We start from the raw sequence: 72089 nt of genomic DNA on the forward strand, positions 1-72089 counted from the left end.
TTCGTAAAGTTACGGAAACTTACGAATTTCGTAACGATACTTGTTTTCTTTCCGTAATGTTACGGAACCTTGCGGATTACATAATCATCCCCTTTTTGACTTATGGAATGTTACGGAACCTCACTTAATTATGCAACGATGCTTCCATTTGATTTCCAGTGTGTCACAGAAACTTACGGATTGTGCATCAATATTTTTTTGGTTTTTCGGCATGTCCTGGAATTTCACAAATTGCCTAATGATGGGTGCCAAGCACCTCACGAGGACCAAAGAATGGTCGCACGTTATCGAGCAAAGGTCCCCGGACGAAATTAGGGTATGACAACAGCAATATGATTATATCCCGAATAGCCATCCAGAAAACAATAGAATGATTGACCAGCTAGTCGTTCAAGCATCTGATCCATGAAAAGAAGAGGAAAATGATCTTTCCTTGTTGCATCATTCAGCTTCCTAGAGTCGATACACATGCGCCACCATGTGACTATTCTTGTGGGAATCAAATCATTCTTTTCTTCTTATCACTGTCATGTCACCCTTCTTAGGGACTACTTGTACAGGGCTCACCCAACCACTATAAAAAATGGGATAGATGAGTCCTGCTTCAAGCAACTTGAGCACTTCTTTGTGCACTTCTTCCTTCATAGAAGGATTAAGTCTCCGCTATGGTTGTCTCACAGGTTTGTACTCAGCTTCCATATTGATTTTTTGCATATAGTAGGAAGGGCTAATTCCCTTAAGGTCTGATTTGTGCCATTTGATCGTTGCCCTATGCTTTTTCAAGACTTTCACTAGCCGAGATTCCTCCTCATGAGTTAGAGAGTTGCTAATCACTACTGGTCTTGCCTCATTATTTTCTAAGAATACATACTTCAAATGCTCCGGCAAGATCTTCTGGTCCACCTTAGCTTTCTCTGTAGGAGGGTCTTTCTTCAATTCTTCAAACAAAACTTTTTCTCAAGGGCTTCCTTTCAACCCATCCAACACTTCTAGACACTTCTTCAACTCTTTTTCTTCTTCCTTTGTAAGGCACTCCACAGCATTATTCAGAGCTTTCTCTAATAGGGATTGAGATGCCATACCTTGAACTACCATGGCCACCTCATGCTCAACTGGCTCCATCTTAAAACATGCCTTGTGGTCATTTGGATGCTTAATTGTGTCGAATAGATTAAAGGTAACCTTTTGATCATTGGCACTCATTTCTAGGTTACCATTTCCCATATCCACCACACACTTAGTCATCAACATGAAAGGACGGCCTAAGATCAACGAAATTTCAGCATCTTCCTCTATACCCATGATCACAAAATCCACAGGGAATGTGAATTAACGAACCTTGACCAACACATCCTTCACCACACCGTAGGGTCTTGTAATTAAACGATCAGAAAGCTGCAATGTCATTCTGGTTGGTGAAATCTCTAAGTTCCCAATGCTTCTGCACATAGACAGGGGCATCAGATTGATGCTAGCCCCCAAAATTGATTAGTGCTTTTCCTACTGATACAACACCTATTGAGCACGAGATAGTCACGCTCCCTGGATCTTTGTACTTTGGTGGAAGGATTCTCTGAATAACTACGCTACAATTACCTTCTACCATGATGGGCTTCCCCGAAGGGAATAGTAATTTCCAACTTCTTGAAAGTATCAAGGAAGCGAGAAAAGTATCACTCCTTGTATTTTTTAGACAGCACCAAAGGGTATGGTGCTTCCTTTCCCGAGTTGGGGATAACCTCTTTCTTTCTTTCTCTCACCAACTCACTTTTAGTCTTTCTATCTCCACTCTTTTTTCTCTCTGTTCCCTCACTTTCTCTCTTTTTATTCTTTTTCTCATTTTATGCTTCCTCGTTCTCACTTATTTCTTTTTCTCTCGTTTGTTCTTCCTCTTTCTATTTCTCTTCCTCTGCTCCTAACTCTCCTTCATTGCTTTGACTCTCATCACCCACTATCACTCTCCTTTGGCTTCTAGTGACTACAACTTTGCATTCCTCATTGGGATTTTTTCAGTATTTGCTCCAAAACTTCCTAAAGAATTTTTTGCTATTTGCTTGGCCAGCTGCCCCACTTAGATTTCCAGGTTCTTAATTGTTGACTCAGTACTCTTATGATTGGACATTGAGACCTGCATAAACTAAGTCAAGGTGTCCTCCAACTTGGTGGTTTGATCATATAGGTTTGGCCCTTGGTTAGGAGGTCGATTAGAAAACCCTCCTTGTTCCTTGTTAAATTGATTTCCTGAATGTGACCTCCAGCCTTGTCCTTGATTATTATTAAAGTTTCCTCCCTGCTGGTATCCTGAAAAACCACCTGTGTGAAATCCTTGTCTGTTATGGTTGGCCATATAATTAAATTCTTTAGCCGCATCATTGTTCGCTTCCCCACACATTTCCTTTTTCTTAAATTTACAAACACTTATATCAAAGGGGAAGTGATATACTGGCAAGTGCACCGGGTCGCCAAGTATTTAAAATTAAAACGGAATGAGCCAAGTATCGAACTCAGGGAACGTGCTTATTAGACAGAGTTTTATTCAAAAATAGGGCATTGTGTGAACAACATTGATAATTGAGAATATAAACAAAAGTAAACTAGATTTTATGTTAAGAAGCAGTAAATGCAAGTAATTAAAAGTTTACAGCAATAGGTAAAAAGTGTTGGGTCTTTCTAACAAACGAGTTGATGCATATGAAGATATTTCTCTAATTAATTATGTTCTTATGTTCTATGCTGAAGCCTAAAGTACTAAACCTCGATCCCTCGTAAGTTTAGACTAATTTAACCCAAGCTTCATCCTCAGATCCCTCTTGTTGGACTAGGCTTAACTTAAACAGCATTATAATCACAGCATAATAAGAAAACTAAAACCCCGTAATCCATCCCTAGTAATGCAGTTATTTAGCCCTGCTTCTATCAAGTTCTAAGGCAACAGTACATTTCCCAATGCTAAAGTCACCTAACAGTACACACAAGTGGGTGATTAGACCAAGAGCATGAAGTAATTAAGCATTGAAAGAAGCATTGAACACACAAAACACAATTAATTAGATATGAAAAGTAATTACATCAACTGTTCATTAGAAATCCCCAACTAGGGCTTTTAGCCAGCCATACAAGGAACCCTAATACAAGTGATGCAAAAAGTACAAAGCAATTGTTGCTTACACAAGAAGGGGGATCCCTCTTCCTTTTCTTGGCACCTCACAATCACTCAAACACTCTCCAATCTCTCAAAGTAATGAACCCTAGCTTCCTTGCTTAGTTGTTGCCTCCAAAGCATTGTTCTCGAATTTTGTGCAAAAGTATGCAGCTCTGGTAAAAAATAATGTGTCCCCTAATTCTAACAAATCAGGCTTTAAATAAGCTCTAAAATCGCAATGTCATGCTTAGCGCCACCATTGTGCTTAGCGCGAGTAAGTGGATTTGGGCTTGGTGCCAGTCGTGCACTGAGCCTGGCAAGAGAAGAACATCTCGCTTAGCGAGCTAATCTCGCGCTTAGCACGTTGCTTCGATTCAGGTGCTCTTCCAGATTCCTTCTTCATGCTAAGCACGCTGAAGCCGCCCTTAGCGATGGATACGCGCTAAGCCCACTAAGTTTGCTTAGCGCGATAGTCATTTGGTACTTCAAGAAATTAGCTCCTTTTTACCTGAAATTGTATAGATTTTAACATTAATTCCAATAAAAAAGACCCTAATGACAAAGATCAAAATACAGCAAAGTTTATTTACAATTCCTACAAAAGAACTATAAATTGGGGAAAACTATATGTATTTTGCAAAAGTTTTCTATACAAAAGTTAGTCGTATAAGACGACTAACAATCATCTTGGGCTATACAGCAACCAGATTTGTGAGCCCCTCCACAGAAATTACAACCCCCAACTTGCATAACTGCTGAGTGAGTCGGTTAAGCTGCTTACAACTGTGTTGGCAATTTGCTTAAGGTTTTTGTGAGTGACTCAAGCTGTTTAGCTAACAGCTTATTCTGAGCCAATAGTGCATCTTGTGATGAAAGCTCCAACAGACTTTCTTTTGTGGGGATGTGTGTTTTGTCACACAATATAGCATGGTCACTGGCTGTCATGTTCTCAATCAGCTCCATTGCTTCTTCTAGAGTCTTCAACTTTATCTTCCCTCCGATTGAAGCATCCAATAATTGTTTAGACTGTTGCCAATGAATATATTCAGTTGAATTGGCTTAGTGAATCCATGAGTTGGAGTCTTCTGGAGCAAACCACAGAAATGCTCCAAAGCTTCACTCAAAGACTCGTTGGGGAATTGATGGAATGAAGAAATTACTGCTTTTCCTTCGACTGTCTTGGATTTAGGGAAATATTTCTTTAGAAATTTCTCCACCACTTCTTCCCATGTCTTCAAACTATTTCCTTTGAAAGATTGCAGCCATCTCTTAGCTTCACACGCTAAAGAGAATGAGAATAAATTTAGTCTGATAGCATCTTCAGGAACTCCTGCTATCTTCACAGTGTTACAAATCTCAATATATGTTGCTAGGTGAGCATAAGGATCTTCATTTGGCAAGCCATGGAAAAGATTCATTGAATTAGCTGAATCAAGGAATGTGGATATGAGATATTTGTAGCTTGGACTTTTGACCGCGCTATACTGGTGAAAAACTGCAGCACGGTGGAGCTGGAATAATCTTCAAGAGTTACCCTCTGCGGTTGATCGTCTGCCATGGTGCTACCTTCGGATGCACCAACTTCGGTTCCTCTCAAATCAGCTGGAAATGAAGAAGATTCAGACGACAAAATTCTCTCGCCATTGGGGTTAGCTGTCCTCTCTTGTAGCTCTCTTCTCTTCTTTTTTGTGTTGTTCCTCTTGCAAGTAGCTTTGATCTCCAAATCCAGTGAAGCTAAGTCCCCTGCTAGAGTTTTACCTTGCATACAAGAAGCAAGCTACTACGGAGCAGTTAACCAAGACAAGAGATTAAATTGAATTGAAAATATTTACAATGAATAAAGGATAAATGTTTCCAAACTGTATTACACAATCTAAGTAGAAAGAAATTCCCCGGCAACGGTGCCAAAAACTTGTTAAATTATTGCAAGTGTACCAATTTGCACAAGTAGTATTTAAAATGGTAAGTCCGAGTATCGTATCCACCATAAATTTGTTTTACTTAGATGTTGTATATTCAGTGTGTAAACATTTTTTGCTTTGGTAATGAAAATAAAGGTTCATCAATGGTTTGATTTTCTGTAATTAATTATGCTACTTAAACAAATTACGAAATGAGCACAAAGCTGTAAAATGGAATAAATATCAAAATAAAAGCGTTAGGGAGTTTTCTACTAAACTTTCTCTTGCCGTACTAAAAGGTTTTTCTCTATTTAACATTACTCTAGCTTTCTTGCACCATCGATTTACTTAGACCATGATTCCTTACATGAACGAGCCTAACTCTCTTAGTTTTTGTTCTTGATTCCTTAACAAACTCGTTCTAAGGGAGTTGCAATACGCACAAGGTAAAAAATATACTAGATTACTACATTCTATTCTGATGGAAGCTTGCTTGTGGGGCTTCTATGGAGGCTGGATCTTTGAGCTTCAATGGGGTCCTTTAATGGTGATTTTCCACCATGGAGATGCAGCGGAAGACAAAGGAAAAGAGGTGAGAGGAGGCGCCATCCATTAAGGAATAAGCCATCGAAGAAGGAGCTTCACCACCAAGATGAGCCTTGGATAAGAAGCTTGGAAGGATGCTTCAATGGAGGAAAAGAAAGAGGGAGAGAAAGAGAGAGGGGGGAGCACGAAATTGAAGGAATAAAAGAGGGAGAGAAGTGGAACTTTGAAGTATGTCTCACAAGACTCTCATTCATCAAAGTTACAACTAGTGTTACACATGCTTCTATTTATAGACTAGGTAGCTTCCTTGAGAAGCTTTCTTGAGAAAACTTCCTTGAGAAGCTTCTTTGAGAAAACTTCCTTGAGAAGCTAGAGCTTAGCTACACACACCCCTCTCATAACTAAGCTCACCTCCTTGAGAAGCTTCCTTAAGAAGATTCCAAAAGAAGCTACAGATTAGCTACACATACCTCTCTAATAGCTAAGCTCACCTCCTTGAGATGAAAAGCTAGAGCTTAGCTACACATCCCCTATAATAGCTAAGCTCACCCCCATGACAAAAAAACATGAAAATACAAAAAAAAGTCCTTACTACAAAGACTACTCAAAATGCCCCGAAATACAAGGCTAAAACCCTATACTACTAGAATGGCCAAAATACAAGGCCCAAACGAAGAAAAAACCTATTCTAATATTTACAAAGATAAGCGGGCTCATACTTAGCCCATGGGATCAAAATATACCCTAAGGCTCATGAGAACCCTAGGGCCTTCCCTTGGATCTCTAGCCCAATCTACTTGGAGTCTTCTACCCAATGCCCTTGCGGGATAGGATTGCATCATTTTCCTAGATAAACAGACCTCTAACTGCTCTACCAAGTTCTAAGGATTCTAAGAATTTTCCAACACTCAAAACCTAACTAAACATACAAATGGATGATCAAGCCATAAGTATATAAAATAAACACAGATAGAAGTATAGAACACTAGAAATAACATTAAATAGATAGTTAGAAGTTTACATTAAGAGTGCTCAGTAGAATAACTCCCCAACAATGAAGTTTCTAGCCCTCCATTAACAAGGAGGATTTAATACAAAGAGGAAATGGTATTTAAATGAAAGAAAATAGTAAAGGGATAAAGAAAATGTCTTCTTTCCAGCCTAGGTGCCTTCTTCCTTCTGTTTCAGGTAGTGTCTTTTCATTTCCTTCTAACTCAATGTTTTAAAGGCTCTTGGGCTTCTCAGCATACGAAGGCGCGCTCAGCGAGCATGTCTCGCTAAGCGAGAGTAAGTGGATATGTGCTAAGCGAGCCTGAACACACTAAGTGTTGGATCAAGTGGCCTCAGAATAATTAAGAAGGGGGGTTGAATTAATTATTCCTAAACCTTTACTAATTAAAAATTAACTCTTCTAAGGCTTTTACTATGTTGTTAAGAGAATAAGGAGTAGAAGTGAAACTTAACCAAAAGTAAAAGCGGAAATTTAAATGCACAGCGGAAAGTAAAAGAGTAGGGAATAAGGAGACAAACACACAAGAGTTTTTATACTGGTTCGACAACAACCCGTGCCTACATCTAGTCCCCAAGCGACCTGCGGTCCTTGAGATTTCTTTCAACATTGTAAAAATTCTTTTACAAGCAAAGATCCACAAGGGATGTACCCTCCCTTGTTCTCTTTGAACCTAGTGGATGTACCCTCCACTAGAACTGATCCACAAGAGATGTACCCTCTCTTGTTCTCAGTCAACAACCCAAGTAGATGTACCCTCTACTTGTACCACAAAGGATGTATCCTCCAATGTGTTAAGACAAAGATCTCAAGCAGTTAAACCTTTGATACTTTGTGAATGGGGATACAAAAGAATTCTCAGGCGGTTAGTCCTTTGAAAACTTTTGTATAAGGGAAAGGGAAGAATCAAAAGAATTCTCGGACTGTGTCATTTTGAATTCTTTGACAAGGGAGAAGGGAGACACAAAAGAATTCAGGTGGTTAGTCCTTTGTTCTTTTGGAAAAGGGAGAAGAGAGACACAAAAGGAATTCAGGCGGTTAGTCCTTGGCAAATTCTTTTTGGCAAAGGGAGAAGAGATGAAAAAGAATGAATAGCACAAGTTTTCAAGGTTTAGAAAACCAGAAAACTTTGGAAAGCTTTTGGCACAAAGAAGAAGAAGAAGTTCAAAGAGATTCAAGGCTTGTAAAGGATTGTATAAGATTGATTGGATTGATATAAAGATTGATTGAAAATGCAAAACAAAGCCTTGCTTTTATAGACTCTTCATGTCTGGTCAAGAGAACCATTTAGAAGAGTTATGACTTTTAGAAAAACTTAAAACCAATTTGAAAAAGTCAAAAACCATTTGAAGAGTTACATCTTTTGATTTATTCAGAAACAATCACTGGTAATCGATTACCAAATCAGTGTAATCGATTACACAAAGCTTTTATGTGAAAGGATGTGACTCTTCACATTTGAATTTGAATTTTAACGTTCAAAGGCACTGGTAATCGATTACCAAAACATTGTAATCGATTATAGCTTTTTGAAATCAATTGGAACGTTGTAAATTCATTTGAAAACTTTTTCAAATCCATTTTGCTACTGGTAATCAATTACATCAATCTGGTAATCGATTACCAAAGAGTAAAAACTCGTTGGTAAACATGTTTTGAGAAAAATCCATGTGCTACTCAGTTTTTGAAAAAACCTTTTCATACTTATCTTGATTAAGTCTTCTCTTGATTCTTGAATCTTGAGTCTTGAATTTTGATCTTGATTCTTGGAAGCTTGATCCTTGAATCTTGATTCTTGAAATCAACTTTCCTCTTGAATCTTGAAGTGTTCTTCAACTTTCCTCTTGAATCTTGAAGTGTCCTTGATTCTATCTTGAACATCTTGAACTCATTCTTTGATTGACCTTTGAGCTTTTTGTCATCAACTTTGTCACCATCTTTGTTATCATCAAAACATCTTTGAATCAATCTTGATTCATCATGAAGCTTTGCTTCTACACTAAGCGCGAGAAAAGACAACGTCCTCGCTGGGCAGGCTAGTTGCGTGCTAAGCACGCTGGTCTCTAGCTCAACATTCTCCAGGGTTTTGTATTTGCTCAACGAGCTAGCTACCTCGCTAAGCGAATGAGCCACGCTTAGCCAATCTGGTTCACTGAGTGAGTCCTTCAACAACATTTCAACACCTTCTCTTCTTTAGCCTAAAAAACCAAGTTAAATTCAACATTAGTCAACAAAAATGGAGTTTCTACTTTATAAATTCATACAAGAACAAAATATTAACAATTCTCACAAAAGAATCCATAAATTAGAGGCACATTTCTACTTTTTCACTTATTTTTAATGTAGTTAAAACTCATGGATAGCAATTAACACTAACATAACAAAATACTCAATTAACTTTTACATTCTCTAATATTATGCACAAGAATGATCATTTGTTCCCCCAGAAAGATTCCACGTCCACCCTCCATTGCTACGAGTTGGAATTAACAACAACATTTTGATGCATTGAGTTAGAGGCATTCCAAGTCATCTCCATATTCTAAAGATGACATCTTTCTTTTGCTATTAGCGTTAATGTAATTATGTAATCAAATTTCTTGAACAAAAAATTACAATGGTTATGATTCAAACTTCACCAATAAATGAAAATCAAACTTTATGATATTAAGTTATTTGGAAACATCTAATTGTTTTGCTAATGTATTGTTCATGCATGCACAACTTATAAAATAATATTTACTATTGTTTCTACTATTACATACACTAAAAAAAATTAGTTTATCAAAATTTGAAAATATTAAAATCCTATTTGAAACTATAACACAAAGTATATTAATTAAACTTGTTTTAATTTGTATTAAATGATTATTTTATTGGAATTGAATATCACAATGATTATAACTTGTATTAATTAAATACAATGTTAATGCTTTATATATATAAACAATGTTAATCCAAACACATAAATTATTTTTTCAGGATTGTAAGAAATTTATGGCCTATTTGGGGTAGTTTTTATTTTTGAGTTTCAAAATTTTTAAAAATAACAAATAGTTTTAGTTTTAGTTTAAAAAATAAACAAATCAATTTTTAAAATATGATTAGTTTCAAATAAATTTATTTTGAAAGTTTCATATCATATTAAAACTAGTTTCAAAATGTTTGTGGTGGTGATGACAATGATAATAATGATGATATTAGCAGCAACAACAATGATAGAAATATTAGTGGTGGTCACGATGACAGTGACAGTGGTGATGATGTAGATGGTGGTGGCCATGATAATGTGGTTGTGATAGCGATGTTGGTGGTGACAACCAAAGGTGATGACGATGTTGGTGGTGGCGGCGATGATAAAGGTGGTATTAATGTCAATAATGTTGGTGGCGATGATAATGTGGTGGTGATAGCGGTGTTGGTGGTGACAACCAAAGGTGATGATAATGTTGGTGGTGGTGGCGATGACAGAGGTGATATTAATGTCAATGATGTTGGTGGCGGTAGTGGTAGTAAGAGGTGGCAGTGTGGTGGTGGTAGTAGTTACGACATTGGTGGTGGTTGTTGTGATGCTAGTAGTGATTGTGGTGGTGGTGGTGGTAGTTACGACATTGGTGGTGGTTGTTGTTGTGATGCTAGTGGTGATTGTGGTGGTGGTGACAAAGGTGATATTGTTGGTAGTGGTGCTAACAATGATGATGATCATGAGATTGATGGTAGTGGTGGTGGTAGCAATGTCGATGGTGATGGTGATGTTGATGGCGACGATGGTAATAGTGATGGTGGTGGCACCAAGTGGTGGCAATGGTGATGGTTGCGAGGATATTGGTGGTGGTTGTGGTGGCGGTGACACTAATGGTGGTGGCGGTAGCAATGTTAGTGGTGATGGTGATGTCAGTGACGATAACAGTGGTGGTAGCAATGCTGATGGTTGTGGTGGTGGCAATCGGCTATGGCAATGACAACAATGGTGATGGTGTGGTGGTTGCAATGACTAGGGTGGTATTGGTGGTAGTGGTTGTAACATCCCAATTTTCCATGTTGTGTGGTAGACAATGTTTTTGCTTTGTTATGCGATTGAGTAGTGTTTTTTAGACTATTGAAATTGTGAAAGAATGAGATGTTACCATAGGATACCTAGGCATAGTTAAACTCTTAAGTTTTTAAGCTAAAGTCTAGAAAGAATAAGCATAATTCAGAGAAAATTTTCTTGTCAAATAATGGTCAACTCACTAATGACCTAGATGTTAATAATTGGATTTTGGTCTAGAAATAGAAATTAGAAGCTTGAAAGAAAATTAGTAATTAATGTAAGTAAAGTTAGAAATTAGATGGAGATAATTAAGGTTGATTAATGGTGATTTAGATTTCATAGAATTAGAAAATGGGTAATTGAGTCATAAGAATTTAAAGTTGAGGGCATTTTCATAAATGACTATATCACTAGTTTAAAAATAGAATTTTAGTTTAATCAGTTGGTAACTAATTAAAGTGTCTAATTATATTATGTAAAATAATTAAAATAAGTTAGAGTTGTAACACCTTGAAAAATTACAACTTTGACTAACAAAGGAAATCCAAGTTTTCTTGAGCCCTTCTTCCGTCGTGCTTAGGTAAGTGACCTCCATTTTCAACTTTAAGCTTGATTTTCACTTCATTTTCCTGCTTTATTCTCACTTGTAGTTTCAAAACCTGATTTTGCACTCTTGAAGGTTGGAAACTTGAATCTAAACTCCTTCATTCTTCCTTCTAAATTTCATGGAGACTATAAGAGGTAAGCGGGGTGTCTCCAACTCTTGAACCATATGCTTGTTGTTGAACTTCCTTGAACATGTTATTGCTTTGAAATTTTTGAGCTTATTGCCATGTCCTGAATCTGTGTGCTGAGTTTTTTTCCTTGAGTTTTTTATGCCAAAAATGAGTTTTTTGCATGTTAAAACATAGAGCTAGCCTAAAATTTCACCCAAATCGGAGTTTCCTAGCAAAAGTTACAAATAAAACAAGTTTAAGAACCTTTAGTAAAATGAAAAATTTGTCAAAAATTTGGACCGAGAGTTACAGAAGTATGAATTTTTTTTATTAAAGTTTTGACCTCAAAAATGAGTTTGTTAGGTTTTAAAATATAGGATAACATAGAAGATTTGCAAAAATCTGACTCCTAGAGCACCAAGAGCACTAAAAATAAGTTAGGAGCAAAATTGTGAAAAACTAAGCAACAGAGTGATTTTAGACAGTAAATAGCTTAACTTTGGAATCCATGCCTCCGTATAAATTATCTTAGAATTGTTTATTTTTTAGAGTTATTGGTTTATTCACTAGTATATTGCTAAGATAAATGCAAGATCTAATAACTGATGTATGTTCTAAAATTGTGATAATTCTTTGCTGATAAAATTATTGAAATGCATGCATGTATTCTATTATGATTATTGAATGATAAGATCGGTAGAGTGTGAACTTTGATAATTATATATGTGGCATATGAATATATATATATATATATATATATATATATATATATATATATATATATATATATTGTCATTTTTATCCGTATGTGTTGTGGTTTGGTCCGAGGGTGTTCGACCCACGACAAATTGTTTGTTATGATTGGTTGGATAGTTATAATTACAATTCTTATGCTTTCAGTTTGTTAGTGTGACAAGTGGTTTCTACCACTTAAGGGATCACAATTGGTTCCCTGAGAGTAGTATGTAGGTTTGAGCCTCACCTCTCTTTCTTGTTTGTTTGTTTGTACGTGTTTGTTGATGTACATGGTATGAGGACTGCGCACGCGATATGGTAGCAAGATTCAAGAGAACTGGATAGAGAGTAAAAGAACTAGTGGTTCTATTTCCTTTTGTGAGAAAGTGAGGTTGCATTGAGGAAGTGGATGATGGACAAAGAGATACACGGGGTATAGTGGGTAGAGAGATTTGAAAAACCTAGGGGAATTAGCGAGCGATGACTACCCAATATTTGGTGCACTCATTTAGTGCATGTAACCCACAGGTCTCACTTTGTTACTCTTGATGGGCTCTGAGACTATGTTTTTTGAGTTAAGAGATGAGGGGTCGATGTACGATATATCCATATGTAGCAATCACTCCCTACTGTCATCCACATGATTTTGTAATATCATCAAGACCTGGAAGGATTGGTGGCAGTGATTGGGCAATATAGTGAAAGAAGTGTGATAGTTACATGCTTGGGATATGAGAGTATTGTTTGTTTAGATAACCACACGCAGTTATTACATATATTGTATATTTTAATTTTGTTTTACTATTGCCTATTGTTTGTGGTGTTCGAGGAGCGTAGGACTCACCCTTGCAACCTCCAATTTCAGGGGGAGGTCACGGAGCATTCACGAAGGATATTCACTTGGATCAGTAGCTATCGCTATAGCTACACGGTGGAGGAAGAAGCACACTTCCACACACACTTTGGTTACATCCGGCGCCACTTTTTGTTGTTAGATGAGCCCCGGATACCATTGATCACTTTAGAGGCACATGCTACATGTCACTTGTAGGTCTTGGGTAATGACTACTGTAAGTGTAGGATTGTTTTCCCTTTTTAATGTATATTTTGGGTGAGAAGATTTCTATACTCCGTGTCATGATATTTTGTTGTATTAAATATTTTGGGGATGTTGTGTAATAGTTTTGAGGGGTGGTGGATATTTTATTTTCTTGTTAACACCTGTAATGACTTCGATACATATATGTTTATATCTTAAGGACCACACAGGGTCATTATGTATGTACGTATTTCTTTTAATTTATTAGTATTTAGTTTTGTGCAAGTTAATTCTTTATAAGTTATTTTTTTATAGCATTGTGTAAAGGTAGAAGAAAAATGACAATAATGATGATGGTGATGACAGTACTAGTGGTCGTGGAGGTGGTAACGAACTATGGCAATGATAATAATAATGATGATGATAATGATGTGATGGTGATAATGACCAAGGTGGTATTGATAATGATGACAATTGTGATAATGGTAGTAGCAGATGACAACAACAAATATTATTATCAAATATCAAATGTGAGAAATGTATGTTTTTTAAATTAAAAATTAAATTCACAAAACTTTTTTTCTTGATTTTGAAAATAAGTGTAAAAATATTTTAGAAATTATTTAAAAATTATTTTAACTCCATTTTTACTAAACACATTTTCTTTTAAAAATTACATTTAAAACCCTAAACCCAAAAACTCACGACCACCCCAAACTAATGACTCCAATAAAAGAAACTTAAAACTTGTAAGAGTTTATATATTGAATTTATTCATAAAAAGGTTAAAAAGGATCCATATACAGCAGCCTCCTTGATTTAATTACCAACCTATATTTGTACCCCAAGACCTAAGGTATCGTTAATCATTTAATAAATTATTTGTTTTACGCATTTTTTTGGATATATAATTTTTAAATAAAAAATCTACTATAATTAATTGATATTTTGAAATAAAAAATGAAAAAATAAAATAAATATACTAGTATGAAGTAACAAATTCCTTATCTATCAAGGAAGCTGCTACAATCCAAATTTATAACAAAAAAGTTTATTAATAAATATAAATATACATTCACTTTAATTAGAATGTTTTAATAAAATTACTGTATATAATAAATTACTCGAATCACAAATTACTGTATATAATAAAATTTTTAATTTTATAATAATTATTTAAAAGTTATATGTATGGTAACTGTTAATTAATTATAATAATATATATAAGAAATTTTACACTATTAAAATTAAACTCTTTAAACTCTCGTGTTCAATACGATTTTTGTAAGCTCCTCCGTCAAATATCCAGATGGAATGTACTAGAAAAATCCAGATGGAGCGAGCATTCTATAGCAATTTTTTTTTTTGTTACATAAGAAAAGAATTATAAAATAATTTAAATACTCTTACAAATTACGTAACTTTCTTTGAATGCCTTATCCAAACACACAGTAGAATTTTGCACAAATAAAAAATCTGATATGAATTTTTAATTAAATAGATCGTTATCTTTGAACTATTTGGTTTGATTTACTTGGTTGATTACATTTCGAAAATTATAAATTTCGCTTTCATTAAGAATTTGAAGCTGAGTCTGCGGTCCATATTTTTTCTATAATAAAGGTGATAGACTGATAGCCGTGTCTCACCTAAGAAAAGAACGCCCTAACTATAGGAATTTGAATCATAGAAATGTGGGCATTATTAATTACTAAATAAAGATTAGCCACGGAAGAAATTTTATTATTGTATTATTTTATTTGATGCAACTTCTACTTTTTTTATATCGATAAATTTTAATTGTTAATTTTTTATAGTTGGAGGAATCAAATTTATGATTTTTTTTCTTTCTTTAACCTATTAATCAATCTTATATTTCATTAGTTAACTCCTACTTTAATATATCCTCTATGAAAATGCGTCAGAAAATAGAGCTGGTAAATGAAAACTCCATTATTTTCGTGTAAACCCATCGCACCATTCGCTAGCGAAAATATCCCACTAGAGTAGCAAAGGATATTTACAAGCTAGGGAAATAAGACGTGGGCATTATTTTCATGTATGACTATAGTTTTTTTTTCCCCATAAGCATGTACTTGATAATTAGACCCGAGAGCAATAATTGGTATATCCATGCATGAAAATAAGATGATTAATCATATAATCATATATGAAATATTAAAATTTAATGTAAACAAATCACATGATTTTAAAAAAAATTCACATGATATTAAATTTTAATTATTTATATTTTTTTATATGATCTAAATTTAATTATTTTATTTTCATATAAGATATTTTTCTCTTATATGATATGTAATCTATATATGTTTCCATTTTATAACATTAATAAAAAGAAGCAAATTGTGCAAGGGAAAACAACAATTGGTAACTAAGCAACTTGTAATTTGGTTGACTGCTACCTTAATATACTTTATGCACTCCATTCCCCAATCCTCCTCTGAAACTATTTTTCCTCCCTAGGAATAGTCAACTGCAACACGATGCAAGATGCCAGTTATGATAAAACCAAGATTCTCGCGGTGTTTGCATTCTGGTCAAACAGGTGAAACATCTATTTCTTTTTTACTAAAGATAAATCCAAGTTCTTGCATTTCCAAAGTTAGATGTTGCTAATTGCTATTGCAACTTACAAAAGTCAAAGCTCAAAACGGATGGTTTGACTTCTTGGAATTTATAATTGCTTTTGTGATTAAGAGAGTCTTAATTGAACAGAGTATTTGAATGTTGTAAATTTTATAATATCATATTTTAATTTTTATGAATAAAAAATAATTACTTTTTATGTCTATCCTTCAATATGTCACAAAAGTATATATTTACGGTTTGTCTCAAGGAAGTCTTGAATTAATGATAGCATACATTGAATGAGCAAACGGCTGCTTTGAATGAATGCAATGTCCAGGGAGGCTTTTTAGTGTAAGAAGTAATAATTGGGTACTTGGCATGTAAAAGATTGAAAATATTGATTAAAAAATGATAAAAAATTCATTCACGAAGCAAAGTTAGTTTACTTTTATCTTCTTGAAATAATTCATGTCATATTTCTTAAGTAATAACATGCATGACTGCTGAAATTTAAAAAAAAAAATTGTGGTGATTTTAAAAACCGCTAATATTTATTTTAAAATTTAAATTATAATTTTTAATGGTTAAAAAGTACCAGAATTAATTAAAAAAAAGACAGATCTTGATGTAAAAGCACCTTAACAAAACTAAATCATTTACAAGCCTCAATAACAGCACCACAATCTAATAGCAACATCTAGCGTAAAAAATGTTTACTTGCCTACTGCATCATTCAAAGCATCTGAAATCCATTTGCCATAATTCACATAGAAATCTAACAGCATGTTTGAAAGAAGTAAGTTAACGATAAGGCCAAAATCTCTCCAATCCAAATCTTTTAACTTCGTCGTCATTCGTCACGGTCCAGAGAGACTTCATAAACAAGTGATAAGTTCGATGAGTAAGGATTACGTAATTTATATAATTAATGTGACGTATATTATATTAAAATGCATATTATCGTTGATTCATAACTACGATGAGACAAGGTGAAACAGTAAAATTATCCATTCAAGTAAATCCCCGGTTTCAGTTGAAGAGGTTAAAGCTTTTTTTTTTTTAAGATACAGTTGAAGCAGTTAAAGTTAAACGGTAACTGACAAGGTGACCCTGTGACAGCGTAAGCAAAGCATATACACATAATATACCCCACGCGCTTTATTCCCCCCCGACGAAATTTACGAATTACGAGAAGAAAAAAAGTAGTTTCTGAGTTGACATTAAAGATATCGTTGAGGTAAAGGACCAACACCAACCAAAACCAAATTATAATAGAACGCGGAAGAAGAAGAAGAAGTAACCGACGCTTGAATAAACCGAACCGTTCTTCGATTCGGGTTCAAGTTCGAAGAAGAAAAGCGATGAGTTCGGGTAGTAGCAGCAGCCACAGCAGTGAGAAGGAGAAGGAGAAGCAGAGAGTGAGTCGCACGTCGCTGATACTCTGGCACGCGCACCAAAACGACGCCGCAGCTGTGCGGAAGCTCCTCCAGGAGGATCCCTCGCTCGTCAAGGCCAGAGACTACGACAACCGCACGCCGCTCCACGTGGCGTCGCTCCACGGCTGGATCGACGTCGCCACCTGTCTCATCGAGTTCGGCGCCGACGTCAACGCGCAAGATCGCTGGAAAAACACCGTAATCATCATACATACTAATAACATTCCTAATTATTATTATTATTATTAATTTATTATAATTATTTTTGTTACTGTATGATAGTATGATTCGTTGTGAAGAAGAAATGAGTGAATGAAATTTAGGTTTTGGAAATTTTGGACAGCCTCTGGCGGATGCGGAGGGAGCTAAGAAGAGTAATGTGATCGAGCTTTTGCAATCGCATGGTGGCTTGTCTTTTGTGAGTTTCTTTTCTTTCTTTCTTTTTTTTTTTGTGTCTAACTTTTGTATTCAGTGATGATCAAGATTTTAAAAAACGGTTCACATTTATCCGCGATTTGCCTCGATATTAACACACGCGACGAAATCACAACCGATATTTAAAACCTTGGATTATGAGTGAAGTTGTTGAGATTTAAACTGTGATGATGGATGGTGGCAGGGGCAAAATGGAAGCCATTTCGAGCCGAAGCCGGTGGCGCCGCCGTTGCCAAACAAGTGTGATTGGGAAGTCGAGCCAACCGAGCTTGACTTCTCCAACTCGGTGCGAATCGGGAAGGTAGGTTTCGCCTCTGCGTTTTTTCTCTGTTTCCGTGGAGTTTATTTTGGTCAACTCTTTGTTCCACTATTACATTTCAGCAAGTGTTTCTTAAACTTAGATTAATTGTATGCTTTAGTACCTAGAGTTGCAAGTTTGATAGTGAGTTGAATTGTTGTTGTGAAATCATCATCGAAGGACAGTCATCGGTTTTCAGCTTTGTTTATGGCTGATTGTGGGAAGAAAAGAACAACTTGCGGCCTGTTTGATCCCTCTCACTTTTTTTTTATATTGAAAACAAATTTACACTAATCAGCAATCTATTAATGCTTTCACTTTTGCCAAAATCAGTTATGATTTTCTACATTGAAGGCAAAGCAACACTAAGTTGCTTCCAGCTTTTTCAAGGTGCCACCTTGATTTTGGGTCCCTCACCACCAAACCAAACACTCTAAGCTTCAATTCTTTTTCTTTTTACAAAACAAGTGTTTTAAAAACCAAAAAACAGAAACAACTGAAAGAGATGTTTTCTTTTCATCTTCTTCTGTTTTGTTCAAATGCTCTGTTTTAATTGTTCAGAGGACAAGATTTTAGAAAATAGAAATGTGGTCAAGAGACAAGCACTTTCAAATGTGCTCGATCGGTGCTCAGGGGACAAGCAAATTTTAGAAAATACAAAACTGTTTTTAAAAAAATAATAAACAAACAAGAGTACAAGACTTTAGCTTTTTTTTTTTCAATGACTTAAATTATTTTCTTGTATGTTTCGTGAAGGGGTCTTTTGGTGAGATTTTAAAAGCCCATTGGCGTGGAACACCAGTTGCTGTTAAACGTATTCTTCCATCTCTTTCCGAAGATAGATTGGTGATGTGAGATTCTTTCTTTCGTCTCTAGTATTTTGTCTTCAATTTGGTTGCTGCTAGTTAGTTGTTATCTGTGATGTGAATGTCTTTTGATTGCTTGTGATTGTGACTGGAGAAATTGTTAAAACTAAGGTCTAATGACTTTCTCTTACCTGTCATCTGTCAAGTTTTACTCGGGGCTATATGGAGAGATATTGGCTAGTAATTGAACTGTTTTTGCTAAATGCATTTTGCTCAGATTAAACCTACTACCTCTTTAGGGCCAAATGATTTATTCTAACAGATTGGATATTTGGATGGTTAGTTATGTCTGTGTATGATGAATTATCAAAACCATGGGAAGGGGAGGGGGGTTGCAGCAATATAAATCATATTTTCTCTGTCCCAGTTTTTTTTTTATGATATCTCATATTTTGTGTGTTAATTTTTATACAGTCAGGACTTCAGGCATGAGGTTAATTTGTTGGTGAAGCTTCGGCACCCCAATATTGTTCAGTTTCTTGGAGCTGTTACTGACAGGAAACCCCTTATGCTAATTACTGAGTATCTAAGAGGGGTATGCAAATAAAACATAATTCCTTCAGATGTACACCTAGTTTTTGGTTTAACAAACTTATGCTTTAAATTGAATTTCTGTTTCATTCATATATAGGGTGATCTTCATCAGTACCTCAAAGAAAAAGGCGCGCTTAGTCCTGCAACTGCTATCAGCTTTTCCATGGATATTGTCAGGTATGGTGTCTTACCATATTTATCTTTTCTTATTTTTATCTTCTAAAAGGAAATTATTAAGAATAGAAGAGAAATACATAAGAGGAGGATAGGAGAAAATTATCTTACCTATGAACAATTAAGCACATAAAAAACAAATTAGCCCAAAAGTGCTCTCCTATTATCTTTACATCTGTTATATAACACCTGGCAGTTTGTTTAAGAACTGTGACATTTGCTCCTGCCACAGAAGCTCCTTGTTTCTCTTCTACCCCTTCTAGGCTAGAAACCTTCAAATTCACTCTTATTGTTCAAAGTCCTCTCTATAATCAGGATATCAGCTAACTTGCCAACTTCCACCGTTATCCGTCCTAAATTTCATTTTAAGTTTGTAATTTGCTTACTCTTCCTATGCAGTCCTTCCTTTATTTCTTATAACACAGTATCATGTGTTCTAATTGTTGATGCATAGCTTTCAAGATAATGCAACATCTTATTCTTTCATGTATCTTGATTTAGAAGTCATGATAAAATCTCTGCATAAAATGTTAGTGAACAAAAAAGAAAGTCACACAATAATATTTTCATGTGTATGCACTCAAATAATGATCTCACACGCTCATATTTATTCACCTGATTTGGCTCTTACCCTCTAATATGTCACACTCTAGATTTGAGTTCCACCACTCAATTTCTTCAAAGGAGAGCTCAAATCTCACTAAATAAGATCAAGAAGAGTATGATCCTGGTAGCAAGTTTTCTGAGAAATCAAGAGGATCACTAAACAAAAAATTATGAGCACAAGAAAACTAGAAAGGAGTAACAATCAAACCACTCTAAGGACCACTCCAAACACTATTATGGTCTAAAAATCAAAATAGAATATTTTTTATTTATATTTTCGTTTTTTCTCATTTCCTTTTTAGAATGCTATAGTAAAAGTTAAACAATTCAGAATTATAGAAAGATAAGGGAAATTATTTGGATTATCACATGTGTGAGCAAATAATAGATAATGATGGACAAGAAAGAGATGAGCTCGAGAACTATATGGTCACAAACTAACAACTAATAGATAATGATGCATAAACAAGAAGAATTGATGAGGATATCTACGAATAGAAACAAGAAGAATTGATAAGGACCATGTCATAATAATTAATAAGGATACAGAAGAGATAGGTACAATACAATTCTATGGCAAACTGTCAACTAACAGAAAAGGATGTAGAAACAAGAAAATAATTTGATGACTCGAAGGAATAAATATCAAATGCAGAAGTGTTTTTTTCCTTTATTGTTTTTGTTATTCTTTTTAAAAATATGAAGCCACAAAACAAATAACATTTAGCTAACAATCAGGAACCTCAGATACCAAACTGATACAGAAAAGAAGATGAATAAAAGATATGTGGACACAAGAAAATCTTGAAATTTGATTCTGACTACGTATGAGTCTAATTCCTAAATCCCATAATAATATTCACTGACGAACCAAAATTGATCAACTTTGTTGACCCAGTGAGAATTTTTGCAATCACATACTCTAAGGAGAGAAACTTTCCACAAGATTCTACTCATGATTCTCAATAACATTCTAGTAGAATTTTACAACCCCTAAGAAGAGAAACTGCCACAAATGGAGAAGAGAATCCAAAATTTCTTATTCAAAGTAATGTTGAACTCCTAAAGGCGATGTTTTTCTTACTTTATATAGGCAAAACATAACCAATACAATTTTGGTCTTAATTAAAGCTCAAAACATGGAAGCTAACCTAAAATCCTTAACCAACAAATTAAAATAAGTCCTAAACTATTACAAGTCCAAAATTCATAATTAACTAACAAAAGTATTCCTAAACTACTAGCAGCCCAAATTAGGCCTTGTTGACTTTGCAAGGCTCATATTAATTTCACCGCATTATTTATGTCTTGCTTCACTTTATAACATAGCCTAAACGACTTTTAAAAAAAAAACATGGCCTAAACTACTCCGTTAGTCTTTCAAAGCTTCAATCTAGTAGACCCATGCTGTCCCATTGCTACCATGACTGTTGTACGAATTTTAGCAACTATGTTTGCCATAGTCCCTTTACTTCTCATAGCCCAAGCTCTTAGCCCAAGCTCTTGTCATTGGACTAACATGGCCTTGTTGACTTTGCAAGGCTCATATTAATTTCACCTCATTATTTATGTCTTGCTTCACTTTATAACATAGCCTAAACGACTTTTAAACAAACATGGCCTAAACTACTCCGTTTAGTCTTTCAAAGCTTCAATCTAGTAGACCCATGCTGTCCCATTGCTACCATGACTGTTGTACGAATTTTAGCAACTAGGTTTGCCATAGTCCCTTTACCTCTCATAGCCCAAGCTCTTGTCATTGGACTAACAGGGCCTTGTTGACTTTGCAAGGCTCATATTAATTTCACCTCACTATTTATGTCTTGATCACTTTATAACATAGCCTAAACGACTTTTAAAAAAAAATAGCCTAAACTACTCCGTTTAGTCTTTCAAAGCTTCAATCTAGTAGACCCATGCTGTCCCATTGCAACCATGACTGTTGTACGAATTTTAGCAACTAGGTTTGCCATAGTGCCTTTACCTCTCATAGCCCAAGCTCTTGTCATTGGACCAACATGGCCTTGTTGACTTTGCAAGGCTCATATTAATTTCACCTCATTATGTCTTGCTTCACTTTATAACATAGCCTAAACGACTTTAAAAAAAAAAAACATGGCCTAAACGACTTTAAAAAAAAAAACATGGCCTAAACGACTTTAAAAAAAAAAACATGGCCTAACCATGACTGTTGTACGAATTTTAGCAACTAGGTTTGCCATAGTGCCTTTACCTCTCATAGCCCAAGCTCTTGTCATTGGACCAACATGAATCACAAATGTATCAGTTGTATTTGGCTTTGGCTAGCCTCCTTGATCCCTATAGAATACTATGACCAGTGTATCACTAATCCAAATTCATAGCATTCTGTATTTTATCATCTGAGATAATAGAATTAGGAAATCTAGAAGAATTTGTTTAAATTCAGCTTCACTTAATCTCATCACTAATTCACGATGCTAATATACATTTTGTGAATATTGTTTTTGTAGAGGAATGGCCTATCTTCACAATGAACCAAATGTTATAATTCATCGAGACTTAAAGCCAAGGTAAGTTGGTTATTTGCAACCTATATATGAAAATATTATTATGGATAGCCTGCTAGGCTGCTACATACATTATGTTATGATGTATTGCTTATGAACAAATTGAAGAAACTAGATCGACAAAATTTTATGTCGTAAAACACATGCAGCTGGAATTAAGAAGCCTTTGTATTATATGTTGAAGTTTATTTTCTGAAATTTCAGGAATGTTCTTTTAGTCAATTCTAGTGCCGACCATTTAAAAGTTGGAGATTTTGGATTGAGTAAGCTTATCACGGTCCAGAGTTCTCATGATGTATACAAGATGACTGGTGAAACTGGGAGCTGTGAGTATTCTCAGAGTTTCTTTTTTTAAGTGTTAGTTCCCATTCTTGTGCAAAACTTAATTTAATTTCCTTCTTCTCGGGGATTAAAAAAAAAAGACCGCTACATGGCTCCTGAAGTTTTCAAACATCGGAGATATGATAAGAAGGTTGATGTGTACTCCTTTGCAATGATTTTATATGAGGTAATTCTGCTTGCTTAAATACTAAAGTTTTATGTGATACAATTTGAAGCTAATTTTAATGCATGATATCCTTATCTCGTGCAGATGCTTGAAGGTGAACCACCTTTTGCAAGTCGTGAACCTTATGAAGGAGCAAAATACGCTGCAGAGGGACACAGGCCTCATTTTCGGGCAAAGGGTTATACCCCTGAATTGCAAGAGTAAGTCTGATACATTTCTTTTATCCAATTTCACAGCACTCTATTATGAACGCTAGTTCTTGACATGGTATCATGCTCTCTTTGACCAAGTGGTCAAGAGCTTGTTATCATTCTTCTAAGTGGGTTTCTATGATTGTTCACACTTGAAGCCTAAAATGGCTTTCACATAACAAGCCATGTTTGCGACATATAAATCATTTCTAGGCTTGCACCAAATAGTTGAAGCTTTTAAGCGACTAGGTCCTTTACAACTCTAAAAAAAAGGTCTCAAATGTAGGCCACATGCGTCCTGGCTTAAAATTAGGTGGATAATGTGGTCTAATTTCACTTTGGGAGGAGCTATGAAAAGGAAAGTTGATATCTTAAAAATGGTACTATTGGAAGCACCTACTTAGATGGGTCTTATATGAGTACTTTCCAACATGCTTTCATTAGAGAAGATATCTCATGTCAGAGCAATTCATTCCTACAATTAATCATATCCTCGACATTCAAAATATGACCTCCCATTTGTTCAACATCTGACTTGGGATTACTTTCTTCTTTGCTTTGTTTCAAACTCGTTTTGGTTTGATTTGAGATTTTCAACTGCACATGCTCTAGTGTGTTTTTAAATGTTCTGTGATATCTAAGCCATGTGATACGCCATTACTAGGCTTACTGTTGTATATTGCCTTTAAAATCACGAAAGGCATCTTAGTTTGTTGTCCCATCTTTTACCTTTATTACACTTATTCGGCATCTATGATCTTACTTTGTGTGGGCAGCATGCTTTATCTCTGAAGTCTGACTAATTATTATAGACTATAAAAAAATTAAAGGGGTGGTTAATAATGGTTATGATTTTTCCCGCGTTCACCATACATGGAAGAACATTGACCAATTATATGATTATTGTTGCAGCTTAGTACTTCCTATTTCACAAACCCCAAGTGTGACTAGCATAGCCATAAATATGATTTAACTCTTTTTGTGATCATTTATTTAGAGGTTCTGAAATGCTATGTAAATTAGGCTATTAGAAGTTATAGCAAGTAAACATTTATTTCGTTTAAAGCATGCCTCGATCATATAATTAAATCTTATAGACTTTGGCCTTTCATGTTCTTATTAGGTTAACAGAGCAGTGTTGGGCTCATGACATGAGTCAGAGACCATCCTTCATAGAGATCCTTAAACGGCTTGAAAAGATCAAGGAGAATTTACCTACAGAGCATCACTGGCACTTGTTTACCTCATAAATGTCTAATAGCAATAATTTGTTCAGAAATTAAGATGATTTATTTACCATTACCATTCTCTGGTTTGGTGCCGGATATATGGATTGGTTGAGCCAACCAACCTGCAAAGTCAATACTTGTTTTCAACTGTTTGGATTAATGAGCAGAAAAGGTGATGTTGATTGCCCTGCCTTTGGTTTCTACGTTTTTTTTCTCATTAAAGCTCTTGTTTCATTCAAGCGAGCATATGCAAGTTGTTGCATAAGTGTAAAAAGGGTTTCAAGTGTACAAACTAATTGAGGAAGTAGGTCACTTCATGCTATCGGTTTTTTATGTTCCTTGTTTTTTCATTTAAAAATTAATACTAGTTATAGTTTTCACTCTTCTATTTTCTCTTACCAATTCCTCTGGTATAGATGCTAACAACTTTTTTGGGATTGCGTTTCTCATGGGAGTTTCTTTTCGCTGGTTTCACGAGAATAAATGTTAAACTTAATAAATTGTGCACTGGGGACCATAATGTGCAAGCTTCAATCCCACTTTCTGCCTAATTGCATAAGTGGAAGAAAAGAAAATGACAGATGTGGCTTACGATCTCTTTAGTTTCATGGAGCTATAAGAAGATCTCCGGTGCTCTTTGTATAAACAACTCATTTTATCTCTTTAAGGGGATTCATACATTGCTAATGCTAGATGAAAATAAAGATGATAGAAATAGAAAATAAATTTTAATTAAAATACAAAAATGTAAAAGATGTGAATCCTATATGGGACCTACCAAATTTCTGTCTATCCTCCCTAAACCAAACACGGCCTAAGTTCAGAGTCTCGCTCGCACTTGGTGTTTACAGCTCTACAGCAAAAGTATGGTCCACTTTTTGTGTTATGCGTCATACTCATTGATCCATTTACTCAGTAGATATCAGCTTTTTTCTTTATAAGTATGCTAACAAATTGATGGCGTTAAAAAAATATTTAAATTGAATTTTAATTCATTTTCACTGTATTTTTGGTTGATATTATTATATTAAGGATTAAAATAATAACATTTTATAAAACGAGAAGATTAAAGTAATAAATACTATATGAACTAAAACTAGGGACCTAGGTTTACTTCACTATATTAAATGAAGTATATAAATCTTAAAAAATATAGTAATTTAGCTCAAACTTAATTTATTTTTTTAACCCCTAAATCTTCTGGTTGCTCCTTAGCTCAAAATTTAATTTATTCTTTTAAATCACTATATTTATAAATCCCTAAATCTAACTTATTTAACTTACAATAACTAAGGCACAAATAATTGGAAAGTTAACTAAATTTACCTCCAGTCTTAATTCTCTTACAGTGAAAAATTAATCCCTCTTAAAGTACTGTATAAACTATAAAGATTACCCATTGATTGAACCTTACTTTTTCTCAATAAAGTCTAATCTATACACCGTTAAAATTATACCATAATTAATATGCTCTTTTTTTCTTACTCAGACCATAATTAATATGCTAAAAAGTATATTAAAGTAATTGCAAAAGAAGACGTCATAACCAACCTTAACTCATCTATTTAAGCAAATTAAATTCAAAATTTAACTTTAAATTATATAACTTGAGTTTAACTTATTTTATTCATTCATGGTCTTTTTTTTATTTATCAAATTTATTTTTGAAGTGCCTATCATAGGAAATGGAATGTTAATTACAAACTTTGGACAATCTATTCATTCACCCTCTGATTTGATTCGAGATGGTTATGAATATAATAAGTTTTGTTACGTAATCATCTACAAGGTAATCGTCATAAACAAGAAGACGAAGAAAGGCCCTAAATTAAAGAAAGTCAACATTTCGTCTGAAACTCGTGTTGCCATAACTCTGATTTGCGTTTAACAAAGGAAGTATTCTGAGATTATACTGACTACCGTTATGTGTATCCTCAGGATAAATTAATGCTGGTATATTTTACAAGCGCACGGATGAAGAAAAATGTAAAATCACTATCACAAAATTTCAAATGAGTTTCTTTTTCTCGAAGAAGGTCTTCAAGTGCCATATTTGCATCCCTGCTACTGATAAGCAGACAAAGAGGGAAAGCAAACTCAACCAGAACATTCTGCTGCTGGTTGTTCTGTTAAGTTCTTGCATTTCTTCTTCTCTGGAAATACAAAATTAAAACCAACGTAAGAATAGTGATTGTTACATTATATCGTGTCAATGTATTTAATTAAGTACATCAACTGTAATGCCTTATCCTACTAATTGCAGACGGCTACAAAGATTGCACAATGTCATTTTCTCCTTTTGGTAATCATGGTATTAGTATGAAGTTGTTCCGTCAAAACCACCAATGACAAATCTTCGTCAGAGACATTGAGTCCACACAAGGTGAATATTTTCCTTCTAACACAATTTATTTCATATCCAAGGGCTAACCAAGATTAGAACTCTGGATCACTTGGTTAAGAAATACAAGCCGCTACCACTAGTAACAACCGTTATTGGTGTACACAATGCCATTCAACTCAGTTACAAAATATATTTCTTAAGTATTTCAACAAAAATAAGAATAATGCTTATTATAATTTCCTATGCCAATGTATAGAATTAAAGTATTCAGAAAAAAAAATTAAAAAATTTCAGCAATTGTAACGCACTTACTTTTCACGAAGATAAAACATCTCCTCATGAATGGAAGAAACAGTATCCTGCAACTTCTTTAGCTCTAGCTCCATTACCTAGTACAGGTGAATGAAATAGATGTAAGAATTTTTTTTTTCTTTTGCCAAACATTATGTCAGCGAAGATTACAAGTTAAGCCAAGTAACTGAAAAACCAAAATGAGTCATGAGTTCGTTTATTCCTCAAATGAGAAATGGTGGGAGTCATGGGATGGTGAGGTTTTGAGTAGGTTTTTATTTTTTGGTCAAGAATATGCCAATGATTTTAGTGATATCAGCAGGATTACTGTAAAGTCCAGAAAAAATATATTGGGGAGGAATAATTTTTTTATACATAGGAATTGAACACAGTACCAGTAGGTTTACAACACTTACACACTCACTTAACCAACTAAGCTAGACCCCCTAGGTACTAGAGAGAAATAATACCAAAAAAAAAAGAATGAATTTTAGCAATTATTCAAGAAAGCCAATTTTGTCAACAGAAAAATAAGCAACCAAAAAGAGCTAACTATCGCTTATCAATTTAAGATAAGTGGAAAGCAAACAAAAAGTTACAAGTAGGGAAAATAAGTTACAAATTTGCAAGGATGATTGGTGATTATGTTGTCTCCATTCAATACAGTCAAAAGCTTGCCAAAATAAGAAACCTACAGTGCCCCTGTATGCTTACCATGATTAGAAATTCATAAGTAAGGTTACTCTCAAGTCCTAATACAAATCTCAGTACATCTAACTGGTAACTGACGCCAGACACTAGTTGATCAATCAGATTAGATTGAGCTTCAGCCAGTAAATCTCACATAGGACACATTCACCTCACATCAGTATATGCTGCATTAGATAGGGGATGGACTAAAAGAGTCAACCTTAATTTCCTCGTGAGTACATGAGTGGCACAATCAACGACAAGAACAAGAGCCTTATCCTAACAAGTGGGACCCACTACATGAATCACATGACACAACGTCATTCCTCTCAAGTTAAAGACTAAATCTTCAAAGATATTATTTACCATGAGATCTCTCTAAACAACTTCCTCCAATCACTAAATTAGAGAAGCAAAACGTGTGCTATTGTCTACTATTTTGTACTTTTCCCTAGGGCACACACACTAATACCAAGTGTGCTTATCAAGGTTTTAAATTGTGGTCCACAACTACAATTGCAGCTGCAATATCATGGGTGGAGGTGCAGCCCCATCAGTAGCAACTTTCTACAATTTCAAATTCCTAATCATCAAGAACCAGATCAAGTACCTTGCAAGATATCCTAACCTAAAATAATCTTAACATAGGAACAAATACCACATAGTAACACTGAATTTAGTCCAAATCAGCTCTCCTTAGAAAACTAACTAACACAAGTAAATCTAGCAAAACACAATACACTAATTCCCCCGCCCCCACACACACACAAAAAGACACCAAGGAAACAAACAACACTATACTTAACAAACCAAATAAACTATATGGGATATATCATACCGAGAGTTAGTTAAGTGACACATAGTAGTGAACTACTCTACTCACATCACAGCACCACAAAGTAAACACTATATTCAACAATCAAATCAACTGTAGAGTGTATGATATAGAGAGTTAGTTAAGTGACACATAGATTCAACTGATTGGGCACAAGTAGTTAATGTATTGAAATTAAGATTTAATCATTTGGATACTACCCGAGTTCGATAAATTATTCACGGGGCTTTATTTATCTCCTAACCGAACTTCGAATTAGTCGGGGAAATCCTTTCCCCCGATGAACCAGAGGTTTAAAACAAAAAAAAAAGTTAAGTGACACGTAGTAGCGACTAGTAACTACTCTACACAGTACTCACATCAACTTGGCCTTTTTTAGCAACATTTGACCAATCCTTGGCCGCAACACCCGTTTTCCAATCAAAATCCACAGTCAACGTTTCCACAGGGTTGTGATCCACAGCCCAGAAGCAAGTCATGTAATCTCCAGCCTCCACTGCAGCAAACGCAAACTGCCCCGTCTGAACGCGATCACCGTAGTGATAGTTGTTCCCATAAGACGAAGTCACCTAACCCAAAAAAAAAGAAGAAAAAATCAGAAACAAAATTACCCATTAACCGAAAAATACCGAACACGATCTCATTCGATACTGGGTATGAGCAAGTTTCGATTTTTATTGTTGCAGTACCCTGACGGTGAATCTGTGGGCATCTGGCAGAGGTTGACCCTCGTTGGGGCTAACGATTTGGTACTTGCCAACGGTCATGGAATTGCTCTTGATATCCTCGGAGATGCATTTGGTGTGCCCGGATTGGATTTCAAATCTCAGGGATTCGGTTGAGGAAGAAAAGAGGACCAGGAGAAGAAGAGAAAGGTGCACAAGGGGTTTTGGGTTTGAACCCATCATTATCATAATCATAGAGAAATTGAAGTTTTGTTTTTGTTGATGAGAAGAAGAGAGTTATCAGACAGAGGTGAAGAGAATTTAATAATGGTAAGTAATTGAAGTGTGGAACCAAACAAGGTGGCAATGCCAACCACTCTGGTGCAGAGAAACAGCGAGGAGGTCAAAGTTTTGATCTTACGTGGTGGTGTTTCATTGGATGATACACGTATTATTATTATTATTATTCATACTCGAATACTCTCGATTCGGGTGCACGAGGAGTGAGTGACCTGGAAAAGAAAGAAAGAAACTAGATGAAAATAAATAAAAAGTTAAATAAGATTTTTCTTTTAAGGCTTAAATTTATTTTTATGCCTGATATATATATATATATATATATATATATATATATATATATTCTTTGATTTATGATAAATTTTTTTTTGACTTAGATTTCTAATATTTTAAAGTTTTTGTTCGAGTTACTTACGCTTAATTATTACATGACCGTTAATCTAACATCTAGGTATGTTATAGGTAATTTTTGTTTAAGTGGGATTACAGATAGAATTTTGTTTTAAAAAAAGTAAAAATAACGTCATTTGGATTTAGGTACGACACCATCTTTTCACGTCTATTGTTCCCTTCATCGTCATCAAGTCCTTACTTTCGTCAAAACTCATCGATTGAACACCTACTTTTGTCAAGACTTAATAAATTTGTTCAATTAGAGGAAAATGAAGATTGATTACTAATTAATTACCTCTTTAGGTTTTTTTTTCTGATTTTTTCTCCTCAGGTTTCTTCTCTTCAACCTTCTTCTTCAATGGTTTTTTTGCAACAACAACTTCTTTTTTCGGCGAAGTTGAGATGATGTCAGGTTTATTCACTTTGTTCAACGATAGATCTACCTTAACGGTTTCCACACATGCATCATGTTTTTGCCATTTCCTCAATTTCGAATCTCATGAACAAAAATTACTACAATTTTGAATCTCACGAATGTTGTGGTTGTCTTTTGCTTTCTCTATGTTAGGGAATGCTCCGATTTGCATAAGGACTTTGATTGTTTCTTTTGTTTTCTTGACGCTCTTGATAGAGTCGCTAACGAAGAGTGGGAGCATCGAGACAAAGTTGATGACGACGACAACGTATGATTCAAGTTCACGTTGATTTTCTTGTGTCAGTGGTGCCAAATCTTGGTCGGGGAAAACAAACATCCACCACGACAAAAGTTTCTGATGGCTCCATAGCCAGCATAGTGATTTTGCCGCCACGACTCAATATAGGTCTGGTGGCCGGCACGACGATTGACGACGTAGGGTTGTCGGTTGTTCTTTGATGCAATCCTACCCCCCAAGGGCATTGGATAGAAGACTCCTAGAAGATTAGGCTAGAGATGCAAGAGAAGGCCCTAAGGTTCTCATGAGCCTTAGGGTAGATTTTGGGTCCATGGGCTAAGTATGAGTTCACTTATCTTTGTACATATTAGATAAGGATTTCATTATTTTGGACCTTGTATTTAGGGCTCCATAATGTAGGTAGGGTACCCTAGAAATGTAGGAATTTTCAGCCCTTGTATTTTAAGGCACCTAGACTAGTTTTTGTATTAGGGGTATTTTTGTAATTTCACATACATTAAGTGAATATTTGATGTGTGTTGAGAAATAAATTTAATTGAATTGGGAGAAGCCCAATCCAATTAAATTTTAGAGGGGAAGGTGAGCATTTGCTTACTACATCCCATTGTCACATCATATAGTCACACTTTGTGCATGTCCTTCATGTTTTACATGTCTCATGACACCTAAGGACACTTAGTGGAGAATCTTGGACTTGATCTTGGATTAGTGGGATGAGTCATAGCTAAAATTCACTAATCATAATTAGTGAAAATTTGGCTCCAAAATTTGGCTCCACAAATTCAATTTCAAATTTAAGTGAAATTTGAATAGAAATTCAAATTTCCTTCCAATTTTGTGTGACACTTAGGCTATAAATAGAGGTCATGTGAGTGCATTTTTTCAACTTTGATCTTTTGAAAATTAAACTTCAGATTTCAGAGCTCTCTTAGAGCATAAAATTTTGTGCTCTTCTCTCCCTCTCCCTTCATTCATCTCCTTCTTCCTTCAAGCTCTTATCCATTACCTCCTATGGTGGTGAGTTTCTTCTAGACTTATCTTTTACTTGAAGTGGCATCTCCTTTCTCTCTTCCTTCTCCATTCTGCTGCCATTAATCTTCCAAGAAGCAAAGAAATCCATTGATGAAGAAGATCGTAGGCCTACAAGCTCCAATGGAGCTTACATTGTGACACCCTCTACCCTTACAATTATAACTAACTAATTCAATAAATCATACAAAATTTAATTAAAAGATTATAAACACATAATAATAAAAGAAGGAAAAAAAACATGCAAAATTTAATTAATAATTTTCTTTTTAAACACATTTAATTTAAATCAATTCAAAAGGATAAAGGTTCACATCCACTTAGTGAAAACATAATAGATTTTTTTTTAATAAAAGGTAAGATTATCCCGGCTCAAAACAAGGCCGTCCATTCTAAATAAATAATAAAAAGAAACTAAAGTAGAAAAGTATAACGCATTTATATTATTCAGTAAATCATAACATGTGAAAATCATAATATGCGAAGTAAAATCCTATGCCCCAATGTCACACTTATCAGAGCATATCCCTATCATAGACTAAGTCTCTCCATCTCTAGCATGTGACTCATCATATGAAGCCTCACCTAAAACAAAGTGGCAATCAGCCCAAACACAAACACACACCGGGAGTGAGTTATCACATTCGTATATAATAAAACATTAGAGCATGTGAAACATATAATACTTAAGGCTGAATGTATATAAATAACATTACTACACAAAATCGCACACATTATTCACACCCATTCAAGTTTACACACTCCATAAAATAACATCAACCACAATTGTTAACTCAATGAAATTCAAACACAAGCATTATGCAACAATTATACTAAGACTCAAGCCTATATGCAATGTGGTACCATGTCAGTGAAAAACAACATTGGGGCGCTTTGGAGTACATGACAAAGCACACCACACAATGGGTATACTCGGTCACTCTCACTAAGTAACATCATACGGTGACCAGTCAGGGTTACTCTGTTTTGCGAGAATGCCCCAACCACATGGGATCAACATGGGCTTAAAGGAGCACTCAAACCGAGTATCTTTACCCCCAAGGCCTAGATTCCGAAGAATCTGTTTGGGCCTCACCTTCCTGATTCAGGTCCAACCCCTAAAAGATTTTCTTTTTTGCACGCAGACACTGTTTATGAGTTATATAATACCCACGACCTCACACTTATATTTCAAACATATTTAACACATTGCGCTATAGTTTAACCCTTCAGGATCCTAACTAGGAATCCTACAATTTCCTTTAACACTGCGCATAAAAGTTCTCTCAAGGTAAACACTGGTCGGGTTACTATATAACTCATAACTCACATGACAAGTAATATCACTACAAATATCAATCACACACTCATTCACAACCATATTTCATGTCCAGAGTTTAACATTTCACACTTTAACTAATTACAAAATATATTCAACAATTAAATAACAATATATCATAACAATAATAACATACAATATTTTACTTCAAGGCTTATAAACAAATAACTATAAAATACACGTAAAATATATATATATATATATATATATATATATATATATATATATATAATATAAAAAGTATTAAATATATATTAATATAAAATAATCACAATAATATCAAATATATCATTAAGTAAATACAAATTATATATAACAATAAAATATATACTCTTATTGATTTCTATGAACAACATGTATACCTATATTCTAAATATATTTCAACTAAGTTATCAACATCAAGAAAATGCCTAATTACAATGTGAATACAACTTTAGTTAATTTCTTTAAATGATTTTAGCCAGTTCAATTATCCAACAATCCCTACACATATGAATTTCATGACGAGAAATCACCCACATGAAATAAAATATAAAGTTTGTAAAAAAAAACAGTATCAATATATATGTACACGTATACACTGCGGTGTGAAAAAAAAATAAAAAGAACAAGATTGAAAGGCCAACATATCTGATATAAACAAAATCACCACCACACAATTTTTATGCTAATTATAAAGAATTGTAATTTCTAAGGTACGCACCTAACACGGGAACACATCAATTCTACAACAAACTCGCAACAGAACACCAATTGGTTCATCAAACACACTCAATCCGCGATTAAACATGAAAACATAATTAAATTCATAAACACCCCAAAATAACCCAAAAATTGATCCTCTAGGGATCCCTACACATATTCATTCTAATCCCCAAGCGTGAGTAACTCATCCCTTACCTCGATGTAGTCGCTTAAATATTCTCTGTTAGCAATGGTGGCGTCTCTGGTGCTCTCTAGAGCTCCTCCTCTGGTTGCTCTGTTAGGGTTCTTGTGCGTCAGAAAAGAAGAAAGGAATAGAATGTGTTTTCCAAAAAGCTGCTCTAGGTTAACATTTGGCTTATATAGTGGGAATTTATGACCTAATAATTTTTATTTTATTTTTACTTATTTATTTATTTATTTATTAATTTATTATTTTCTTATTTACTTATTAAAGTTACGGCTGTTACAATTCCACCCCCCTAAAAAAAGTTTCGTCCTCGAAACTTACTAGTATCGAATAAGGTAGGATATGCATCACGCATCTGACCCTCTAGTTCTCAGGTGGCATCCTCGCCCGAAGCACTTCCCCATACTACTTTGACCAAGGGAATCTCTTTCCCCCTTAGCTGCTTAACCATACGATCGTCGATCCTCAGTGGTTGTGTTTCATATGTCAAGTTCTCTTTCACTTGGACATTGTCCAACTCGATCACGTGCGACGGATCATGGACATATTTTCTGAGTTGAGAGATATGGAAGACACTATGGAGATTTGAGAGAGATGGTGGCAAAGCCACCTGATACGCAACTGGGCCGACACGCTTTAGGATTTCAAAGGGACCAATGAATCTAGGTGTGAGCTTACGGGACTTCAACGCCCTACCAACCCCAGTCCACGGAGTGACTCTCAGAAATACATGATCACCTACAACAAATTCAAGATCCTTTCTTCTCTTATCATAGTAGCTCTTCTGCCTACTTTGGGCTGCTCTCATCCTTTCTTGGATCAACTTGACCTTTTCTGTGGTCTGCTGAACTACCTCAGGTCCTAAGGCAATGCTTTCACTGGAATCTACCCAACATAAAGGTGTCCTACATCTTCTACCATACAATGCCTCGTAAGGCGCCATACCTATACTAGAGTGAAAACTATTGTTGTATGTAAACTCTATCAAGGGTAAAAAAACTATCCCAACTACCCCTCTGCTCTAACACACAGGCTCTCAAGAGGTCCTCTAAGGATTGGATGGTGCGCTCGGTTTGACCGTCAATCTGTGGGTGGTAAGTAGAACTCAACCTAAGCTTGGTCCCTAAGGCTTTATGAAGACTCTCCCAAAATCTAGAGGTAAATCTGGGATCTCTATCAGAGACTATGCTAGAAGGAACACTGTGTAGTCTAACTATCTCACTGACGTACAAGCTAGTCAACCTCTCTAAAGAATATCTGATGTTAATTGGAATGAAGTGAGCAGATTTGGTCAACCTGTCTACAATAACCCAAATGGAATCTAAACCTTTGGGGGTCCTAGGTAACCCCACTACGAAATCCATGGAGATGTTATCCCACTTCCACTCAGGTATCTCTAAAGGTTGCAACTTCCTTGAAGGCTTCTGGTGTTCTATCTTAGCTTTCTGACACACTAGGCATGCAAGGACAAACTCATTAACTTCTTTCTTCAGACCCGGCCACCAAAACATCTGCCTAAGGTCCTGGTACATCTTAGTCGCTCCCGGGTGGATACTCAGACTACTTCTATGGCCCTCTTCCAAAATCGTTCTTCTAAGCTTGGGTACACTAGGAACGCACACCCTATCCTGAAACCTCAAGACTCCATCAGTTCCCACTCTAAAACTACTCTCTCTCCCTGCGACTATGGACTCTAACTAGGCTGACAAGAATAGGTCAGACTTCTGACCCTCACGGATCTCGCTCAAGAGTTCGCTGGTGACTCTCAACATACCCAACTTAATGCTACAGAGGTGATCTCACATGCCAAACTCATGTCTCTAAACTGCTCTAAGAGGTCCAACTCTCTAACCATCAAAGCAGATATTTAAAGGGATTTTCTACTTAAGGCATCAGCTACTACATTGGCTTTACCTGGATGATAGCTAAGCTCAAAATCGTAATCCTTAAGGAACTCTAACCATCTCCTCTGCCTCATGTTAAGCTCTTTTTGATCAAACAAATATCTAAGGCTCTTATGGTCACTAAACACCTCAAATTTAGATCCATGAAGGTAATGCCTCCAAAGCTTAAGAGCAAAAACTACGGCTGCTAACTCAAGATCGTGTGTGGGATAATTCCTTTCATGTATCTTAAGCTGTCGAGAAGCATAGGCCACTACCTGTCCCCGTTGCATAAGCACTCCACCCAAACCCATCTTGGACGCATCACAATACACCACAAAAGATTCACTCGGATTAGGTAACACTAAGACTGGTGCAGTGGTCAACCTTTCCTTAAGGGTACGGAAACTACTCTCACATTGGGCATCCCACACAAAAAATTGACCTTTACGAGTAAGCTTAGTCAAAGGTAAGGCTAGCTTAGAAAAACCCTCTATGAATCTACGGTAGTATCCTGCTAAGCCAAGAAAGCTCCTAATCTCAAACACTAACTTAGGACTCTCCCAACTCATTACTGCCTCTACCTTGGAAGGATCTATTGCTATCCCTCCCTTAGATATAACGTGCCCTAAGAAGCTCACCTCCTCTAGCCAAAAATCACACTTGGACAACTTAGCATACAGTCTATTGTCTTTAAGGGTTTGCAACACAACTCTCAAATGCTCCTCATGTTCCTCTCTCGTCTTAGAATACACTAAGATATCATCTATGAAGACCACTACAAAACTATCTAGGTAGGGGTGAAAGATCCTATTCATATAATCCATGAACACACCAGGGGCGTTGGTCACACCAAAAGGCATAACCAAGTACTCATAATGACCGTAACGGGTCCTAAAGGCAGTCTTCGGAACATCTTCAGGCTTCACTCTAATCTGGTGGTAACCTGACCTAAGATCTATCTTACTAAACACACAAGCCCCTACTAATTGGTCCATCAAGCCATCTATCCTAGGCAAAGGGTACCTATTCTTAATCGTTACCTTATTCAACTGACGATAATCTACACATAGTCTCATGGTCCCATCCTTCTTCTTAACTAACAACACCGGTGCTCCCCAGGGTGACACACTAGGCCTCACAAATTGTTTCTCTAAAAGTTCCTCTAACTGTTTCTTAAGCTCACTCAACTCCACAGGGGACATCCTATAAGGTGCTATGGATATGGGTCCAGTACCGGGCACTAGGTCTATCGAGAACTCGACCTCTCTCTCAGGTGGTAATCCTGACACCTCCTCAAACACCTCTGGAAACTCTCTCACCAATGGTATATCACTCACAGGGGTTTTGGTCTCAACACTCATACTAGCTAAGATCATGTATGTGACACCCTCTACCCCTCACATATATATTAATAAAGGAATAAAAATTAAAATATTAATTAAAAGTATTTTTAAAACATTTTTAAATACAAGCTTTTCAAATGGGTAAAAGGCTCACATTCACTTTCTTCTACATCATATTCAAACTTGTCCAAATAAATAATAAAGTCATCTCGACTCAAAGAAAGTCATATAAGTCTCATACAATTAATATATAACCTATATCCTAATGTCACATCCTATCAGAGCGTGGTGTTCCCGTGTCCTCTAGCATGAGATTCTTCATAGTCATCCACCTATTCATCTGCTCCCCCAAACACAAAGTTCAAGATCATCACAGGATCCAAACACAAACAACAAACCGGGAGTGAGTTATCACATTGCTAACTACTAGAGAGAAACAACACAACATATAATAGCCAAATACAATTTACTTAGTATATCTCACAATATTTCATCACTTTGTCATTCATCAATCACACTTTTCATCCATCAATCACACCTTTCAATCATCAATCATTATACACAGGAATCACACACTCCGATCAAGACATAATAACACATCAATTTCATAATAAACAATTAGCAAGCGTATGCGACAGTTATGCTAAGACTCAAACCTATATGCAATGTGGTACCATGTCAGTGAAAAACCACCCTGGGGCGCTTAGGAGTACATAACAAGACACACCACACAATGGGTTTGTCAGGTCACTCTCACTAAGTAAGATCATAGGGAGACCAGTCAGGGTCACGATGTTTTGCGAGAATGCTCCAACCATATGGGATCAACATAGGCTTAAAGGAGCACTCAAACCCGGTGACCCCCAAGGCCTACACTCCGAAGAGTCCGTCAGAGCCTCTCCCTCCTGATTCAGGTCCAACCCCTAAAATTATTTTAGCACACAGACTCTATCTATGAAATGTACAAAACACACGACTCCTCAATTGTTCTCAAAATAATTTTAACTCGTCGCCCTTTAAGGGTCTTATCATTAACTCGTCGCCCTTAAAGGGACTTAACATTAACTCGTCGCCCAAAAAGGGACTTAGCATCAACTCGTCGCCCTAAAAGGGACTTAGCATTAACTCGTCGCCCTAAAAGGGACTTAGCATTAACTCATCGCCCTTGAAGGGACTTATGATCGTGTGATTGTACAATTCATAGTTCACAACTCGATGCACATATATATCTTAATCATATACATACTCAATTTATCACATACACTTAATCCCAATCACAATGGTATAATCTCAATTTAACATGTTATCACACCTCATGAATCATGTACACTTTACCTATGAACTATGCAATACACACATCTACTCAATTGTTTTCAAAATCATTTTAACTCGTCGGGTTTCCACAGTGGATCCCATCACAATACTCGTCGCCCTTAAAGGGTCTTACAATTGTGTGATTGCACAGTTCATAGTTCACAACTCAATACACACATCTCATCTCAATACACATGTATTTCATCATCCGTCACATGTTCAATTTATCACATACTCACAGTTTGAATCATCATTTCATAACCTCAACATAACAATTTATACAAAAGATTTCATCACAACATGGGGTGTAAAATCCCTGAAATAGTTTCTCATAATTATATCCAAATCAATTAATCAAATTCATGGGTTAAACACAAAGACATCAAGAGCACTCAAGTTTATCTCATCAGGACATCAATTGGTACATTGAACACAATAATATTATATTTATAATCATAAAGAGAAAATTATAATTCAATAAACATCCCAAAATAAACCCAAATTTAGTTCTCTAAGGATCCCTACACATGTTCATTCTAATCCCCAATTGCGATAAACTCATCCCTTACCTCTAAGCGGATTCACGTGTCTTCAGCTAGCGATAGTAACATTTCTAGCGGTTCCCTGAGATTCCTTCAATTATTCCTCCGACTGCTCCGATAGAATTTCCAAACGTCAGAGAGACGGAGAAGAGATTGAAACCTCCAATTGTACTGTCTTCATGCGATTCCTTTTTCTCCCTCCACGATATTATCTCAAAAATCCCAACGGTGGAAGTGTGTGCAATTGAACTTCGAACAACATATCCAAATTTTACGACAATCCAACGGTTAACGAAACCGGGATCGTAGTTTTACCGAGACAGCTTTGGGTTTTTGCGGGAAAGGAAAGGCTACAATGCGAGGGGTATTTCTCTTAGCTCAGACATGATATCGAAATTCCCAACGGTGAGAATGCTCAGAATTGGGTTGCAAACCGGGTACTAAAATGTCACGACGATCCAACGGTGAACGAGTTCGAGATCGTTGTTTTTCTGAGACAGGTTTGGTGGGCTGCGGGAAAAAGAAAGGGTTTTGAGAGGAGAAGGAGAAAAAACGAGAATGAGGGAAAGAAGAGGCACCGTCAGTGTGAAAACTGACCTAACGCTATTTATAGCTAGGTTTACTCTATTTATTTATTTATTATTTTATAAAAGCAAACTTTATTTTATTCTCTATCAAACAAATAAATAAAATATCCTTTTTATTTTCTCTCAAATCATTATTTTAATTAATATTTATATCTCCTTATTTATTTATTTACAAAATCTCATCATTTTTTATAAAACTCTATTTATTTATAAATAACAATCCTTTTTAATCTAGTTTACAAAAATTGGGATGTTACAATGTATACCTGTGCATCCTCCCTTAAAGATGCCTCAACTTGGTTAGCAGACAAAAACATATCACCTTCACTCACACCAGACTCAGGAAAGACAACAGATTTTTCAAAACAATTTAATAAGACCTGATTGGAAGATAACCAGTCCATACCAAGAATAACATCAATCTGACTCAGAGGTAGAACAACTAAGTCAATAAGAAATTGTCTATCAGAAATTAAGACAGGACATTGCAAACACACATCAGAAGTTAAAACAGACCCACTAGTAGGTGTATTCACAATCAAGTCAAATTTCAAGGAAGACACAGGCAAGGCAAGTTTTTCAACACAGACACGAGAAATAAATGAATGGGTCGCACCTGAATCATACAATACAACCAAGGGAACTTGACTTATGAAACACATACCTTGGATGAGTTCATCAGACTGTGCGGCATCAGCACCACTAAGAGCAAACACTCTCCCTATGGTCCTTGGTCGTCCACTTTGGTTATTCAGACTTCCACTCCTCTCCTCTCTCCTCGGATGTGGGCAACTGGTACTGAGGTAGCCCTTACCTTGGTAGTTAAAGCAAGTCACCTCTCTATCTGTGCACTCACGAGCAATATGCCCAAGCCGACCACACTTCCCACACCTGAGTGGTGTAGTAACAATAGCAGGAGCACCACTACCACCGCTACTTCTACCCGCAGACTGAGACACCCTGTTAATTGGCTGAGAACTCCCACCAACTGGTTGAAGTCCTCCACTAGTCCTCTGTCCTCTAGAATGGTTTCCATATTTCCCGGGAGGGGCAGAATATGGCTTAGCACGATTGTGAGTCACAGACTTCTTATCTTTCCCATGACTAACATTGGCATTCCTGTAAAAAGCAGTCTTCTCCCACTGATCTTCATCAAAGATTCTACACATATTGGTCAACTGTGCAAAGTTATGAATACCGTGATAATTTACCATCATCTTCACTTCTGGTCGAAGGCCATTGACAAATTTCACGCATTTGGACCTCTCCCCAGCTTCCCCCTGATAATGAGGAAAATACCTTACAAGGTTCTCAAACCTCGACGCATACTCTGCCACCGTCATACTTTCCTGTTTCAGCTCGAGAAACTCCATCTCCTTCCTATTCTTCACATCTTCTGGAAAATACTTCTCCAGAAAAGTTTGTCTGAAAGTCTCCCATTGGACAACAACACCACCTGCTCCCTCTAAACATGGGCGAGTGTTCTCCCACCAGTACTCCGCCTCATCTGCTAGCATGTGAGTAGCAAACAACACCTTCTGATGGTCCTGACACTCCATCACCCGGAAGATCTTCTCAATCTCCCTCAGCCAAGCCTCAGCACCCTCAGGATCATAACCCCCTTTGAAAGTAGGTGGGTTGTTCCTCTGAAAGTGATCTAACCCATGGTACATAGTTGCTCCTCCACCGCCTCACTGATTGGCCATAACTTGCGCCAAGTTGTTCAAGGCCTCAGTAAGAAGTCGTTCTCGCTCATTTCTCGTAGCCATTACTTCCTATGTCACGCAAGAAACAAAACTTTGAAGAAAAAAAATAAAATAAAAATATACCAACACAATAGAGTACACCTCTAATCAAACAAAACAAACACAGCACATCAGAGTACACAAGGAAACACAGAAAGCTCATAACACACATGGCCGAAAGGTTCGACCTGCTCTGATACCACTAAATGTGACACCCTCTACCCTTACAATTATAACTAACTAATTCAATAAATCATACAAAATTTAATTAAAAGATTATAAACACATAATAATAAAAGAAGGAAAAAAAACATGCAAAATTTAATTAATAATTTTTCTTTTTAAACACATTTAATTTAAATCAATTCAAAAGGATAAAGGTTCACATCCACTTAGTGAAAACATAATAGATTTTTTTTTTAATAAAAGGTAAGATTATCCCGGCTCAAAACAAGGTCGTCCATTCTAAATAAATAATAAAAAGAAACTAAAGTAGAAAAGTATAACGCATTTATATTATTCAGTAAATCATAACATGTGAAAATCATAATATGCGAAGTAAAATCCTATACCCCAATGTCACACTTATCAGAGCATATCCCTATCATAGACTAAGTCTCTCCATCTCTAGCATGTGACTCATCATATGAAGCCTCACCTGAAACAAAGTGGCAATCAGCCCAAACACAAACACACACCGGGAGTGAGTTATCACATTTGTATATAATAAAACATTAGAGCATGTGAAACATATAATACTTAAGGCTGAATGTATATAAATAACATTACTACACAAAATCGCACACATTATTCACACCCATTCAAGTTTACACACTCCATAAAATAACATCAACCACAATTGTTAACTCAATGAAATTCAAACACAAGCGTTATGCAACAATTATACTAAGATTCAAGCCTATATGCAATGTGGTACTATGTCAGTGAAAAACAACACTGGGGCGCTTTGGAGTACATGACAAAGCACACCACACAATGGGTATACTCGGTCACTCTCACTAAGTAACATCATAAGGTGACCAGTCAGGGTTACTCTGTTTTGCGAGAATGCCCCAACCACATGGGATCAACATGGACTTAAAGGAGCACTCAAACCGAGTATCTTTACCCCCAAGACCTAGATTCCGAAGAATGCGTTTGAGCCTCACATTCCTGATTCAGGTCCAACCCCTAAAATATTTTCTTTTTTGCACGCAGACACTGTTTATGAGTTATATAATACCCACGACCTCACACTTATATTACAAACATATTTAACACATTGTGCTATAGTTTAACCCTTCAGGATCCTAACTAGGAATCCTACAATTTTCTTTAACACTGCGCATAAAAGTTCTCTCAAGGTAAACACTGGTCGGGTTACTATATAACTCATAACTCACATGACAAGTAATATCACTACAAATATCAATCACACACTCATTCACAACCATATTTCATGTCCAGAGTTTAACATTTCACACTTTAACTAATTACAAAATATACTCAACAATTAAATAACAATATATCATAACAATAATAACATACAATATTTAACTTCAAGGCTTATAAACAAATAACTATAAAATACACGTAAAATATATATATATATATATATATATAACATATAAAAAGTATTAAATATATATTAATATAAAATAATCACAATAATATCAAATATATCATTAAGTAAATACAAATTATATATAACAATAAAATATATACTCTTATTGATTTCTATGAACAACATGTATACCTATATTCTAAATATATTTCAACTAAGTTATCAACATCAAGAAAATGCCTAATTACAATGTGAATACAACTTTAGTTAATTTCTTTAAATGATTTTAGCCAGTTCAATTATCCAACAATCCCTACACATATGAATTTCATGACAATCCCTACACATATGAATTTCATGACGAGAAATCACCCACATGAAATAAAATATAAAGTTTGTAAAAAAAAATAGTATCAATATATATGTACACGTATACACTGCGGTGTGAAAAAAAAATAAAAAAAAATAAAAAGAACAAGATTGAATGGCCAACATATCTGGTATAAACAAAATCACCACCACACAATTTTTATGCTAATTATAAAGAATTGTAATTTCTAAGGTACGCACCTAACACGGGAACACATCAATTCTACAACAAACTCGCAACAGAACACCAATTGGTTCATCAAACACACTCAATCCGCGATTAAACATGAAAACATAATTAAATTCATAAACACCCCAAAATAACCCAAAAATTGATCCTCTAGGGATCCCTACACATATTCATTCTAATCCCCAAGCGTGAGTAACTCATCCCTTACCTCGATATAGTCGCTTAAATATTCTCTGTTAGCAATGGTGGCGTCTCTGGTGCTCTCTAGAGCTCCTCCTCTGGTTGCTCTGTTAGGGTTCTTGTGCGTCAGAAAAGAAGAAAGAAATAGAATGTGTTTTCCAAAAAGCTGCTCTAGGTTAACATTTGACTTATATAGTGGGAATTTATGACCTAATAATTTTTATTTTATTTTTACTTATTTATTTATTTATTAATTTATTATTTTCTCATTTACTTATTAAAGTTACGGCTGTTACATACATCATTCTTGGAGATCGATGTTGTGGAAGCAATGCCTTCCAAGATTATTTTGATAATGCCAAAGAATCAAGTCAAGCAAGTTTCAAGAATCAAGATCAAGATTCAAGATTCAAGAATAATCAAGATCAAGATTCAATAATCAAGAGAAGACTCAATCAAGATAAGTATTAAAAGAGTTTTTCAAAACATTGAATAGCACAAGAATTTTTCAAAAAGAAAAATCTTTTACCAAAGAGTTTTACTCTTTGGTAATAAATTACCAGAAGATAGTAATCGATTACCAGTAGTCAGCATTCTTTTCAAAACTGATTAACAAAGTTGTAATCGATTACCATAATCATGTAATCGATTACCAATATTTTAAAACGTTAGATTTCAAATTTCAAGAGTCACAACTTGTGATAAAACTTTTTCAAATCATTTCAAACTTGTGTAATCGATTACACAATACTTGTAATCGATTATCAGTGTTTCTAAACATTTTGATTTTCAAATTTAAACATGAAGAGTCACATCTGTTGATGTGTAATCGATTACACTATGATGATAATCGATTACCAGTGACTGATTTCGAAAAATAAATTACCAAAAGTCACAATTCTTAAAGTGATTTGTTTCTGAAGAGTTTTTCAAAAGTCACAACCTTTAAGTGACTAGTTTTCAAAAAGAGTCACAACTTTTAAAAGTGACTAGTTTTTCCAAAGAGTCACAACTTTTAAAGTGACTAGTTTTAAAGAAATTGTCAAGAATCACAAACTTTAACTTGAGTCATCAAATGATTATAAATATGTGACTATGGCATGAATTTTAAAAAAAACTTATTCCTTGAATGCATAACAGATTTCTTTCATTCATTTCTCTTCATCTTTCTAAAAGTTTTTATTCAATACTTTCTCTTTCAAGAAAAGTTCATTGACTGAAAACTTGTGTTATTCTTTTTCTTCATTTCTTCTTTCTTGTCAAAAGATTCAAAGGACTAACCATCTAAGAATTTTTTTGTTTCTTCCCTTCTTCCTCCTTGACAAAAGATTTCAAAGGACTAACCGCCTGAGATATCTTCTGTTTCTTACAAAAGATTTCAAAAGGCTAACCGCTTGAGATATCTTTTTCCCTTTCCCTTTAAACAAAAGATTTCAAATGACTAATTGCCTGAGATATCTTTTGTTTCCCCTTACGAAGATTCAAGGGACTAATCGCCTAAGAATTCTTTGTCTTAACACATTGGAGCGTACATCCTTTGTGGTACAAGTAGAGCGTACATCTACTTGGGTTGTGATACTGAGAACAAGAGAGGATACATCTCTTGTGGATCAGTTCAAGTGGAGCGTACATCCACTTGGTTGTTCAAAGAGAACAAGGGAGGGTACATCCCTTGTGGATCTTTGCTTGTAAAGGATTTTACAAGGTTATTGGAAATCTCAAGAACCGGTGGTTGCTTGGGGACTGAATGTAGGCACGGGTTGTGGCCGAACCAGTATAAATCTTGTGTTTGTCTTCTTCTTCCCTACACTCTTTAATTTCCGCTATGTATTTTTTATTTCCGCTTTACTTTTGTCTAAGTTATTGTTTCTGTTCTTTACTTTCTCATAACTTAGTAGTAAAGCCTAATTGAATCTAGTAACATTAAGAAGGATAATTTTTTAATTAGTCAAGACACGTTCATAATTAATTTAACCCCCCTTCTTAATTATTCTGAGGCCACTTGATCCAATAGATGTTGGAGTGTATGAAGTTGATGAGGCCTAGGTGGATGGAAGACTTCATGACATCAGGGATAGGGATGGTGGTAGAGGCATCGATGGCCATGTCACCGTCGAGGGCCTGAACGGTGACAAAATGATGTGTTGTTGCGGCCATTGCGAATGGGAGTGAGGAAGAGCTCTCTACCTAGAGTTATGGGGGGTTTGAGTGAGTTAGTATACGTGACACTATCCCAGTCAGACAAAGATTACATGTGACACCACACGTCGCATGCCTACATATTCGGTTAACAGTCATGTAAGCAGATAACGAATTCCGACTAATGGCAGAGATCTTGGACAAAAGTTTTCAAATATTAAGGACCTGACTCGGAGGGAAAATTTATCAAGGATCAAACGCAAAAGTCAGGTATATATCAGGGACCAAAAATATATTTAAGTCTTCTTTTAATTTATTTTTTAGGTTTAATTTGATGTTTTAATTGTTTTTGGTTTAGTTAATTTTCTAATTTTTTAAAAATAATTGATTCAATTTGATCCTTCGGTCAGTGCAAAGGATATGTTAATGTCGTCACTACACTTTGTAGCAATTTAAAACTATTGCTAAGTATTTATTTTATAACATCATAGTCCAATTTAGACAAAAGAACTAAATTAAATTATTTTTAAAATTAAATCTAGAAAGACTTTAATTTAACCTAAATAAAATGATAGTACAAATAATAAATAAAATAAAAGATACAACCACGTTGTTTTCTGTTTGGTGGATCTATGTTGTTTGTTTATTTTTTTTGGTAGAGTAAGAAATAAACTAAGACAAACTATAAAGAAACTATATTGAGCTCCAGAAGTGCTAAAACCCTAATCGAAGCCTTGAGCCAGAAATTTGTCGTCATTGGTGGAGCTGAAGAACCCCAACTCGCAAGTGTATGAGCCACTCCATTTGCTTCTCTCATAATAACTTGGAACTCTACTTGTCGGTTTTGCAACATCAACGATACAACAATCTCCTGGACAACATCTTGGTGCAGATGTGCTCTATAACTTCCATTATCACCTAGTTGGATGACTTCAAAAGCCTCTCTGCAATCAGTCTCGCAAATAATTTGACGATATATCCACGGTTCCAGGCATTCCATAAACCTTCATTCTGCATTTGCAGCTCTAGTATCACGCACTCTTAATCATCCCTAGAGTTTAGGTCGAGTAATCAATTGCCAGGAAGCCAAATTCCAGCATCTTGCTGCACCCTGGGCCGACCAAATCATTGAGCGACAACATTGATCAATCTTAGTGCAAAATGATTTAGCGAGCCACATTGTTTGCATATGTTTTATAGATTGTCATAGAAGCCAATACATAATTAGTAAGGCATAGGCGACCAACCTTATTCAAAAGCTTCCCCTTCCACGATGCCAATTTAGATTTCACCACACCATTAAAATCCGTAGATGACACTCTTCAGAAAATAACTTTGAACCCTAAATACTTGACAATGCAATGAGTACATCTAATGTTCAAAATATTAGTAACTTCATCTCTAATTGGGTTCGGGACTCCCTTTGAACAAATAAAATTGGACTTGGCCAGATTAATCTTTAGGCCAGAAGCCACAAAAAACTAATCAAAAAACTCCAATCACCACCTTAGCTTGCTCATTAGATGCTCTTCAAAATAACATCACATCATCTGCGAAGAGGAGATGAGATAATGTTAGGCCCCCTCTTGAGATATGGACAAGGTCTTGAATCCTCACTGCTAGTCTCCCATGCACAACACAAAAAGATAGGGCGATAGCAGATCACCCTAACAAAGGTCTCTCTTTGAAGTGAAACTTTCCAACTTAGCTTTGTTCCACATAACAGATAAAGATGATCAATGCACTCCCCACATGATAAGATTGAAAATAGCAAGGGGAAATCCAAAGTCCATAAGAGTTGATTTCATAAAGGACCAGTTAATTCAATCATATGTTTTTTCTAGGTCCACTTTAATAGCCGCAAAGCCCTTGTTAGCTTTAGACTTGGCAATAGAGTGGATAGCTTCCTGAGCAAGGATTGCATTTTCTATTGTGCCACGCCCAGGGATAAAGCTACCCTGGAATGGCTCAATCAAATCATTCAGGAAAGGTCAAAGGTGAGAAACCAAAACCTTCGCAACATTATAGACTGATAGGTCTAAACTCTTTGAGACAAATAGGCTTCTCAACCTTCACAATAAGAACTAAGAGTTTGGAGGAGGCTAGCATCTACATGTCCAACTTGAATTGTTTATTTTGAACCTTCGAAATAAGATTACCCCACGTTTTGTTTTTATGCATAGAAATAAATAAATAAACTGTGTATATTAACTAATTGTAACTAAAAATTATCTTAAAACATATTACAATGTGGTTATGCTTTTAGAGTTTGTTAACATATATTAATTTTCTTTATTTTTTGAATATATTAATAAATTATAATTAAAAACTATCTTAAAATAAAATCTTGTTAATGTATTTTAACTAAAACAATAAGTGGATATAAGTTAAAAAAATATTTAAATAAATATAATAGATAATATAAAATATCTTTTATGATATTAAAGAAAATTATTTGTACAAATATTACCTACTTATGACCTTTTTTTCTTTTGAAGATACCTACTTTTGGGCTTATGGTTTTAGTTTAAAACATTTAAATGAATGCACTCCTTTACTCTCCCTCATTCCACACCCATTGAAAGAGCAAGCTTTTTGTTCCTTATGAGAACAAAAGAGCTTTTTTTTTCTTTATTTATTATTATTTTTTTACATTTATCTAAATACAAACTTAACTTTTTTTTTTGTTTGGTGTTTGATTATTAATTCAAGAATAAGTTATTTTGGTTCATCTTACTTATTTTAAAACGTTTTAACAATTTTTCTCACTTTTTTTGGACATAAGCAAAATTTTACCCATCTTGCTTCTTAGCTTAAATATTTGAATTTTGTTTAAAAGAAATAATATTATATCATTGTAATTTTGTAGCTTTTTTTTCTTAAATATACTTTCGTTACATTTTGTTTTATTAAAATAAAATTAAAAAGGTATTATATGAGTTTTAACATATAAAATAATCGATAATATAAATTAGTTTGTCCTGGGATTCTTATCCAAGCTACTTGGAAAAAAAATCAATAGTTAAAACAGTACTTAGTAGGATTTAAATGTACTAATGTGGGGCCTTCAATAATCAAGGGTTCATTGGCTAGTTGACTAAGCAAACCAAGATTTTTTTTCTTTGGTGAATGATAAGCAAACCAAGATTCTGTTGCGTGAAGTTTATTAACTTTTTTTCTTTTTATTAATGTACTAGTTTCCCTTCAAAAAAAATTATTGTATTAGTTTTAACAAATAAAATCCCTCATTTGTGTTTTAGTAGGCTTTTTATATGACATTGGGCCTTCAACGGTGGACTCTTATCAAACAAACTCACGTAATCTAACTCTAATTGACTCGCTTAAATAAACACAACAAACAACCACATTTATTCAAGTTAGCTCTCTTTAGCTAACTAGTTGTGACTAGCTAAAGTGAGCATAATAAGATGCTAAAACTTTCTGAGATACTTAGCCTTAGTGAGTCAGCATTGGTTCACCTAAGCTATAGCTCAGTACTTTCAAAAATCTTTAAAGTTCTCACATTGTAGTGTTGGGAGTCCAAATTATCTCTCCAAATTAAAATATGCCCTCCAAATGATCCTACGAAATAAAACAAAAACCAACAAAGATCAAATAAAAAAAGCAAGTATTTAACCGACAAGAGCATTTACTCAAAGATCAATTAAAATGGAGACATGGACATAACTTAAAAGCATCATAGACATATAATAATTGCACCAAATTTACTGCAAAAATGCAACTATAGTATCAATCTCACGACTCTTTATCAGAATCTAGGAGTTTAAAGGGTACAAAATCTATAAGAATTATATATTGCATTATTGTGTATATTTATTTTGGTTTAATATTCATTGTGCTAATATTATTTTTTATTTATCCTTTAATTCTTTTAAATACTACAATTTTTCTATTTAGTCCATCTACATATCAGAATATATATTTTAGAGTCACAAAAACAATCAATAAATAAACCAAACGTCATCATAAGTGAAAAAAAATAAAACAAACTAAAGTAAATAATAAAATTAACATATATGTCAATACATAATAATATATACAGTAAAAGTGTATCAATTTTAGCATATGAAAACACGATAATAAAATAAAAACACGAACACACAAGTGCGACAAGACAACATCATATATGTTTCTAATATATATATATATATATATATATATATATATATATATATATATATATATATATATAAAATACTAATTAGTAAATTTAATAATATATAATATATGTTACCACTTATCATAGAAATATCATTCTTATCACATGTGTTAATAGATCTGATCAGAAGGACATTTCTATGTTTTTTTTTATCAATTATTGTTATCTATGCTAACTATGTTTTGTATATTATTACAAATTTCATTTATCCACCTATATATCAAATTGTCAAATATATATATATATATTAGTTATCATAAAATTTGATAACTTTTAGTTATTATTATATCTAATAAGTTTGCTTTTGTTTTTATTTAATTATTGTGAGATTATTGTTTGTTTGATTGTTATTTTGCTTTTGAGAACAAAAAGTCTTTTAAAACTTTTTTAGGACAAAAGCTAAATATCATAGCATTTCATTAATCGTCAGTCAAAGTTACAAGAGGGAATGTAAACTTTGAGTCTAGCATATAATTTTCCAGTATACTAACATTTCCCTAACTTGCTTTCTATGTACATGGGAGTTTTAAAGAATGTCTTAGAACAGTTAATTTTTGTGATTGTAGGATTGTAATGGTCATCTTATTCATATATGATGATGATGATGGTGAGGCAGATGACAAATGTCAGAAATTTTATTCTTGTCAAATTAAATGGGAGTTTCTTTATTATGGATATCTAATCTGAATCATAATATTTTCGTATGGATTGCTAGTTATGCACTTATGCTGTAGACTTGAACTCTCGATTTTATTATTAGATGCTCCTAGACTAAAAAGCAGTGATCACTTATTATAAAATAGGAGTTCTGTTAGGATATAAGAAGGAAAAGTTAGTTAAGATAGTTAGACTAATAATGAGTTAGTTACTACAGTTAAGATATTGATTAGTTAGTTAAGGGGTTAGTTAGTTATTTAGACGGGTTTATTAGATATAAATAGGGGAAGAAGGATAGAAGAGAGGGGGATCTTATCATTTGTAGACTGAACATTAGTTCTTTCTGAAAGGAGAAATCCTTTGTGAAGGAAAAATCCTTGGAGGAAAGTTTTCTCTCCTATTTTCTGTTCTTTTCTTACTAGTCAATAAAATCCTTTCTTTTCTTTCTCATTTGAATTCTTGGTTCCTAACAAGTTCCACAAAATTGCTAACATGGGAGGGTGAGACAATGGCTAACTAAGGATTTTCTTCCATATGGCTAACTAACTGAAATTCTTGACACTCCCCCCTTTTCTCCCAAAATAATTGATTTCTTCCATCGAGGCTGGCAATTATCAGCTGAGAATCGTTAATCTGTAAATTATTAGATGCATTATGACTGACTTGTCCTTTAGAGAGGAAATGACAGATAGTGAGGAAAATAAAGGATACAGAAGACAGATGTTGAGGGTTTTATTGATTGTATTATCAGAATCATATCATAATAATTTCAATTTGAATGGAGAAATTCCACCTATCAATTGAATAGGTATCAGTTTATAAAAATATTACAACTTATAGATATGGGTGGCTTCTGGTATTGTAGCCCTAAAATCTGCAGCTTCTGGTGTAGAAAAATCCACTTCCAAAATAGCACCTAGTAATCAAGTGTGTAAGTTATAAAATTATACATTTTCTATATTCTCTCCCGCACTCTTTTTGAGTATTACATGTCTTGAGTTTGATTCAATGCGGTTGACTCCACTCTGCAGATTCTGCCACTCTTTGGCAAGCATAAGGTGGTACGTTTCAACAAAACAGAGGCACGTCTAGCAAACAGTGGCCTCTCACTTGATCGACAGAAACTTAGGTGTCGTGTAAATTACTAGGCACTTAAATTCACTCCGCAACTTGAGAATTTGGGTCAAAAATTGATTTGGATACTTCTTGAGAATGGACCTTTTGTGGCATTGCATCTGACATATGAGATAAATATGCTGGCTTTCTCAGGTTGTACGCATGGTTGAACTGATGAAGAAGCTGAGGAGCTCAAGCGGATGAGGTATTTTATGGTTATGCTTTGCAGTTCATATACTTATGGATAGGTTTTTCTGAGAGATAGGTGCTTCTTTTCTGACAGTTGCTGGGGAAGACGCAGATCACTATAATTGTTTTCTCTATCATAGCTAAATTGCCATTGATTCTAAATAGTTAATTGTACCTCCTGTTCTATCATAGAGTCCTGGATGCCAGTTGCTTGTGCTGGTGGAGGCACCCTCTAGTTGGAGGAGAGCAGTGGATCTGTAGTTCATGAGTTACATGATATGTTGGATTTTCTGTATTTTGGCAATTACACATTAGTAGTTACCTTCACTTCATAAACAATAAATATTTCTGTGATCAAAGTTATTTATAACGAGCCGACATAAGATGGATCTATCTCATAAAATTTTGATCTTGCTTGTGTAATTCAGGTATGCATTCCCTTCCTGAAGAGAAAAGGAGATAGTGTCCGAAGAAAGGAGATCACTGGGTCTCTGTCCTTTGACACCAGAGGAGTCTGCCTTAATTCTGCAAGCCTTTGGTTTTGACAGGGAGACACCGATATATATTTCAGCTGGTGAAATTTATGGTGGTGGTGAACGTAGATTAGCACAACTAAGAGCTGCATTTCCAAGAATTGTGAGTTCAACACCCCCCCCCCCCCCCCCCTCCCCCATACTTCTATATTTGATATAATCAAGGTAGTTAGAATGAACCTACTCAGGATCAGGAAGGGAGCTAAAGATTCTAAATCATGGGAAAGTTAACTGATCGTAAGAACCTACTAAATTCATAATATATGCATGTGTACAAAATAACAAAAAAAAAAAAAAACTTCAAATCACTGCAAAACACTTGCTTAAACTTAAATTGATAAATCATAATACATAAGGTCATACATAACTCAAACTAGTAACAGAATAACGTCTCCAAATACAAAAATGTCTGCAGATCCACAAAACAAAGGGGATGAGAGGAGAGAGAAGAGGTAGATGTACAAGGCAGAACAACAGAACGAAGATAAGACAATAGAGAAGAGACAGATGCAGTGATACATGAGGCAGAACCACAGGCACACAAGAACTAGCATAAAGGTGCGGCCAAAAAAAGTCATTTAGGATTTTGGTGGAACTGGGTTAAAAATGGGTTTTACAGTTTAAGTGAGAAATAAATGGGTCAAATTGAAACACAGTGGGATTGCATGACCCCATCGATCCTACTATTTTACTTGACAGTCCCACTAATTCACCAAAAAAGTGTTAAGCTGAGATCAGGATTGCAAACCATGGCAAATATGGTAAGATCTTCGGAGTTGACACACAATTTTTACTTTCTTGGATATAAGAAAATGCTATAATGGATTTTGGGGGATTATGCAAAACTGTCTATTTACAGTTCATATCACATATTATATGATGATTCAACTAAATACTTTCGAAAGAAATTTCATATTCTTTACCTACCTGATCTACATTATGCACTCTCTCCTCCTTACCAAGGTTTTTGCTCTTATAAAATTCTTTTGACTTTTAGGTTAAGAAAGAGGCATTGCTGGCCAATGATGAGTTGCAGCAGTTTCAGAATCATTCATCACAAATGGCAGCTTTAGATTTTATGGTTTCTGTAGCCAGTAATACCTTTGTTCCTACCTATGATGGTAACATGGCAAAAATTGTGAAAGGCCATCGCTGGTGTGCATGCACCCTCTTGCTAGTTGCAATTTAATTTTAACCACAACAAAATAAGCTAACTAGTCCTCATGCAGGTATTCTGGTTTTAAAAAATTCATCATATTGGATCGGAAAAAGCTCATAGAATTACTTGACATGCATCAAAATGGAACCCTTCCATGGAATGAGTTTGCAAATGCTGTGAGACAGGTTCATGAAAAAAAAAATGGGACAGCCAACTCATCGTAGAGTTGATGCAGACAAGCCAAAGGAAGAGGATTATTTCTATGCCAACCCTTATGAATGCTTCTGTGAGGGAACAAAGTGTGATGACTTGCTAGGTCCGCTTAACTCTAGTCAAATACAATGAGTACAAGCTGTCACATGTAAAAATGGACTCTTCTGCTCCACCACAAGTTTAAAAGAGGAATATATATTGCTCCTTCCCACTTAATTGCTCAAGTGTTGTACACATGATGACCTTCATAAATATGTACACGTGAATTTGTAGAGAACCATCGAAAAGAAAGTAAAATAGAACGAAAAAGAAAAACAAAAAAAGAAGAAGAAAGAAATATCAGCTTCTACTGGGGCATGCAAAGATGTATCTTCAATTTCATCCTTAATTTATTTATTTAATTTTCCAAGTTTGGGTTATGTATAATTATATAACAATAGTTCATGTCACAGCCATAAATTCATATCAGGCATTCAAAAGTTCACTACTTCTTCCTCTTTACAGACTAATAGGTTGTAATAAAATGGGGTGAGTCAGAAACTTGATTATGATCCTCTTCAAAGATCAATTGAATACATGGCATGGATTTGTCTTGGAAGCCTCCTCTTGTTATTTACCAAGAGTTTATGTTTTCTCGTCCTTTGAAATGTAGACAAAAAGCGTGTCCTGTGTACTGCTTCTGCTTTTGCTTCCTAGAAGAATTTTCCAAGGTCTCCAAGGATATCACCATTTTCCCCACAAAGTCCAAGGTCCTTGAGCCTCCTTTCTTGATAATATTCTAACTGGTCCAATTCCAATTCTTTCTCCTTGAAGGTCTCATCAATTTGCTGCAGGAGCTGCTTCTCCCCTTCTCGAATTCCAACTGCTATTGCATGCCTTGAATCTAGCTTTGCTTCTTTCAACTTTTGATCCTGCCATTCACTTGCTTTGTTCAGTTATTTGTTGAGCTCAATCAGCTTCAAAATTTTCACAGTTTAGGCCCCATTTGATTGGGAGGAAAGAAAGTGTGGGGTGAAAAAAAATTGAAATTTGAATTGAAGACCAAATGGAAAGGAAGAAAAATTTGGGACAAGTTTACTATGAGGAAACATTTTCTGTTTTCACTTATAATTGCAAAAATGTTACCTTGTTTTCAAAAGTGTATATAGGAAATAATGAAAACATAAAACAATAAAAAAAATTGTTTTTAATGATTCTTGTACAAATTTTTGAAAATAAGAAATAATGTGAAACAAGGTAGTATTTTTGTAATTAAAAGTGAAAACAAAAAAATAAAACAATTAAATATTCTCTTAAAGTAAACAGGCCCTTGAATTTTATTTCTAAAAGATAGTTTTTCTATCCCCTTTCTTTCCATTTTAATTCTTTCAGTCACAAAATAAAATGCCTTGCTATTCATATTTTCTCTCCTCGCTCTTTCCTTTCCTGTATTCCAAACACACCATTGTAAGATGCCATAGTTCCCCTAAAAGTGTTACATTAACCAAACCTCATCATGGTTTATCCTCATGATGGGATATATGGATATTTATACCAATAAACCAGAGGAAAATCCTTTAATGTGCATGCTTTTTTTTTCTCTCATCCTAAATTAAAACCAAAATCATACCTCTTCAATGGTTGTATGATAACCAGCAAGGGCAGTTTTGCAGGTCTCTCTAACCACTCTGCATATTAGCTCCTCATTGTCGCGGCTCACAGGCAATTCAAGATGACCCCAGATGGAGTTTCTAAATATTGACTCCAACAGGAATGCATCAGTGCCCCCTAGAGCTACCAGTCTCAGATATGGAAGCAACCCTGGTGGAAGAGGGCGGCTGTAGAAGATGTCAAAGTATGCTGTCTCACCAAAACCATTGGACTCAGCAATATCAAGTTTGTCACCAAAAAAAGGGTCTGACTCAGATATCTGCAGTGTCAAGGTGTATGCGTTCCGATCTGCATTTGGTTCGATGAAACCGTAGTCCAGAGCCAACTCGGCATTGCTTTTATTCAAATCATATTGGATATATACCTGCAGTAAAAAGTTCCTTCCATTGTTATGTGTAACCATGTTATGATTGTAATTTATGTTACCATCTGCATGTTAGGAAGTCCCATATTACCCGCCTCAATTATCAGGTGCAGTTTATATATTTGTTAGGCAACTTCACTTAGTGTCAATTGATTTTAAGTTTAGATCTAACATGGTATCAATCAAAGCTTATAGCCCATCTTGGTTCTCGTCCATTCTAGTAGGTTTGTTTGTTTTGGTCGGTATCTGTGTAGTATCACAACATGTTTCTTTTTCCTTTGATACATAAATGCAGGCTAGTTCATATATAAGCTTTTTAGACTGAGATACAATTACAATAATGCTCCTATTGGAGAAAAGGCCTTTGATGGACAGATGTATTAATTATTTTAAGGGTATGTTGCGTATAAATGGAACGTGAAAAGAGAAAAATACGAGGAGGCAACAACACTTCACCTGATCCCCAGCCTTGAGAGAAAGAGGGCTCCTAAGGGAAAATAGGTAGTCCCAGGAGAAAAGACCTGCTGCTCCTTTAATTTCATAAGCATGATCTTCTGTTGTTACTCTGGCACTATGATTTATCTGATCCAGAAATTGAATTTGGAGAAGACAATATCAGCACAAAAGCAAGTAAAATGCTACTTTAGTAGTAAATTTTTGGTATTGGTGTACTATTAGTATTGACTCCTTCGACAGTTAATCCTCTTAAATTGGTATTTTTTTTCTTATTTTTATCTCTAAAAACAACTGAAAAATGAACCATACATGCAAGGTGTTATGATTTTTGATAAAAAGAGTACAATCTCCTGGTGTACTGAAAACTTTTTCCTTCTCTATAAGTATAATAGTAACAGACACTTATGTGTTCATGCTTAATCTCTATTCTTTGTTCTGGAGGTATTTCTGTAGTCAAGTCTCACTGCTTTAGTATACACTATAGTGACCATACAGAGAGAAAACGAAAATGTTCTTACGAAGTCAGCAAATGGAATCACAACTAGATTTTCGTTGCGAAGGCGGGAAAATGCCCTTGATCTTAGAATTCCAAATGCCCAGAAGAAGTCATCAAGTGTAAGAGGAGAAGGGAAAAGCTTCTTGTTAGGGAGTATAATTTCTTCCTCCAATCTCCTATATTCATTCTCCACATATTGTTTCACACTCCTAGTTGTGTTCAGAAGTTGAGTCCCTACACAAAACAGTTAAATCAGCAGTGAAAACCACACTACAAACCCATTTCCAAAAATAAACAATATAAGCAAAGCAAGTACTCCAAAGCACAATCTTTTCATTATTTATTTACATGCTTTTGCATTGAAACATGGACACAACTTAGTAACTAACCTTGTAGCTCTGAGAGCTCCTCCTCTGACCTGCACTGGAATAACCAATTACCAACTGAATCAACCAACCATATGAAAACAACCCAAATCCCCATTAAGCATGCTTAAGGGTCTCTTTGGATAAACTTCTCCAGAAATACCTTTAGGAGAAGAAAATAAGAAAAAATGAAATAAATTTCTCCTTATTTTCTTCTCCAGAAATAAATACTTTGATTTTAATTATGGAGAAACTCATTTCATTTTTTTCCCCTTATTTTCTTCTCCCGGAAATGCTTTTGGATAATCTTATCCAAACACACCCTAACAAGCAAAGCAAAAGAAACCCACCAATATATAGTAGAGTCAGTTTCCTTAGGCAGAACGCTGAAGTAATGCTTCCAAAGAGAATTACTCCTTGACCTCTCTCTTATCAGAAACAATGCAACAGCCAACCAAGGCTTCAATCCAATGCACACCTTCCCAATCTCTGAAGCAGCCACAGCATCAGGGTTAATCCACAGCCTCTTAGGAACCTGCAAGACAACCTCATTCCTAGAAATGTCTTTGAGTGCAACCAATCCTAGGCCTTCTGGCACCACACTAGGCTTCACTGGGGTCTTGGCAGAGACAACACCCTCTTCTTTAAGCCACTGCCAGAAAGTGTCTACTGCTGGAGACACTGATACCTCAGTCCCCAAAGAAGCTACACAGTTGGCAGAGAGAGGCCTTTTGAGGTGAATGAAAGATCCTTTTGAGGGAAAGGAGTTTCTGCTGTAGAAAAGAACAGCAGAACCTGAACATGCAGAAAAGACACTAGCCATTTTCTCTGGTTACTGCTTTTGTGTATTGTGTTGTGTTTGTGTTATGTTGTGTCGCTAAGATGAGACTAAGATCTTCTCCTTCGTTGTGGATGTGTGTGGATAAGATTCTTCTCTCCTTGCTGCCTCTTCGAGCCCTCCTTTCACATTCAACTTTTATTTTTTTGGCTGAATTAAAACATTAGACAATTTTATTTAGATAGATCCTATAAGATAAAGTGATAAACTAACTCCTGCTTTAAATAGAAAATCGGTCTGTTTTTTTTTTCAACAAACTCATGAGTTGCAGTACTTAATATTTTATAACTTTACACATAATTTTTTGTGATACAAATATTAACTTAATTATTTTTTTTGTTGTAACTCTAAAAGGTTATGGATCCAACAATATGTCTAAAGTGTGTTGGGTAATAAGATCTTGGTTAGTCGTCATTATTTTTATTTTTACCAATTGTTAGAGTTGGTTATCGTGTTAGCTAGATGAATTAAAGATAAAAATAAACTATGAGACGAGGATGAAGAAGAGGATAAACTAACGCAAAACAATAAAATAATAATATCAATGTCGCAAACAATAACAAGATGATTATAATAATAATAAAATAGAAAATATTGAATAGATGAGAAATGGAAAGGAGATAAATCAAGCCACAAGTTATCACAAAGTTATGGAAATATTTGATAAGATTCAAAGAAGGTTTTAATCTAAGAATAAAAAAGAGAAATCATAACTCTACTCGCACTCATAATGGAGTAAATCTCAAATATTCTTCAACTCTAAAAATGATAGAAATTACATCTCTATTTATAGAATTCTTAGGTAGCACACCTCTTGTAAGGTAGAACCCTTCGATCAGTGTGTTATGTAATTATCATATTCTATTATGCATTCTGTGTGATTTTTTGTGGTTATTTTGTTGTTTAAATTAATTGGAATTGTTGCTTGTTTTTCCATTTCGCATGCATGATTGCATGAGACTAATTGATGCTCATTATATGCCCTGTATCCTTAATGTCTGCTATACCATAATTACACTGTTGAGTCACGAGCTATGAGACTGGTCATCTCTATAATTTGTGAAGTGCAGTAGGACATTATGACAAGTCGTTAGGTGATGCAAGTAGTCTTGATATTAATTATTAATGCCCTAACAAGCCTTTATCTTCTTGTGTGTATGTTGTTAATAAGCTTATCTCTCTCTTGATGTGTGGATTAGTGTTGTGAAAACCTTTTGAATCATATAGATGCATTGGATGAGTATGTCTCTCTTGATGTGTAAGCGCATGACTGCTTAACTCCCTTCCTTTGTGTGCAGTCATGAATGTGGTTGTTGAAGCTTGTGATTCATTAATACACCATTAATGACTATTTGATTCTTATTTCTTGTATGTACGTTGTATGCTTGTGGTAGGAACCTGTAAGTCTATGTATGTTTGTTGTATGGTTGTTTGCAATTCCTTGTTTGTAGCGATGTTAAGGCCTTATAGTTCAATGACTTGTATCAAGATATATTTCATAAGGAATACTATTTTTACTGTACCTTCCAGTTCTGGTACGACCCATTTCTTCATGTCGCATGCTGAAGTCAAGTGATTTGATTTACTTGTAAGTCCTAGCATAATTCATTCTTTATGTTGTGTGTGACGTCCTCTACCTTGATATACATATACTTAAGAAAAACATATAAAAATCTAGAATTTAGTTAAATTAATTTTATTCAAATCACTTAAACAAATTCATGTGGATAAAAAGGTCACATTCACTTCACTGTTACCAAACAAAACTTATTACAAACATCTTCGGCTCAAAACAAGACCGTCCAAAACTCAAAAAATGAACTAAAGATTCTACATGACAAAATGATGAAAACTACATGTCCAGAACTTTATGCAATTAATATAGAATCCCTTGTCCCAATGTCACATTCTATCATAACATTGTGTTCCAGCGTCCTCTAGCATGAGGTTTTCCATAACCATCCACCTAACCATCTGCTCCCATGAACACAAAGTTCAAAATCATCACAGGATCCAAACACAAACAACACACAGGGAGTGAGTTATTACATTCATAACTAATAGAGAGAAACAGAACAACATAGATATACATATCATATAAATGAAATACAACTTACTTTAACACAACATTTCACCACTTATTGAATAACATCACATCTCAACACTACACATCTCACACATTTTCACATCATTCACGAACTCAAGGATCGAAACACAATATCACTCAACCAATCAATATCGATCAATACACAAACGTTATGCAACAAATATACTAATACTCAATCCCATATGCAATGTGCTACCATGTCTGTGAAAAACCTCGTCGAGCGCCCAAGAGTACATGACAAGGCAAACAACACACTAGTAAGTCAAGTCATTCTCACTAATTATAATCATACGAAGACCAGTCAAGGTCACTCTCTTTTGCGAGAATGTTTCAATCATATGGGATCAACATAGGCTTCAAGGAACATTCAAACCGAGTGTATTTACCCCTAAGGCCTACACTCCGAAGAGTCCGTCAAGGCCTCTCCCTCATGATTCATGTCCAACCTAGAAAATATTTTAGCACGCAAACTCTATTTATGAACTGTACAAAACACACGACTTCTCAATTATTCTTAAAATAATTTTAACTTGTCGTGCTTCAAAGTGATTAAACTCGTTAGGTTCCCACAGTGGATTCCATCACAATACTCATCGCCCTTAAAGGGTCTTACAGTCATGTGATTGTATAGTTCATAGCTCACAACTCAATATACATAACATCTCAATACACATGTGTGATATCACAATTTAACATATACTCAACTTGTTACTTACACATAGTTCATCACATTTCCATAATTCTAAGACAACATGTTATCACGCCTCATACATTATATACATGTTACACAATAATAATATTAATATTTTATGGTCATATGATTAAATCCCTCAAACAATTTCACATAATTATATCAAAATTAAAGAAATCAAAATCATAGGTCAAAAACATGAAAACACCAAAAGCACTCAATTTTATCAACCAATTCACATTAGGCATCAATTGGCCCGTCAAACACAATAATCTCATAATTGTAATCATAAAGGAAGAATCACAATACAGTAGACATCCCAAAATAAATCTCAATTTGATCTTCTAAGGATCTCTACACATGTTCATTCTAATGCCAATTGTGATAAACTCATTTCTTACCTCTAAGTGGGCTCACGTGTGTAGTCCGGTAGTGATAGCAACATCTTTAGTGGTTCTCTAAGATTCCTCAAGCTTTTCCTCTAGTTGCTTTGCTAGGGTTTCCAAGAGTTAGAGACAAGAAGAAGAGATTGAAGCCTTCATTTCACTGTCTCTATGTGAGGATTTCTCTCACCACATACATTATTTCACAAATACCAATGATGGGGATGTGAGAGAATGAGTTCCAAAATGGGTTTTAAAATTTCACGACAATCCAATAGTTAACGAGTCTTGGATCGTAGTTTACTAAGATAGGTTTGGGTTTATCCAGGAAAATGAGAGCTACCTGCGAGAAACATTTCTCCCACCATAGACATTATTTTTCAAATCCCAATGGTGGAGATGTGAAAAAATGAATTCTGAACCCGATGTTTCAGTTTCATGATGATCCAACGGTTAACAAGTCTGAGATTGTAGTTTTAGTGGAATAGGTTTGAGTGTATGCGGGAGAAAAAAAGGATTTTGGGAGAGGGGGAAGGAAAACCGAATTTGAGAGAAGATAGAGCATAAAGATGTATTGTAAATGTAAAAAATGACCTAATATGTCTCTGTTTATAGCTAGGATACTCTCAGCCTATTATTTACTCTATTTTTCTTTATTTTATAAAAAAAAATCTATTTTACTTTCTATCAAATGAATAAATAAAACATCTTTTTTATTTTCTAAGAACATATATTTATATTTATTTACCTTAAAACTATTATTTTAATTAATAAAACTATTTCTTCTTATTTATTTAATTACAAAAATCTCATTATTTCCCTAAAACTTTATTTATTTTTAAATAAAATTATTTTTAATTTATTTTATGAAAAAATGGGATGTTACATTATGTACCTGTGCTACACAATTTGCTTCCTGATGATTCGATCATAATCAAGCAATTGTCGACGTCTCCATATGTGTGTACAATATAGTCATGTTTTCATCTATAAAATCCATTTGAATATCTGTTGTTGATTCTGAATGAATAATCATTCTTGATTTAAATTATTGTCTCCTAGTTAATTGAGTGTTGGTCTTATTGTGGGTTGGTTATCTTCCAATCATGCCTCGTTAAACTGCTTGGTAAACACATCATGTCATTATTCTGTCACTAGTAGAAAGACTTTCACCTTTGTCTGTCACATTAAGGTGTTTCGAGAGGAAATACCCGAATATGCATGATCCTTGTTACCCATAGGCGAAAGTCAAGCTTATTAAGTCATGTACCTGTGTTCCTTGAGGATATGCTTAGTTTACCACCTAAGTGTGAGATTGAGAATCTAGTAAGTCTAGTAGCTATAGAAAACTATAACCGTAGAGATGTTTGGCATAAAGTTGTAGAGTGTATAGAGTAGTTGGGAAAGTTAAGAGGTTTAGTGTGAAATCTTAAGAGAGTGTAAGGTCATTAGTAGGGCGTTGTTTTGTTGAGGATAGAGGGATTCGAGAGTGAGTGTTCTTGTGTAAGGTAGATGACCTAAAGGATTGGTGATGATAGTTGTATGATTAGTGAGATAGATCTTAGTTCTCTTTACCTTTAATCCAGGAAAAGTCTGAGGATGCTCTGATGACTACCTTAGTACCTGCCATGGCCTCTACGTGTACCTGGTCATGTCATGACATGATCAATGTCCCTGTGTGTTCGTGGGATGCATGGACAAGATCTCCCACCATGAGTTAGCTCTTGTAGTGATTTCAGTGATTAGTGCTTAGTGTGTTTTGAGTTAAGTTGAAGTATATGGAGTAGTTGGGAAAGTTAAGAGGTTTAGTGTGAAATCTTAAGAGAGTGTAAGGTCGTTAGTAGGGCGTTGTTTTGTTGAGCATAGAGGGATTCGAGAGTGAGTGTTCTTGTGTAAGGTAGATGACCTAAAGGATTGGTGATGATAGTTGTATGATTAGTGAGATAGATCTTAGTTCTCTTTACCTTTAATCCAGGAAAAGTCTGAGGATGCTCTGATGACTACCTTAGTACCTGCCATGGCCTCTACGTGTACCTGGTCATGTCATGACATGATCAATGCCCCTGTATGTTCGTGGGATGCATGGACAAGATCTCCCACCATGAGTTAGCTCTTGTAGTGATTTCAGTGATTAGTGCTTAGTGTGTTTTGAGTTAGGTTGAAGTATATGGAGTATCTTAAGGATGTTGTAAAGTCTTGGGGATCACCTTTTGTGCTAGGCGCCTTAGTACGCGTTTTAGTTAGATGATGATAGCCCTTAGAGTATGCTATGTCTAGATGAGAGGTAGCTATAAATCCTTCTTAGGTAGGTAAATCATGTATTCTCGAGAGTCACGTGTGGACTAGGATTGGTAGAGCACTGAAGTCTCAAAACTTATACCTATTTACTTGAATCGTCCCATGTTCGAAAAAGAGTTGGTCATGTGGTCACTCGTATTACCTTGTGTCTATTTGTTTGTTTCGGATTCTCATCAGTGTCTCTTATGGTATTATCCAACTTCAAAATAGTATGTCATTCACATTCTATTATCGTTGAGATGTCACTCTCGTGAGAAAATTTGACTTATGAAATACTATCATTGAGGAAGCGAGAATCGCCATGCATAATCGCTAAGTGCAAAGAAGTCAGGTGATCGAAGAGCACTTCAAGTGGGTACACAACCTAGTATCAGGAACCAGATGTGTAATCTCTTTCTTCTCATTCTTTCGGCAAAGTTTCAGAGACAAAACTTCCTTTAAGGGGGTGGAGTTGTAACACCCTATTTTTCATCAAATAAATAAATAAGTTTTATTTAAAAGTTAATAGAATTTTTAGAAATTAAATAAATGAGAGAAAAAGGTTTTTGTTAATTAAAATAAGGGTTTCATAGTATTAGAAAATAAATAGAGTAAAATGATGTTTTAGAAAATAAATGGATGTTTTAATTAGTTATTTATTCAATGAAAGAGTAAAATGGAGTTCATTTTTATAAAATAATAAAATAAATAAAAATAGAGTAAATAATAGGTTGAGAGTATGCTAGCTATAAACAGAGACATATTAGGTCAGTTTTTACATTTACGATATGTCTGTATGCTCTCTTCCTCTCAAATTTGTTTTCCCTTCTTCCTCTCCCAAAACTCTTTCTTTTTCCCGCATACACTCAAACATGTCCCAGTAAAACTACAATTTTGGACTTGTTAACCATTAGATCATAGTGAAATTTGGACATTACCTTTGGAACTCATTTTCGTATATTCCCACCGTTGGGGTATGTGAAATAATGTCTATAGAGAGAGAAATTCCCCTCGCATGGAAACAGTGAAATTGAGGCTTCAATCCATTTTCCTTCTTTCTAACGCTCGGAAACTCTAGTAGAACAACCAAAGGAAAAGCTTGAAGAATCTTAGAGAGCTGCTACAGATGCCGATACTGCTTATGGACCACACACGTGAGATCGCTTAGAGGTAAGTGATAAGTTACTCATGCTTGAGGATTAGAATGAACATGTGTAGGAATCCCTAAAGGATCAATTTTGGATTACTTTGGGGCTGTTTTATGATATTTAATTATGTTTTTATGCTTTTAATTGTGAATTGACTGTGTTTGATGGATCAATTGATGTTCCGATACGAAATTATTGTGAAACTGATGTGTTCTTGTGTTGAGTGTGAACCTTAGAAATTTGAGCTTTTTCTAATTAGTGTAATTTCTAAAATGGCCTCACTATTTTATTATATAAAATATTTGAGTGTTGTAGCAATTTGTTTCTAATCATTTGCAAATTCTCGAAAATTGCAAATTTGTTATCTGTAACACCCTCTACCCCGACATATAAATAAATAAAATATATAAAAAATATCGGTAACCAAATTCACACGGGTAAAAAGTTTACATTCACTTCACTATTATCAATTAAAACTTATTAAAAATATATTTGGCTCGAAACAAGGCCGTCAAAATTTACAAAAATATTTTGTGAAATTAGTGAGATAAAATAAAATAGACTAACATTATGCAATTAATATAAAACATATGTCCCACTGTCACATCCTATCAGAGCATTATGTCCCGACGTCCTTCAACAAAAGGTTCCTTTAAGCACTTCACCTAGCCGTCTGCTCCCCCGAACACAAGGTTCAAGATCATCATAGGATCCAAACACAAACAACAAACCGGGAGTGATTTATCACATTCCTAACTACTAGAGAGAAACAAAACAACATATAGTAGCCAAATACAATTTACTTAGCATATCTCACATTATTTCATCATTTTGTCATTCAAAATTCACTTTTCAATCATCAATCACACCTTTCAATCATCAATCACAATACACAAGAATCACACACTCCGATCAAGACATAATAACACATCAATTTCATAATGAACAATTAGCAAGCGCATGAGACAGTTATGCTAAGACTCAAGCCTATATGCAATGTGGTACCATGTCAGTGAAAAACCATCCTGGGGCGCTTAGGAGTACATAACAAGACACACCACACAATAGGTTTGTCAGGTCACTCTCACTAAGTAAGATCATAGGGAGACCAATCAGGGTCACGATGTTTTGCGAGAATGCTCCAACCATATGGGATCAGCATAGGCTTAAAGGAGCACTCAAACCCGGTGACCCCTAAGGCCTACACTTCGAAGAGTCCGTCAGGGCCTCTCCCTCCTGATTCAGGTCCAACCCCTAAAATCATTTTAGCACACAAACACTACTAGTGAATTATACAATACTCACAACCTCACACTCGTGTCTTAAACACGTACAACATATTGCGCTACAATTTAACACTAGTTCCTAAATAGGAACCTACACTTTCTCTTTAACACTACGCATTTACACTTTTCTCAAGATAACACTGGTCGGGTTATTGTACAATTCACAGCTTACACAAATAATGTCACATCAAGAGTTAATCACACACTTATTCACAACCAAAACTCATTCACAATTTCACATCTCATAATGTCACAATCCACCATCACATGTTTTCACGTATCTCATAATTCAACACTTGTTTTACTTTACACTTTTACTCAATCTCAATAACAATATTATAATCTCAAGGCAACATATTATTCCACAATTCATCACATATTTCATTTATAAGCATTGCTCATGAATTATACAATACCACGACCTCACACTCATGTTTCAAACATGTTTAACACAATTGCGCTACAATTTAACATTGGTTCCTAACTAGGAACCTACACTTTCTCTTTAACATTGCGCATAAACATTGGTCGGGTTATTGTATAATTCATAGTTCACAATATAATTAATGTAACATCAAGTGTTAAACACATCCACTTATTCACAATCGAATATCATGTCCACACTTTAACATCTCATAACATCACATCAACCATCTCATAACATTCCAAATGATATTCATAAGGTACAACATACACATGTTCATGAAATTTAACCATAATATTCTCATACTCCAACACTTAGTAATTTTTGGAATCATACTATAACACTCTACAATATTATTTACATAAATTATTAATATAAATAACTACCTCTATATGTATAAACTAGCATACATCATATTAAATCACAAATTTCAAAGTAAGCTTTCAATGCACAAATTCTAAATAATTATATGAACACTTTGGTCAATTTCAATTATGATATTAATTTTTTAAAATTATATATAAAAACCTAAACAACAAGAAAAAGAGAAAATACAAAATCAATATCTCTCTCTAAATTTCTCCTTACTTTATCTCATCAATTCATATTTATTAGAAAAAGTACTCAATTTATAGGGTTCACGCTCAACACAATAGCATATCAATTTCACAACAATTGGTCTGTCAAACATATATAATTCATTGTAATAATTATAAGGATAAAATGAAATTGCAAAAGCACCCCAAAACTCATTCCAATTGATATCTCTAAGGATTCCTACACATGTTCTCACTAGTTCCCAATTGTGAATAACTCATCTCTTACCTTTAAGCGGACTCACGTGTCTTCAGCCAGCGATAGGAGCATCTCTAGTGGTTCCCTGAGATTTCTCCAATTTTTTTTCTCTAACTGCTCCCATAGAGTTCCCAAACGTCAAAGAGATAGAGAAAGGATTGAAGCCTCTACTTGTATTGTCTTCATGCGATTTATTTTTATCCCTCCAAAAATATTATCTCACAAATCCCAACGGTGAAAATGTGCGGAAATTAATTTCGAACAACATATCCAAATTTCATGAAAATCTAACGGTTAACAAAACCGGGATCGTAGTTTTACCGAGACAGCTCTGGGTTTCTGCGGGAAAGAAAAATGCTACAATGCGAGGGGTATTTCTCTTAGCTCGGACATATTATAGAAATTCCCAACGGTAAGAATGCTTGGAATTGGGTTGCAAACGTGGTGCTCAAATTTTACGATGATCCAATGGTGAATGAGTCCGAGATCGTCATATTTCTGAAACAGGTTAGGCGGCATGCGGGAAAAAGAGAGGGTTTTGAGCGAAGAGAGAAAAAACGAAATTGTGAGACAGAGGAGGCTGGGGAGTAATCGAGGCCGTACCCGAATCAAATAAACATGAAAATGCAGTAACTAGGAAGTGATCCTAGGTCGTTTCCCAATGAGCAGTGACAAGCCAAATGTTCATAATCTGCTGGCAGTAACAGTAACGATGGGGGGGGGGGGTTTGGTTGTTTGGTAATTAAAGAGCAGAACAAATAAAATGGAATACGAAACTACTAATATTAAAAACGGGTTGTTTCCTCTGATTCAGAAGCCACTCTCTTATCCTGGGTTATGGAGAATTCGTCCCTAACAGTCAACCACTTAATCCAACCCTATTTCAATTTACTAAGCGAAAATCAACTTAGGGTTTTCAATACGTGATTAGGCACCACATACACCAGTTAGCCCTTCGTCCATTAAGCATGAACGCAAGTTAGGCTCAGAGGCAATTAATCGAACACGAAGCGTGCACTGATTAATATTCACGAAATTGGGATAACTGGTGAAGGGAAAACTGCCAGGAAACCACATTACAAGCGGAACCTCAAAGAGAGTTGGGCTTCGTCCTCAAAAGGAAACAACACCAGAAAATCTAGCCTTCCATGGATTCAAATAGAAAACGCAATTGAAACATGAAGCAGAAACGTAAATGAACGGAAACGTAAATGAACAGAAACGTAAACGAACAGAAATGTAAAATGGAACAGAAACGTAAATGAGAGTAAAAGAAGAAGCAAGAACGAAATTGTAATTAGAAGCAGAAAACGTAAAATTGCATTACGAACTCAGAAGCAACAAAACAGAAAAACGAAAAACCCTAAAACAAAGCTCTGAATAATGAATAGCATAACATAATAGAATGCCCTGCACGAATCCCAAGGCAGCTATTTAAAAAGAGTCACTCAAAGTCACTGGGCCCTATTACAATACTCTGGCCCAAAACGAAATAAACACTGAACAACATAAAATTGCGAAATTTCCTAATTAGAAATTAACTAAGGTAAGCGCTGCTTTATTTGCCCTCTTCAAGTCCGCAACCAAAATCCGGATTAAGCCCAATGTTTCATTAATTCCTGAAATTAGATTAAAAACATCAAATTAGCTAAATGAGCCCAAATTATAAAACTGCCTAATTAATTGACAATTAAGACCAATCAATAATTAAAATGGTGCAAAAAGGGTTTAGAAAATAGAAGAAAATGATGGCACATCAAAACCCCCCATACTTAGCCTTTTGCACTCCTGGGCAAAATGAAACAAAGAACAAAATCCAAGGATATCAGAGGGAAACAAACAAAAACATTCACATATTTCTAAATGAACATCAAGGAATGAAAGGAATGGGTAACATCTAACATAAGGAGATCCAAAAAGTCAAGACATTCATGAAAATCATCCAAGCAACCCAATCATGGCAAAATAGTTAATCAGCTCAAGAATAAAAAGTGATAAAGCCTCACAAGATATACACTCTATCTCTCAAGTGTCTAGGCTACTATTTACCCTCAAAGCACCCATGAAAGCAAACACCACATAAACTTGACAAGATTCTAAAATTGACAATCAACCCATAAACACAAGCACATGAGGATCAAAAGGTCTTTTAAGGTTGTAATGGGGCCAAGGACAAGGTATGGAGAAATATGGAAAAAGTGGCTAAATCCCAAAGGAATAGAGGAGCAAAGGGGAATAAGTGCATTTTAAGAAAAATAAGAAAATAAAAAGAAGTAAAGATAAAAATTAAACATGAAGAGTAGAACCAAGAGTTTCATCATTCTTGTGCCATTTAAGATCTTATTCACTCAACTTTATTGCTTTTCTTTTTCTTTTTTTCGATTTTTTTTTCTTTTTTACTCTTTAGCCTTTGAGAAACAACATTTCATTCAGCATGTCCAACATTTAACCAATATACAATGTACATCAAGTATGGCCCAAAATACATCATGAAGCATAGCCAACAAAACAAGTTGTCCAATGAAACAAAAACCCCCCCACACTTATTCCCAAAACAATTCCAAAGCTCCAAAATTCCTTAAGGATATGGTAATATCATGGTTTTTCACTTAAGGCTTGTAGTGAGCTTCAAAACAAGGAAAGGGAAACAAGGCTCAAAAGGGCTATCAAAGGAATTAATTCAAGGTAAGTCCATTTGGCTATAAGCTTATAAGAACAAAATTGCCTTAATCATTTCCAAATATGCATGTGAATTAGGACGCATCAACAAGAATCAAGCCAAGGCTATTGTGCAAGCAATCAATGGGGCAAAACACACCAAATGATTATAATGATGGATGGCTCAAATTCTCACAAAGGTAAAATCATCACTTTCACATTGAGCTTTCAAAACTATCATGACATGTAGAGAAGAATCAAGGATTTCAAGTCACAAAATGTCAAGAACTTTTATTTTCAAAACAATTACCCATTTCTTGAACATATCCTATAATTCAAAGAAAAACATGCAAAGTCGTACGTGCACACAAAATTGACCCAAATTATTAAACTAAAAATCCGACGAAACTAACAACATTAACAAATTAACACAACTAACAAATTAACAAAACCATCAAAACTAGCAAAACCAAAGAACACTCCCCCCCATACTTAAACAACACATTGTCCTCAATGTAGCACAATTAAAAGATTAAAAACAATTAAATCATCAAAGAGAATCGGACAAGTGTAGTAAAAGCAAAGAAGGAGATAGGAAAAGAAAAACTCCCTAAGTCATGGTAGAGGAAGAGTAGGGTGGAGTAAGGAAGTCTCTTCCACCACTACGTCCACTAAAGAAGGGTTCGTGAGGAATGGCTTAAGTCGATGTCCGTTGACCTTGAAGCTCTTATTTGTGGAGTCGCTTTTGATCTCAACTGTACCATAAGGAAAAACATTAGTAACAACAAAAGGACCAATCCACTTAGACCTCAACTTACCACTCATGAGTCCAAGCCTAGAATTATACAATAACACTTTTTGCCCAACCACGAAATCTTTTTTAACTATCATGCTATCATGGAACTTCTTGGTCTTTTCTTTGTAGAACTTGGCATTCTCGTAGGCTTCTAGGCGGATTTCATCTAACTCACTCAGTTGCAACTTCCTTTCCTCGCCAGCTTGATCCATAGAGAAGTTGCAAGTCTTCACTGCCCAGTATGCTTTGTGCTCAATTTCCACTGGAAGATGACATGCCTTTCCAAAGACAACCCGATAAGGAGACATTCCTATGGGTACTTTGTAGGCAGTCCGATGTGCCCAGAGAGCATCATCAAGCCTGGTACTCCAATCTTTCCTGCTTGGCTGCACAATCTTCTCTAGAATTCTCTTGATTTCCCTGTTAGAAACTTCTGCCTGTCCATTAGTCTGGGGGTGGTATGGTGTGGATACTCTGTGTACCACCCCGTACTTTTTAAGCAGGACATGCATTGTCCTGTTGCAAAAATGGGTTCCTTGATCACTAACAATTGCTTTAGGTACTCCAAACCTGCAAAACAGATTAGACCTGACAAAGTCTGCGACAACTTTAGCATCATTAGTTCTAGTGGGCTTGGCTTCCACCCATTTTGAAACATAATCAACTGCAAGGAGAATGTAAACATAACCAAAAGAGACAGGAAAAGGACCCATGAAATATATACCCCAGACATCAAACACCTCACAGAATAGCATAGGTTGCTGAGGCATTTGTTGTCGCCATGTAAGTGTATTTCCTACTCTCTGACACTGCTCACAAGTGCTGCAGATCTTCCACACATCTTTAAAGATGGTGGGCCAATAAAAACCACAATCAAGCACTTTGCGAGCTGTCCTTTGAACACCCAGATGACCTCCCGGTGCGGAAGAATGACAGAACTGCAGGACTGAGTCAGTCTCATGATCTGGAATGCACCGTCTAATGACCTGATCACTGCACAATTTCCACAAGTAGGGGTCATCCCAAATAAAATGCTTAGCATCACTTTTAATCTTATCTTTTTGGGCCTTAGATGCTAAGGGAGGAAAAACAGAGGCAACTAAATAATTGACAATGTTAGCAAACCAGGGAGTAGAAAGAGAGTCAGAAATACTATACAATATATACAAATGATCATCAGGGAAATCATCCCGAATAGGTGAATCTGCATCAGAGACACGTTCGATCCGACTCAAATGATCAGCAACTAGATTTTGTGCTCCGCTCCTATCACGGATCTCCAAGTCAAACTCTTGGAGCCAGAGCATCCATCGGATCAACCTAGGCTTAGAATCAGCCTTCTTCAACAAGTACTTTAGAGCTGCATGGTCAGTATAAACAATAATGCGAGTACCAAGCAAATAAGATCGAAATTTTTCAAGAGCAAAAACTATGGCTAGAAGCTCTTTCTCAGTAGTAGTATAA

At 35.2% G+C, this 72089-nt stretch overlaps 5 protein-coding genes, 1 long non-coding RNA gene and 1 pseudogene across 6 annotated transcripts; 4 read left to right on the forward strand and 3 right to left on the reverse strand.

Moving 5' to 3' along the window:
• The first annotated feature begins 4698 nt into the window (after positions 1–4698).
• LOC114401786 (loricrin-like) lies at positions 4699–10409 on the forward strand. Its single transcript, XM_028364376.1, has 2 exons — positions 4699–4932; positions 9753–10409. Exons 1-2 carry the CDS (start codon positions 4699–4701, stop codon positions 10407–10409), a joined length of 891 nt encoding a protein of 296 aa, XP_028220177.1.
• Positions 10410–16760: 6351 nt separating this feature from the next.
• On the forward strand, positions 16761–24869 carry LOC114403280 (integrin-linked protein kinase 1-like). Its single transcript, XM_028366128.1, has 11 exons — positions 16761–17344; positions 17490–17564; positions 17766–17882; positions 18636–18730; positions 19160–19280; positions 19377–19456; positions 22552–22611; positions 22813–22934; positions 23031–23116; positions 23201–23316; positions 24431–24869. Exons 1-11 carry the CDS (start codon positions 17072–17074, stop codon positions 24555–24557), a joined length of 1272 nt encoding a protein of 423 aa, XP_028221929.1. The 5' UTR covers positions 16761–17071; the 3' UTR covers positions 24558–24869.
• Positions 24870–26360: 1491 nt separating this feature from the next.
• LOC114401263 (transmembrane emp24 domain-containing protein p24delta9-like) lies at positions 26361–29715 on the reverse strand. Its single transcript, XM_028363739.1, has 4 exons — positions 29386–29715; positions 29056–29265; positions 27193–27269; positions 26361–26689 (listed from the first exon to the last, which is right to left on the reverse strand). The coding sequence occupies exons 1-4, from the start codon at positions 29614–29616 to the stop codon at positions 26545–26547; spliced, it is 663 nt and encodes a 220-aa protein (XP_028219540.1). The 5' UTR covers positions 29617–29715; the 3' UTR covers positions 26361–26544.
• A 10359-nt stretch (positions 29716–40074) lies between these two features.
• On the reverse strand, positions 40075–41330 carry LOC114401787. The gene is made up of 2 exons (XM_028364378.1): positions 40322–41330; positions 40075–40079 (listed from the first exon to the last, which is right to left on the reverse strand). Exons 1-2 carry the CDS (start codon positions 41328–41330, stop codon positions 40075–40077), a joined length of 1014 nt encoding a protein of 337 aa, XP_028220179.1.
• A 10358-nt stretch (positions 41331–51688) lies between these two features.
• Positions 51689–52725, forward strand: LOC114401788 (annotated as a pseudogene).
• Positions 52726–52914: 189 nt separating this feature from the next.
• Positions 52915–54489, forward strand: LOC114403779. The gene is made up of 2 exons (XR_003664698.1): positions 52915–53077; positions 53517–54489. It is a non-coding gene; the product is annotated as an uncharacterized LOC114403779 (long non-coding RNA).
• Positions 54259–58203, reverse strand: LOC114403778 (ribulose-1,5 bisphosphate carboxylase/oxygenase large subunit N-methyltransferase, chloroplastic-like). The gene is made up of 6 exons (XM_028366936.1): positions 57573–58203; positions 57247–57275; positions 56880–57091; positions 56362–56487; positions 55501–55905; positions 54259–54802 (listed from the first exon to the last, which is right to left on the reverse strand). The coding sequence occupies exons 1-6, from the start codon at positions 58043–58045 to the stop codon at positions 54584–54586; spliced, it is 1464 nt and encodes a 487-aa protein (XP_028222737.1). The 5' UTR covers positions 58046–58203; the 3' UTR covers positions 54259–54583.
• Between the last annotated feature and the right edge of the window lie 13886 nt (positions 58204–72089).

Source organism: Glycine soja, chromosome 20 (assembly GCF_004193775.1).
Source record: "Glycine soja cultivar W05 chromosome 20, ASM419377v2, whole genome shotgun sequence".
In the NCBI taxonomy this organism is placed as follows: domain Eukaryota; kingdom Viridiplantae; phylum Streptophyta; class Magnoliopsida; order Fabales; family Fabaceae; genus Glycine; species Glycine soja.

What these genes read in the sequence shown, in the direction of transcription:
- LOC114401263 (XM_028363739.1), bottom strand. Translation starts at nt 29,616, where the DNA reads ATGATTATGATAATGATGGGTTCAAACCCAAAACCCCTTGTGCACCTT. An exon ending in CCCACAGATTCACCGTCAGG is followed by an intron (nt 29,266 to 29,385) that starts GTACTGCAACAA and finishes TTTTTGGGTTAG; the next exon opens with GTGACTTCGTCTTATGGGAA. An exon ending in ATGTTTTATCTTCGTGAAAA is followed by an intron (nt 26,690 to 27,192) that starts GTAAGTGCGTTA and finishes TTGTATTTCCAG; the next exon opens with AGAAGAAGAAATGCAAGAAC.
- LOC114403280 (XM_028366128.1), top strand. Translation starts at nt 17,072, where the DNA reads ATGAGTTCGGGTAGTAGCAGCAGCCACAGCAGTGAGAAGGAGAAGGAG. An exon ending in TCCGAAGATAGATTGGTGAT is followed by an intron (nt 18,731 to 19,159) that starts GTGAGATTCTTT and finishes ATTTTTATACAG; the next exon opens with TCAGGACTTCAGGCATGAGG. An exon ending in TTACTGAGTATCTAAGAGGG is followed by an intron (nt 19,281 to 19,376) that starts GTATGCAAATAA and finishes ATTCATATATAG; the next exon opens with GGTGATCTTCATCAGTACCT.
- LOC114403778 (XM_028366936.1), bottom strand. Translation starts at nt 58,045, where the DNA reads ATGGCTAGTGTCTTTTCTGCATGTTCAGGTTCTGCTGTTCTTTTCTAC. An exon ending in GGAGCTCTCAGAGCTACAAG is followed by an intron (nt 57,092 to 57,246) that starts GTTAGTTACTAA and finishes TGTTTTGTGTAG; the next exon opens with GGACTCAACTTCTGAACACA. An exon ending in TGATTCCATTTGCTGACTTC is followed by an intron (nt 56,488 to 56,879) that starts GTAAGAACATTT and finishes TTTCTGGATCAG; the next exon opens with ATAAATCATAGTGCCAGAGT.
- LOC114401786 (XM_028364376.1), top strand. Translation starts at nt 4,699, where the DNA reads ATGGTGCTACCTTCGGATGCACCAACTTCGGTTCCTCTCAAATCAGCT. An exon ending in AAGCAAGCTACTACGGAGCA is followed by an intron (nt 4,933 to 9,752) that starts GTTAACCAAGAC and finishes TATTAAAACTAG; the next exon opens with TTTCAAAATGTTTGTGGTGG.
- LOC114401787 (XM_028364378.1), bottom strand. Translation starts at nt 41,330, where the DNA reads ATGTACCATGGGTTAGATCACTTTCAGAGGAACAACCCACCTACTTTC.